This window comes from Octopus sinensis, unplaced genomic scaffold, assembly GCF_006345805.1.
Source record: "Octopus sinensis unplaced genomic scaffold, ASM634580v1 Contig07101, whole genome shotgun sequence".
NCBI lineage: Eukaryota > Metazoa > Mollusca > Cephalopoda > Octopoda > Octopodidae > Octopus > Octopus sinensis.
In genome coordinates this window covers 303,333-367,317 of record NW_021829832.1, presented here as the reverse complement: position 1 = coordinate 367,317, position 63,985 = coordinate 303,333, and the positions used below count along the sequence as shown (strand labels likewise).

The 63,985-nt window shown below is 35.5% G+C and overlaps 3 protein-coding genes and 1 non-coding gene across 4 annotated transcripts; all 4 read left to right on the top strand.

Annotated features, from left to right (window-relative positions):
- The first annotated feature begins 11,956 nt into the window (after nucleotides 1–11,956).
- LOC115227723 (SCAN domain-containing protein 3-like) lies at nucleotides 11,957–13,294 on the top strand. The gene is made up of 3 exons (XM_029798468.1): nucleotides 11,957–12,242; nucleotides 12,375–12,518; nucleotides 12,900–13,294. Exons 1-3 carry the CDS (start codon nucleotides 11,957–11,959, stop codon nucleotides 13,292–13,294), a joined length of 825 nt encoding a protein of 274 aa, XP_029654328.1.
- Nucleotides 13,295–19,473: 6,179 nt separating this feature from the next.
- On the top strand, nucleotides 19,474–26,034 carry LOC118761065 (transient receptor potential cation channel subfamily M member 3-like). Its single transcript, XM_036498719.1, has 10 exons — nucleotides 19,474–19,600; nucleotides 19,744–19,925; nucleotides 22,293–22,506; nucleotides 22,541–22,665; nucleotides 23,562–23,696; nucleotides 23,945–24,069; nucleotides 24,156–24,481; nucleotides 25,533–25,644; nucleotides 25,677–25,867; nucleotides 25,898–26,034. Exons 1-10 carry the CDS (start codon nucleotides 19,474–19,476, stop codon nucleotides 26,032–26,034), a joined length of 1,674 nt encoding a protein of 557 aa, XP_036354612.1.
- Nucleotides 26,035–35,471: 9,437 nt separating this feature from the next.
- LOC115227768 lies at nucleotides 35,472–35,599 on the top strand. Its single transcript, XR_003883156.1, has one exon. It is a non-coding gene; the product is annotated as a U12 minor spliceosomal RNA (small nuclear RNA).
- A 22,964-nt stretch (nucleotides 35,600–58,563) lies between these two features.
- Nucleotides 58,564–59,187, top strand: LOC115227722 (replication factor C subunit 3-like). Its single transcript, XM_036498718.1, has one exon. The coding sequence runs from the start codon at nucleotides 58,564–58,566 to the stop codon at nucleotides 59,185–59,187; it is 624 nt and encodes a 207-aa protein (XP_036354611.1).
- Nucleotides 59,188–63,985: the final 4,798 nt, after the last annotated feature.

Genomic DNA, 63,985 nt, shown 5'->3' with positions numbered 1-63,985 from the left:
GTGAAGGATGTGGTTGACGAAGAAAATAACTATCAAACGTCCAATCATTCAGATTAATTTGGCTTTTTGTAATTTTCTATTCTTTTGGTTAATAAACTTTTCCTTCGTTTTTTGGTGTAGTGTTGTATTTTGTTTTTTGCTGGTAGACCTTTGTTCGGGTGCACGACTTTGAAAGTTAAAGTTATAAAAGGGTTTTCTTTCAATGATATTGCCATCAGTTGTACTAAATTAGAAGATGAATGGAAAAATCAGAAATTAAATTATTATGTTTTTTTTCAGACTAAACACGTGTTTTGTTTGCGATATTTCTTTTTAGAATCAATACTTTTGCTCATAAAAATGTCCAAATTTGTCCTAAATTTATAATTGTTTACTCAGAGAAATAGCATCGTTTTTATTCATTTTCCTACTTTTGAATCTATTTTCTTAATCAAAATTGACGGATTCGATCCTTGGTCGTGTTGGAGTACGTTCTGTCTATGTTCAATTACTTGAATCTTTCAATATCGATTTCCAAAATTAAATTGAATATTTGATGCTAGCACACAAAAAGAGAAGAGAAATTAAAAAACGCTTGGCCTTTATTACATTTAAGTTGAGGTCGGAAATCGTGAAAATTATAAAAATAGAATTTAAATATTGCAACAATCTCATATATCTGTGATTTTACCAAGCCTGTTATTACAAACTGATATTAAAGTAATGTTTGACAAGCCGTTTTTATGGCAAAACAAAAATATAATTGTTGTAGAAATGTGGAAACACATCGTCAGATAGATTAACGCAGACTTAAGCTGAAAAATGTTGATTGCGATTTACTTCTGAAAAAAGCGAAAATAATTTCTGGTGCACCTAATACGATTGTTTTGGTCTAAAATGTTTGCGTCTTCTCCACGTCTTGTCAGATATCCTCTCTGCACGGCTGAATGATGTAAATTCCGTTTTTTGTGTTTAACTTCAAAAACCATCTTTGGAAAATGTTAGGAAGATGTTTGTTTATGTATTCGAGAAATTCATAATCATTCGATACAAAGTCTAGATCATCCGCGTAAATCAACTCGTAATATTGTCCTTTGATGATCTGAAATCCCTATTGCATTGCAGTCTCAAGATAAATAATAAATAGAATAGGAGATAACGAATCTTCTTGTTGAACTTCCCGAGTGGGTTAACAAAAATTAGAAGTGGTATTTCCGATTTTGACAGCCAGATGATCTTCTAGAAATGTATTCAGAATGATAATAAGTAGTCACATGTGTACATGGTCGAATGCACGACTCATTTCGATTCCCAGAACTGCTATGCTTTTTTTGTATTTTTGGCATATTGCGCCAGATCATCTGTGCGTCCATACTATATGTCGGCGGTTGATCTTTTTTGCATGAAACCGCTTTGTCCAGGTGATAAGAATTTCTCGACTTTCAATCTGATTCGATTTAATACAATACTGGAAAGGGTTTTCCGTAACACCGATAATAATTATTATTATTATTATTTTAAGCCAACACCGGCCCTCTGGCTGAAGAGTATGCCCTGGATACTGGAATTCAGCCGTCGTGGTTCGAATCCAGAAGGCTACTTTGGAGTCGGGGTTATCTCGTCGAAGTTCCTTTGCCCGTGAGGTCGAGTACATCTGGCACGACACAGTATGTCAAAAAGGGATCTCCTTCCTATCCGGTCTTAGAAAGGCGTTACGTGGTCCACCAAATTCACTTGGAGATTTCGACTGGATTTGGAAACGCCGAGGGGGCACCTAATGCTCACCGAAAAAGGACCAATAGCTCTCCTACCCCCTGGGACATCGTCGTCGCAGGACGATGCACTTTGCATAGGATTGAACCTTTCCGGAGGATCTCCGTCGAAGTGCGTCGGGATCACACGCTAATTAGTTCGGTCTTAACTGTGGTCTTGGTGTTTAATAAATAAATAAATAAATAAGCCAAAAAACAGAATCACCGTCTTAACCATTAACTAACGTGTTCATTTGATTCCGACGCTTCTCAACAGTCGAGCTATCTTTTCACGATGTTCAGACCGTGACCCCACACACTTTCTGTATGTACGGTGAAATTTTTGTGGTCCATCTCCACGATCCCCCCCATTTGCCTCTACGAGAGACTCCAGTGTTCGATGGACAATTTTCCTGTCGGTATGGTCCTTCAGTAGGTTTATAGATTTTTCTTGGATTTTTTCGATTTTTAGTTGGTTCGTTGCCGCCAGGTTACAGCCCCAAGCAGCACATGCATAGCCTATTGTTGGCTCGATATACTGCTTGTAAAAAGTCTCTACCCCTGGCGGATAAGCTCTCCCACAGTTCCAAAGGAAGGCTTTCACAAAATTGATTTTCTTTATACAGGTTGACACGATCGATTCAACATGAGGTGAAAAACAGAGGAAAGTATCAAACGTTACACCCAATATCTTCTGTGTTTTCTTTTGTGGTATTGGGACTCCATTCAGCGTGACTTCAATAGTTTTCGTCCCCATCTTCCTGTTTTTCGTGAATAGAGTGACTGCTGACTTTTCGGAACATGCATGTAGTCTGTTTTCATATAGCCATCCATATAAGTCGTCCAGTATTCTTTGTAGTCTTTCCTTCGCGTATTCGACATTTACATCCCTAGATGCGACAACTATGTCATCGGCATAGAATTATTAGTCTTAGACTGTTTCGGGATCTCTGAGTTTTTCAGGTTTTGGTATTGGAATTAACCATCCTCTCCAAATTCCAAGATCGTTTTTATCTTCAAATGCTTTATTGAGTATGATGGGGATTATTTCACCCGATTCAGTGGGTCCACATTTTTTTAACTCTGCAGGTATATTATCAGGACCAGCCGCCTTTCTGTAGTTTAGTTTTTCTATTGCCTTAATAGTTTCCGCGATAATAATAGGGCGGTTCAGAGGGGCGTTCGATGTTATTGGAGATTTGTTTTCAATTTCTTGATTGTTAAAGATGTCATAGTAGTGTAAAAAGACTATGTTTGCCTTTTCAATAAAATTCAATATTTATCGTCCATATTGGTCGTAAATAACAATATTCCCTGGTCGTTTTTTTTGCTAATAATCCGATTAGCTTTGAACATTTTGAATTTGTTCTTATATTTATTGATTTCATCGACTGTTCCTCCACTTCTTTTTTCATTTGATATTTTTGAAATTTTTTGATTTGTGTTAAAATTCAGTTACGAACTATCCTTAGCTCTTTTTCTAAACTCGATATATTTGAATTATTAATTTAATCCTTAAATTCTTTTGTTCTGAAAATAAGTATAATATTTCTTCGTTATTATATTTGAATTTCATTCCATAAATCCAGTGCATTATTGTTTTTATCTATATTTTTTAATTTTTTTCTTATTTTTTCGTCATACTCTTCTATCTTTTTCCCCAACTTGATTAGTTAATTATTTCAGAAGCTGGATAGAATGGGACTCGAATTTACCCGGCCGCAACAAAATGTTTGTTCCATATTTTTTAACTTAAACCTATCTATAATTTCTTATGTATGTATACTTATCTCAGACATTAAATTCGTACTTACTATTGTGGACATTCATTTTCCTAGTCATCGTCTTAAAACATTTTCAGAAATGCATTATTAGCATAAAGTGATTTAAAGTCAAATGATCTATGAAAAAAGTGAAAAGTTTAATATTATCTTAGATTTTTTGAAACGAACTAACGCTGTTTTGTTATTTTCCTGTTTCAGCATATTTACCGAGTGATTTTGTACATGCATTAATTAAGCTGTATTGTTGATTGTGTTTGATATGCTGTATGGATAATCGTTTCATTATTATTGAAAGATTGCATTATAATTTATACGATGTTATCCTTTTTAAAAAAATAATCCATGTTTGTGATTTAATTTTAATCAAATTAAATGTTAGAAGCAACGAAATTTTCTGGAATATACTTATAAAATTACATAATTAATACCGGTAATGTTGTTAATCTTATTATTCAACACAAGAATTCTTTATTAAAAAATAGCCATAAAACTATTTATTTCAACAAAATTTTTATATAAAAGTCAAACTTACCAACATTTATAGAAAATTCAAGGCTGTACATTCATTCTCAAATCAGAGTCATTTCTAAAGGTATCAGGGATACGCTGAATAAACACTGATGATGCAGGTTATAATTATCCAATTATGCCCTTAAGAAACATTTAAAATTATTTTGAAAAATCAGAGGTTTGTGAAAATTTAGACTTATTTGAAAATTCAAGTATTTTAGCTTGGAATTTATATTGTCCATGCTTAAAAAATATTTGATTTGAATCCGATTGATGGAGGTTCAGGCAATGAATACAAAAATAAATGTCCACAATAGTAAATACGAATTTAGTGTCGGAGATAAATTTTAGAGTTACAAAGATTATAGAATGAACCCTTCGTTGCAGCTGGATAAAATCAAGCCTTTATTCCATCCGGTTGCTGAAATAACTAACATTTTTTGTCAAATAATCGAGTCAAGATAAAGCATCATTTTTATTTAATAAATAAAATGTGACAAAGGAAAAATATGGACGATACCCATGACAGAACTAAAAAAATTTAATTCTAATATCTTTTATTAAAGTATAGATGTATTCTTTAAAGTTAAAAGATCAATTAAAAGATTATGATTTGTTCAAGGTGATTATTCAAGGTAAAATGTAGTCGGTTGCAAATGCGTATTCGTCCCTTTATGTCACATAATGCTCAAAAAGACAGCACCTTTACAACACAAGTTCAATTCCCAGCACCATCATCTAACATCAACCACGTGATTACACTCAATGTCTAAAAAATACATCTCGCTACATTCTTATAATTCCTGTCAGTTTTTATTAGTTCTACAATTTTCGATACTTATGACTAAAAATTCTCCAGTATTTTTTGATGCAATTTAATCTGATCTTTTGAAACAAGTTATTTACTAGATTAACTGATGGTGGGTATTTATAGTGGAACAACACAAATTATTTTTAATTAATCAATTAAATTGATTGAAATTCTTTTTTGTGACATGTCAACATTTTATCGAATTTGAAATTGAAGCACCCTTAACACCACAAGACTCTATATTTAATCAGAACAATTTATTAATCAGTGGATTTGATTAATTAATTATATTGTATAATATTTATAAAATTAATGCCCTGAGAATAAATTTCATTTAATTATGGTTAGTCACCGTAAATCAATTAATGTTATTTCTACTGTCTGTTGTGTTGTTACTCACCACAAGACCCCTCGTCGACTCTTCCGACTGGCTGAGTCACATCAGAAAGGACTACATGGACGCCTCCCATTCAGACCAGGACAGGGAACGATACTCAATCAGCCTAAAAAACTCCAACTCGACCTTAATCGACACAATAATAAACAAGACAGGGAAAAGGACAGTCCCCTGTGATCTCTTCGGGGACACCCCACTAGTAATGTTCTGCATGCATAACTCCACATGTTATGCTGATATTGTCCTCGAAAAGGCGTTTCCATATTGCATGTAATACCCTTACTCTCTGTTTAGATGCACTCCCTTTCGTGGCAACATCTATATAGGAGATCGATGCCAAATGGGGTATTCTCCAAAATATTTTTTATCCCTCAAAGCGAGTATTTGCTGTTTTTCTAAGATAGATGGGGAGAAGACCCTTATATTAATAATCACATTGAGTTCTTTGCTCACCTTGCTGGCTCTAGTTGTGCTGGTTCTTACTATTTTATTTCGCAGAAAGTTTTTTGTTGTGTTTATGTATAGTGCCGAGAATCTCCTCGTTAATTTACGACACCCTGCCCAGTCACTCTATTCTTCGAATGTTATTATTCGGTGATTAAATTTAATTAGGTATTTTGTTAATTTTTTAAGTTATTTCTTTAAACATTTTTATTCTTGATTTAATCACCTAAAGCTATTGATTATATTCTAAAAATCAATAATAATTTTTTAATGAAACTAAATTTTTTTGTCAGTTTGGGGGTTTATTAGTATAATTAGTGAATAAATGTCACTTCGAAAAAGAACTCCAATTTCGGATAGATTTGTTAGTTGTATTTATTTTTAAATTTAACTATCTAAACATAAAAATAGATAATAAAACCACTATCTATGCCCGATTTTGAAATTTATAACACAGTTGCAGATTAGTCTATAAATTTCTCCGGACATAAATGATACTTCTTATTTTTTAAATATTATTCATTGTGTTTTGAAAAAGTAAATTGATTGGCTCTTTTTTAAATTTGTTCAATCGATTAACTAAATTAAAAAAATGTACACTTAAACCTCTCTATATTGCCACGAAAAAAAACCAAATATTTCATGGCAATAAGCGGGATGGAATTAATTAAACACAAAATATTTAATATTTATTAAAAAACTTCATAATCTTTGAGTGTCTATAGCTATTTTTCGACAATCCCGATATTCCCTTTTAATATGTTTAATATATTATTATCCCTGCCGCAAGATGATATCTCGCTTAGGCCAACCACACAAGATCAAGACAGAAAGAGAACATGTTATCAAGAAACTAACTAATCCGAGCGAAGTCATGTGTTTCTGCTCCCTCTTGTCTTTTTCTTTTATGGTGTGGCTGAAGAAGACATTCGGTTTCGCAGTGAGATCACTGATGACGGCGTCACTCGTCAAACAGGGTTGCATATAATATGCATGGAACCTTCGGTTTAATATATTGTAAGCTTTTTTCCGACATCCCTTGAGTAATCTCGATCCCGCGCAGTATAACTTCGAACGCATTAGCCATTTCATTTTTAGAAAATCTTTTTTAGTAAAGTCTTCTATTATGTCTTCTTCATCACTGTCACTGATTCTTCGAAGTGTAGACAATATTTAGTATTCTTCAATATTACAGTATGTTTTAGCACTACTGTCCACCGAAACATATTTGTTGACATCCATCTCATCAATAATATTCATTGTTGAAATCAGTTGATTCAATAGATTTTCGAATTTTCAGTATTATAAATTTCGACATGACCAATCTTGGTTTGCCTCCAGCAGTTTTGTATTCTTTCTTCTTTTACGCTGTCCCATGATTTTCCAACAAAACGTATTGCATCATCCAACCCAATATGCTAATTGTTACTTGTTTCAAGTTGGTGAATAAAATATAGTTGGTTTATTAAAATTACCTTTAGTTTTATCAGTTGTTAATGATTTCGACGGAATCATTTTATAGTAAAGACCAGTCTCATCCATATTGAAGATATCATTTCCATTATATTTGGCACAAATTTTGTTTGATTTTTCAATTCCATCATAAACTGTCTTAGGATCTACGCTTGAACTCTCTTCTGACAATAAATGAATTCCAATATTATGTCTTTGCCTAAACGGATGCATCCATCCATTTGAATATTTGAAATCCACAATTCATAAATCATTTCCAAATTTTTTTGCTTGTTCCCGTAATATTTCATCATTCAAAACAATATTTTGAGACCTTTTGTTTACAAACCAAATCTAAAGAGCTTCTTCCAAATCCAAATGCTTCGCAAATTTAGTGCGCTTAACTATTTACCATTCTGCAATTTAAGTGCTAATATCACGTATTAAAAACAATAATAAATTAGTGTAATTCATATGACTTTAAAATAATAATTTAAAAGTTTGAATGGCGTTATATCGGATAAGACAAAAAAGTAAAAAGAAAAGTAAAAAATTGCGATTACACTCTTATTGTGGCTAGCAACTATATTTTAAACCTTTATGAAGAAGCCGTATAATTTTTCAGAAAATTTTTAAAATAAACAAGTTTTGTCTGTTTTCTCTCAACTACTATACTCTTGTCATCAGTACAATTTTAATTTCTTCTAGCTCGCCTTTGAGTAAACCGGAGCTATTAGGGAGAAAAAATTGTCTAAAGAGAATATCAAAGAATAGGTATAAAAAATAGGCGGTTGATTTTTCTAAAAATTTTGGTTTCGATTGTCAAAAGATTTTTGCACTCGTAACACTCAGTATTTTCATAAATGATTCTGAAAAATGACAACATTTTATTCTTTTGTCTTATTAACAAAAACTTAATGAAGATTGATTGGATTTTATTTTGTTGAATTTTTTTTCTCCATGCTTTCACTATCTAGTTATTTACAAAGGGGCCGGGAAAAGAATAGGATCTGGTATAGTTCTTCCAAAAAAGCCGAGAATTGAAAAACAATTTTTCTTTTTATAACTTTAATCATAAATCGTGATATTTTTCAAAAATTTGTTGGATTGTCCCGACCATACGTATGTCACGGAACTGGCAGTATTTTCATCGAAAAAGTGTAAAAGTTTACAAAAATGAAATAAACGTTGCTTTCGAGTATCCCTTCTGAGAACTGTTTATCGAATAATTTATTGTGGCAAATAATCATAGTGAGAGATGCATTATACGGTATTTTTACTTACATTAATAATTGGCAAACTTTTTATTCACTGACTGTTTTCTGGTGGATTTGGGAAGATTCAAAGGAATCAACCGAACAAGGATTAGTCGGCAGAAAATTTGAGAGGCGGGTGATGTGGTTGTCAACTCTTAGCTGCCAACAAACAAAGTTTATTATTCTTCGCAGACTATTCTTCCCTTGACATTCAAATCTCTCAACATTCTTTATAGAGAGAGCAAGAAGGCAAAAATCATTCAAGATTCCGTTGAATGGTCAAATAAAATAGCAATGATATTCAATGAAATTGACTTTATCCCACAAACCACAAGGTGAAACCGCATACACAACAATCCTCATCATATTTCTCAGTTTAGATATCGGAACCAATAATTGACATCATTAAAGTAATTTGATATAAAATAAATCGTATAATTTAAGTGAAATGTGAGTAATTATTGATAGTCACGCCTATTCGGAAAGTGCTCATAATTAGACTGGCCGTACTGGTTAATCCGTCCTCCTGGCGTGTAATTCGGGGTAGTAGGACCTCCTGGAGCGTAGTTCTGAGTATTAGGACCCATTGCACGATAGTTCGGAACAGTAGGACCTCCTGAACAGTAGTTCTGAGCAGGAAGATCCCAATGACAGTAATCCTTGTAATTATCACCACCCGGATAATAATTCTGAGTAGTAGGACCCACTCCACGGTAGTTCGGAATAGTAGGACCTCCAGCATAGTATTCAGGGGCAGTAACACCTCCCGGACAATAATTCTGATTAGTACAGCCTTCTGGACCGTAGTTCTGATTAGTAGGCCCCACTGGCCTGTATTCCTGGTTAGTATCACCTCCCGGATAGTATGTCTGAGTAATAGAGCCTTCTGGCCCGTAATTCTGAGTAGTAGACCCCCATGGAGTGTAGTTCTGAGTAGTAGGCCCTCCTCCCTGTTCTGTCGCAATGACCTTGTTATAAGTGGAACTAGCAGAAATGAAACTATTGGCACAATCCATAAGTGTGGACAGTTCTCTAAAAATAAAAGAACAGACAGGACTGGTCGAGTGCATTGATCTCAGCATCAATCATTCCGGCCATAATCTCACATTGCTTGATTCGTTCTTTCAGTTCAGGAGGGTCGTCCTCCTCTGTCGTATCACATCTCCGAATCATGTCGAGAGTGTCCGTTAGAAATATCTACAATCAGCCCGACAGACATAACTGGGTCAATCTTGACTTGTACTGTCGCCGGGACGTCTTCTTCGTAGTTATCAGTCACAAAATTGGAAGGAAAGAAACCAGAATTGCCCCTTTGGTCAGTCCCCACATACCAATATTCGTTTCTACACTCACTGACTGACAATATACGTAGTATCGGTGACTTTGATCAACTCACCACTCACCAGAGTCAGTTCGTTGGGTTCCACCGCTTCAAAGTCAAAAAGAACTTTGACCTTCAATGTTAGTGTTTCAGATTAGTACGAGTTTTAGTTTATTTGAAGACTCTGGTGGGGTGGTCCCCACTTTCTGAGATTCTTGAAGTGATAATTCTATTGCTATTTATTTAATTCATTCATTTGACTAACCCAGTTCTATATTTTTTTCTTCTTCTTGGTCAAACATAACAACAATTAATTAGTAAGAGTTTATTACAATTAAAAAAATCAACTTTTAAATTATCTAATTTTTACATTAAACACAATTTTTATTTATTAAAATGTTTTTTAAGCAGAAAAGCATCACAAGGATGAATGTTGGTATAGTACTCCTCAACCCTCTCGATATTCACAAATCCGAACTTTGAATAAAATTTGATGGCCATTTCATTATTGACTTGAACATGTCTGCCAAATGACACTCATCACTCACAAATATATACACTCCAAAGAACTGTCCAATTTGCACAAATCCAGAATATATTCCAATAATTTAGTAGCTGCAATTTAACTGGAATGGACTACCAATTCCCTTCCTTCGGTAGGCTGGGAGACAGCCCAGGGTGAGGATATACACCTCCCTCCGTCCTCCGTTGCACTCAATGCGACAACAGACTCCACCGACCACTAGGTCATGGTAGTAAGCTGTTTTTAAATTATTTTATTTAACCAAATCTTGAGAATTCGCCGTAGTGGGGCACTGTTAGGTAAAACTCGTCGCTGTATGTCACAGGGAAGACGTAGTTGTTTATTATTTTTAGTTGTTTGACATTGTGGGAGGTGATTTCTCCCAGTTCTATCTCGTTTCTTTGGAGTAATATTACTGATATGACCTGAGAGGCATGGAACACACAACGTCACGCTAGGATTTATTTTTCAAAATATTTTATTAAAATAACATAAATTTTATTTATCTTAACAAAAAAATTATATCTTTCGGTGGGGAAAATCTGAACATTGATTCACTAAAGTACACTCAAAGAAAACTTTTGCTTAACCCAGGGTTTCCCAAAGTGGGCGATACAACATTTTAAGGGGGCGTTTATGACTAAGTCGTTTACGGTTTCACTACAACTCCTAATGATGAAAAACCACCTTTTTGTTTGATATGCGAAAAGTCGTTTTCTAACGAGGCTATGAAGCCTTCTAGATTACTTCAACATTTAAGAAAGGTTCATATTTATATTTTATAAAAATATAGGTTCATCTAAATAAATCCAACAAGCCGATTGCGTTATTTAAAGGACTAATCAAAAACACAAAAATCAACAGAAATGGGCAAATATATTTACTGCTAATCATAAAAAGATGATGGTCTTATTTTATCATATAATATTGCTTTACTCATCGCTAAATCTTGTAAACCCCACACAATTACTATATTTTCTTAGTAACGTCTTATAGATGAGATTAGTAAGACGATAATTGGCTGCTTGCATCCACTCCCATCGATCATCTTCATTGGGAATCTTGTATCCTTCCGGTCGAAGACCATTTGACGATGAGAGGACTCCAATTCTACAGGAAATACAAGACTTTTCTCATCCGAGTCACAAAATCTCTATTCCAGAAAACAAAAGCCACATCATTTCTACTCTGGCCGATCAATGTAGATGTCTTTCAAAAATACTCTCAACCAACAATGGGAAAACTGCGAATAAACTAATCCATGACTACATCTCCTCTCGTGCAATCAGGATGCTTAAAAACAACAAACTTCTCAACTCTCCCCTCCCGCCGGTCCACTCCTCAGAGCAATCACTCGGCAGATATCTCCGTGTCCAGCTTGCTCAGATTCGCTCGGGACATCGTCCACCCATCTTCGAAACATACCGTTCCTTCACCCCTGAAGACCTCTTCCCCTGTCCTGGACCGCCTCACTTGTCTCCGCCTATTGGGATTCGGGATCTCTGGGAGCGCCCGATCTTCGCGTCTCGCTACCTGATTGCATCCGGCTTCCTACGTGTTAGTGAAGCCGGGGTAACATAACTAACTAACTAACCCCACACAATTGGCGAACAACTTATAATTCCATCAATTCGCGAAGTACTGACAAGGGTTATGCACCAACCTTATCAGAATATCATTAAGTCAATTCCACTGAGTAACAACACGGTAGAGAGACGTATCGATGACATGGCATTCGACGTAGAAAACAGTTTGTGTTCGATATTGAAAAATACGCATTTTAGTCTACAGTTAGATGAGTCAATACTTTCTGGAAATGACTCTTTATTACTTGCATATGTACGTTTTGTCAAAGATGGCCGGATTATGCAGGAATTACTTTTTGCACGAATGCTAGAAACCAATACTAAAGGGAAATCAATGTTCGACAAAGTTAACGAATTTTTGATTCTCAAAAATATACCAATAACGAATATAGTTGCCTGTGCAACTGATGGGACACCTTCCATGATCGGTTGCTATCGTGGTTTAATGGCTTTCCTAAAATAACACGTACCAACTGTACTGACTATTCATCTTGCGACCAATCGGCAGCATTTAGTTGCTAAAAACACAACTGCTTGATTATATTCTTCTCTTAATACAGTTATTTCTTCTATTAACAAAATTAAATCAAACTCGTTGAATTCACGTCTTTTTTACCAGCTTTGTGTCGATAATGATGAAGATTTTTTACGACTTTTAATGCATTCAGAAGTAAGATGGCTATCAAAGGATGACTGTTTGGGACGTATATTCTCTCTTTTTGACACTGTGGTTGAATTCCTCAAATGTTTGAACTCTCATCTTGGTTCAGAACTATAGAATCTATTAAACATGATGTTGCTTATTTAGCTGACATTTTTGCTAAGTTTAATGTACTTAACGTACAACTACAATTCGCCGATATTAACTTAATAAAGGTATTCGTTAATTTTTCTCATACTATTTTAATTTAGGCAAAGTCACTCATTACTACTTTTATTTTAATGCTATCCTTGTTTTGTAGAAATATTGGTAGAAAGGAGTTAAGCCAATTTCCACGTCTCGACAATCTTAAAAATCTACTTTCTGAAGATAATCTCGAAAACTATGTTGAACATTTAATCAATCTTGAAACATTTAATCAAAGATTTCTGCGAACTAGAAGTTCCGGAATGGATCATAGATTCTTTTCAAGATATCGACGACGTTGAATCTTGTTATCAACTGGAACTAATTGTATTGAAAAATGATTGGGAATTGAAACAAACACTCAAACAAAAGTCATGTCAAGATTTTTGGCTACAGGCGGATATTCCTGATAAATATCATGTGTTATGGGAGAAAGCTAAATTATTTTTTATCGCTTTTCCTACTTCTTACTTGGCTGAGAGAAGCTTTAGCGTTGTATCTCAACTCGTTACCAAAAGTCGAAACCGTTTAGACGTTGCTGAGAGAGGAGATCTACGGCTTCGTCTTAAGAACATAAAGCCAAGTGTAGAAGAACTTGTTTCTAAATTCATACAACGTCATTGTTCTCATTGATTGTTTTTATAAATAAATTTTTTTTTCTTTTTGTTTCCATGTAAATTTTCATGGTGGGCGATATTGCAAAAAGTTTGTTAAAGGGAGCGACAACAAGAAAAAGTTTGGGAAACACTGGCTTAACCCAATCAGCTGTAAATTACTACACTCAGTGATGTTTAAATGTATGGAAGAATCAAATGTCGACATATTTAGTGGTTAAGTGTATCCATCTTCACTTATGTCGAATGTATGGAATTAAAAGAAGCAGGAAATTGAAAGGACATTCGGTTGTGTCAATAATGTCGACTCAAAATATCGAAATCTAAATTGTCGTCAATTATGAAAGAAACGAAAGTCTAATTCAATAAACCTGACATTTTTGTGTATGACAATAGGAAAAAAATTAATTTAATCAAAGTGAAGATTACTTACAAGATCATTAAAGCAAGTTAAAGTGGAGAAATTTCACAAATACGACCTACTTGGAATCGAATGTCGATTCTCTATGAAGTAAAGATTATTGTAAACAACAGTCCAGAAACTTTCTGCACGGACAACTAAGCCTTGAAGATTGGACTTTGGCTAACGTGTCATTTGGAATTGTCACCCGAAAGGCATCAGCTTACATTTGTAACTAATTTTTTTACTAAATCAAAAATATTATAAAACTCGATTAGAATAATTAAATACGATTTTTATCATCTTCGGCAACTATATCTCCTACCAGCATCTGCAATAATTCGAGATTATATTCATATATTCCTACAAAACTAGTCACACTGAACTAACCTTCAAACATTTTATTCCCCTGAAACATCAATGACAGTTTCGGTGTTAGTTGACAATAACAAATCGAATAATTATCAAAATTCACCGTCGAATGAATCACAGAAAACTTTTTTGTACTCGCATGGCCAGGATTCTCCCTAAATCTCTCAAACAAGCATACTCACCACTTTACTGCAGAATGTATATTTTTGCAGTGTCGCATCACTTTAGCAAAAGACTCATATTCCTTCAAAGTGAGACTCGCTGGCTCAGATGCGATCAAAACCCTGGTAAGAGTGTCGACAATCACTCCACTCCCCAATTTGGAGTGCTACTACATCACCCCACAACACAACCGAAATAAAATCCCCAAGGATCTTGCTAAAAGTTGATTGAAGTCGAACATGTGGAAGAATAATGCCAGAAAATACAGACAAAATTGACATGTCGAATATGCTTGTACTAACATATCTACAAATGTTCAAAAAATTGACAAAAACTGAATTTCGATGGGCTTTTTGTTGAGAATGAAAGATCCGAGGAGTGCCTTGACTCCTTTTATGTTATCTTTGAATGAATTGTTGTAACTCAAGTCATGTTTGTGGACGACGATGGTCAGATTTACCTTCGGGTTTATTTCCAGGGCAGAATTTATGAAATTTGCAATCGAAAAAAGCCCGTCGGGCATCCGTGACTAAGTCAGTAAAGACCCAGGACTACGCTCAGGTCCACAAGGCACAAAATATTCAAACAATTGTCCAAAAGTTTGCACAAATTTCTATTATTTTTGTCCGTTCTAAGCCACATTTTGTTCAGTCCCGGAGTGTCCAGGATTTGTACATTGAAGAAGGATTCAGCCGACAAATCTACAACAAAATGACAGTCCTACTGAAGGCCTCAATGGTCTTGGTCGACTTTGGGAATCCTTCTGGGCTTTTAAGGTTCACTAGGTAGTTCAGAAATGATGTTTTTCCACATCTAGGTGGTTGAACTGAAGATACCCTTGGTCGCCGACTATGAGGAGTTTGGGGAGATTAGAAAAGTTGAAAAAACTGTCGTCGATTATAAGTTCTGAGAATTCAAATGAATTTTCTTCCGATATAGAATAACCCAAATTAGCCATCACTTGGAATTTATTTTATTTTATTTCACATAATAATCTGTATATATTTAAATTTTAATAAAACTAATTTATGTTAACTTATAAAATCAGTTAAAGTTATTTTTATTTGTAGTTCTGTTTAAATTACTATTTCTTTAAAGGTAAAAAAATTTAATATCTTTTTTATTTAGAATTTAATTATATATTACAAATATTTTTAAAATTTAAATCTGTGGTTACATTATAAGTTATTATGGAGAGTGAAGACGAACACAATTATTGTAGATCCGTATTCCGCCACAGATCCCGTTTCGACTACGAGTCTGATGGTATTCCATTTTCTTACAATTCAATAGCAGACGACGAGAGAACAGACCACTGTCCCGATCTTGTAGTGGGGCGTAGAGTTCGATTCAGAAAACATCGGTTTCCACGTTATTACACGGAAGGTTGTTGTAGTAGCTTTTCCTCACAAACCTTAACTCCAAATTACACTAGATTTCTTATAAGCGACAGAAAATTAGATATACAAATGGTTTTTATTCGAATATTCTCTAAATTAGGCTACTAGAAAATTAACTAAATTTCCGTCTCTTTTGCCTATAAAGAGGAACTTTGCTCGAACACTTCAAAACGTATCTGAGTCCCTGAACTGTTTCAATTTGGGAAGTAAGCGACATTAGCCCGACTTTCTAACATATTAAATATTTTATTTTTTAATTTTGTGTGATTGATGAAGACCCCAAAGTATAAATTAGCTGAATTAAAATTGCTTTAACTAACCTTGTAAAAATAATGGGCAGTGAAAAGAGAAATTTTTGAATAATGAATTATAGAATTGTGTTTAGGCATTCTTGATTGCTAATTTTCGTACAGTCTTGACTGATCGGTTATTCTGCACGCTTTTAATTCAGTTTCCTTAATTTTTCTTCTGTTTGTTTAAGATAAAAGCGGTCTTCATGAAGCGCAAAAAAAGTTTCGATGTATCGACGCGATTTGTTTGCCAAGACCGGATAGAACCCACTCCTCCATATTCCAAATAAGCTTTTCAAGACGTTTATTTTTTTCGCATTTCAAAAGTATGTTATCTATATGTGAAGAAAAACAGAAATGCATATCAAGAGTCATTCCTAAGATCCTCTGACTTCTATAGTCACAACCTACCCCTTCGTCACTTAGGAAGTTTATGATCCATAGTTTGAGCTTCCCTGGAAACTCTGGAAATATTTTCCTTTATAGAATCTTCTTTAAAACTGAATCAAAAGTTTTTGTATATCGACGAAACAGATATGCACTGCTTTTAAGTGTCTCGGTTTGTTTGCAAATCTAGCACAAATGAAATCAGACAAAGATGTGAACTTATAATTTTTGAACATATGCTAAAATGGCCTTTCCATTAAAAATTCTTTTATTCTTCCAAACACCAACCTCTCCAAAATTTTTGAAATGGAGCATAAAAGAGACACGTGTCTTATTAGTGCATGTTTCCATCATGACGGTATCACATTTTGGTTGATAGAGTATCTGAAGATAGCTGCTAGAAAGGTAACTCCTCCGTCACTAGGATTTTTTAATAGAATAACCGGGAACTTCTCATGTCACTCAATTTCTGTTTACAGCATGTAAGGACCAGGTTCCATTTCAAACTCTGAGTCCTTTGCTCTTTGGCCTTTACTTCATTATTCAATGTTTGGCTCCGGAGCTTTATATTCAATTTCATCCGGTTAGATTTCTCGAAATGATTAATTTCTTTGACCAAGGCAGACCTTTTCGACCACTCTTAGAATTTAATTGATTCTTGATTTTGCTTCCAAAATTATTTTCGTAAGTAGCTAATGGCTTTGGCAAGAGAACTGAAGCTATCTAGATAAAAATTCTTTAGTTTGACTTCCAAGATTTCTTGGTACCATGTCCAGTTCGGCAGCATTGTAATTGTATTTATTGGGAAATCTCCTACAGTTTACTTCCTTTTAGATCCTTCCCACAATCGAATTGTTGTCGCTTCTTGTTTCGTAATAGAATGACTAATCAATAATAGATTTAAAGATAAAGAGCAAAGTGTTACATCAGGTGCCGTAGGCTTGTACAATGAGTTCTTGTGTTTCTGGATGAATCATTCAGTATTGTTATGAAGTTTATTTGAGACAGTAAAAAATCTCCTCTCATATCAGCCGACTGAGTTTACAGCCATACGAATGTTTCAAATTCAGAACCCCGCAAATTATGACCTCGTCAATTCATGTAAGTTTTGAGAAATTTAGCAAGATATAACTCTTTTGACAAGAATCAGGGGGCGGAATGGCATATTAACCAGCTATAGTTTTCCCTTCGTTGTACCAAACGAGATCCCAGTTATTTCGGTAACCTCATCAGCTTCGATAAGTTTCACCATTTCCGAGGAGATGTCTATACATTTCAAGTTATTTGTGACTAGAGTTAACAGTCCATCGCCTTGTTTCACCCTTTTAACTGGGAAATGTGAGGGTAGGATCATTAGGAAATAATTTGGTATCTTGTATCATAGCCATGTTGCTTTTCAGGTTTGTGATCGCAACTCTTTAATTTTCAAACTGTGATACGTCCTGTATATATAATATCTGTTATTCCATTGATATTACCAGGTGGTTGATTATCTGTAGACTTTTTAATTGTAGCATTTAAGCCAACAATAAAATCTGTTTTTATCGATTTATATGGAATCTTCCGGGTGGGGGCCCTCTGAACTCGTGGACTCATGCAAACTCCGCAAAGTGGATCGCTCTGGGACAAACATGTGTCCAGGAAAAGGAATTTAATGGTCTTTTTTGGGTGGACATTAGGTGCCTTCTGAGCGTTTTTAAATCCATTTGAATTGGTATATCCAACTGACTTGGTCTTAAACGATAATTTTTTTCAAGTTAAAATCATTTAATCATGTCTTTGTTGCATAATGGGCCTCACTTTGACACAAATATGAGCTTTATGATAAAAAATGTGGGATTGACCGATTTATTTGATCGGGAAAATCTTTGATTTATAAACTTTTGCTCGTTAGAGGAGCTTAGTATCAATGGAATCACTTCACGAAGCCTCGTCGGACAGCGATGACCAAGTTCAAAATCAAAACTTTCACTTTTTAAATGTTCCAAACAACTTTCAAGGAAACTCGAGCAACACTTTGCTTGCTGCAACATTGAAAAGCTTTACTAACGACTCAACACTGATTTTGTCAACACTAAAGACCACTCGAATAAATGAAAAACAGCAAATGAACATCCTGAACAACCGATTAAAAGATTATATCGACTCATGTCACAAAGATGAAAGCAAAAACAAGGACTTGGTGGAGCAATTGATCTATTACAAAGGAATTATTGGAAAGGAGGTCATCGAAATCAAAAATAAATTTCATTGGGAAATGAACCAAATCAAAGATCTTCTCGATAAGAGCGAAAGACAACTTTTTGAAGCAAGACTAGCACGAGAAGCACAAAATGAAGAGATTTCAAATCTGAATGACGAGTAAAAACGATTTTATCAGTTTAATAGAATCAAAGAAGCGAACAATCTCAATGAAGATAAATTGAACAAACTTAGCCAGCAAAAAAACTTTTTGATGATTTGTGAACCGGAAATAGACAATTTAAAGCGAAAACTTGATGACTACGAACAAGTACAGACTCGCGGAAAGAGAGAAATAGAAAAATTAAAATGCGAAATCGAGGCTGTCAAAAAGGCATTTTCATTGGAATTTAAAATATTGATAGAATCTAATTTCAGAAATTTTGGCCAAAGAAGAGCTGTTGAATCAATGTCAGTCTCTCCAGGAGGAAATTGAATTCTTGACCGACGTTCACGAATCTGTATTATTTTAACGAGTAAGTTTGGTAGGAACTTAGAGAATATTCGCTTATAGTATCAAATGTCCCTGGTTCAAAATCCACGCAATGGTGGTCCAGTCAGTTTGCCAACTGCATTTACGAGATACAGAAAGAATACGAAGATTGCCTTGAGCACAAGACTATTGAATTGGAAACTTATTATAAAAACAAGGCTTTGAGGAATTTAGATATTTTTAGTTCGAAGACTTTCAAAATTCTGCATTCCAAAGAATAAATAATAAGACAGAACTACAGACTCAGTATATGACAGTTAATGATAACGAACCTTCCATGAAAGCCAAAATTAAAGATCTCATCGTTGAGGTCAAAATCTTTTTGATTATTTTGAGAACGATATATTAAGAAAAAAACTTTCTGGCCTGAAAAAAGACCTTCAGAGAATTCGAAACGAGTTCAACCCTCTCATGAACGAAAAAAATCGGGAGATTGAAGAGATACGCCGAATCATGACTGAAACTCTACACAAACTTGATTCTCTGAGAACTGACAACGTTTCCTTGCAGACTGAGATTTTGACTTACAAAAAACTCTTGGATAACGAGGAAAAACGGTTTTTATCACAATTTCTTATTGGTTAGAATAAAAGAACGGATTTCGCTGAAATTAAATTTGGAAGAAGAGTGTATAGAAATAACAAACCATACCTCCACTGTGAACATTTTATGGATTAAAACTAAAGGAAATTGATCTAAATAATTATAAATTGTACATCCAAGTTGATCAAGATGTGGAAGAGGAATATACATTTCTGGATATCAAACTCAGTGGGCTAGTCTGCATTAGAGTATGGCCAGAAAGAGTCGGCAATTCTTCAGAGAACGATGTCATTTGGACTAATTTTCCTGAAATAATTGGATGTGCATCGCTTAAAATAATTTTCTATAGCGATACAATGAAGGTATATTCTTATTATTCATATCCAGAAATTACATGAATCTATTTGGTAATTCAAACTAATAATCTAATAATCCGTTATAATGGTTTGATTATTTAAATCGCTATTTTCCTTTTATTTTGTCATCCTCTTTTCAGTAAAAATATGATAAATCACCACTCGCCAATTACCCCAAGTTTTGAATACGAAAAAATATTTAAAATACAGATTTTCTGGGTATAATGTAGCGGATAAACATTTTCAAGAAAAAAGTCGTCAAACTAAAATACTTAAATAAATTTTTATTCATAAATATAAAATTAATTTCACCAAAGAAGAAAAGAGTTTTTGGCGGATAGCCTGAGCATTACCCCTGACTACCCAGAAAGATTTGTTCAAGGAAATACAGGCGGTCAGATGTGTCCCCAGTAATTCTCTTTATAAATGAACAACTCCGTTGTAGTAGGTTTTGATTAGAAGGTTTAAATATTCGTGAATAAAAATTTATTTAAAAAATCACTTAAACTGAAGAAACAATTCAAAAAAGTAAGATGAATTATTAAACAGAACAGAATTATTAAGTTTAATGGCGATAGAAAAGAAAAATTGTGTCAATATAGATATTGTAAAAAGAAGTGTGGAGATACTTTTATCGGAGATTGAGAGGAGTGAGTGAGAATTCTTATTTTTAGTTTAGCAAAAATGAATGTTTTTTATTTTGAAGAAATAGTTCGAAAAAAGAGAACAGTGAATGTAAATTTTTAACAAATAACCGAGTGACGGAATAAAGACTACGTATGCTGATTTGAGTAAAAAAATTCAATTCAAGCGGAGATATAGCAAGGAAACACATTTTCATCATGAATATTTGTACTTTTAATTGACCCTTTAAGTAGAATATTAAAATCAAAATATCCTAAAGTTGGGGATAGTACAAATGATGGATTCCGTACTTACATAACTAACTGTTTACTGTCTATGGATAATCTGAAAGTTTTCCCCAGAACAGAAAAAAATTGGTTAAGATGATGAGTGAAGACTATTGGATACAAACATGCAGAAATTGGCAGCAAAAACAAGTTTTCTTGATGGAATTGATGGCTATCGATATCTCGGAGTCGCGGAAAACGAGCGAAGCACTGTGATTGGCTACAAAATGTGGTCGGATGCTGACAGTGATTACTTTAGAAGACATAACGAGGTAGTTAGACGTATTCAGATGCAACTTTATCGAAAGTGTAGAATTAAACAATAAAAGAGACTCAAGACACTTCATTATACAGTAGGACAATAAATAGGATTTCATTATCCAAAACAATAAACCTGACATTTTCGCGATGGTTGAGACAAAGAACTATACTCTCAATCGAGATTGGGATCACTTTTCAACAATTATTGAAACAATTTAAATCTAAAAAGATTTATAAATACTACCAGCTTGTCAGTAAAGTATCATTTATTCACATTGCTAAAGTGAATATAGTTCCATTATTTACTTGAGATGCTATAGCAAACAATTTTTACAAGCACCATCAGAATACTCTCAAAGTAGATGATTTAATCCAAGCGTATATTTAGAGGAAGAAAAACCCTCAGAAGTATGAGGTAAAGTACAGAAATAGGTGGATTGACAGGGATGCATATCAATTGTTGAGGTCAACGATTTGAAGATCGAGAATAAGGAACACAGAATTGAATCCTGGTCATTTGCGGTATAGTGAGAACTCCGGATATCCTGTCCACAATTTAGCCCTGCAAAATAGTGCGAATCTATTTTTAAATTCTTGCAATCAAAACTTTATGAACATAGATTTGTAGTAGAACAAAACTGTTTATATTATCATTTCTAAATTAATTCTAATCTGTAAAGACGGACATGCATATTTAAGACTTATTTTATTTCTCGTTTTTTAAAATAGATTTTTTTAACTGAATAATAAATAATTAAAAATTAATTTAATTATAATTTTGTTAATTTATTTACTTCAATTAACTTACAAGACATCATTTACCTAAATAAATATATTTAAAAAACTGTACTCACTAATGTTATAGGTCAAATGAGTGCTGATCTTGATATATATGTATACTTCACTTTTTTCTCAAACGTAGTATCCGAAATGGATATACTCTACATTCAAGAAAAAAACTTGCAACCGTTTTTCCCAAAATAATTTAACAGAAAATAAGTAAAAATAATAAATCACGACAGATGTGAATGCGGTCGCTATTTTTCCGAACACCCTGAAGACTCTCAATTGTCGAAGGAAAGGTGGAATTCGAGTGACCACACTTTCCTCGACGCAACTGACGCCTACGGATCTCTCGAATTTTACGGTGTAGTCAGACAAACTAAAGCCCGAGTTTTTTATTCCCAATACAACTTGCTAGTATATCCGTTTATCCAATTCGACTAAAATTGATAAAGTTATTCAACTCTTGACAGAGCACTGGGGACTGAACCTCCCAAAATTAGTCATTTCTGTTTACGGGGGAATGAGGAACTTTGATTTGAATAAAAAAATCTTAAAGATAATCAGAAGGGGATTGATTGAATGTGCCAAAACGACCAATGCTTGGATTCTCACAACTGGAATAAATGCTGGTACATTTTATTCGGGGATTAATCTAACAAACAGGAGCGATCAAAGACATTGGGGAATCACTGTCAGACTGTTCAAGACGTGATCGGTCAAAATTTGCGTTAATTGGGATTTCTCCTTGGGGTGTCGTTTCTGACCGTCATAGACTCATAAACACAACAGTTTGTTTTTAGTAATTAAGTTTAAGACAGTGGTCAAATATGATGCTCGAAATGCCATTAAAAATGGTTCTTTAAGTCTAAATAATGGCCATTCGCACTTTTTGCTGGTTGATGACGGCAGTGTGGACATTTATGGAACTGAGATCAATTTCAGAAGACGTCTTGAGAAGTACATGAATCATATGAAGGTCCCCTTTACAGGTGATTGATAATATTGTAGAATAATTAATTTAGCCTCAAAAATGGGATCATTTGACATTCCTACTGTGTGTATAATTGTCGACGGCGGAAAAAGCATGATTAATATAGTAAAAAAGTCACTAAGGGAGTCTCCACCTCTTCCTGTGGTTATCATCAACGGGTCCGGAAGAGCTGCAAATCTTATTTCTAATACCATGAGAGAAATCAATCCGGATTGGTTAAAGAATAAGCTCATTTTATAGCAAAATCGGATCTCATCAGTACGATGAGCTAGTTTCAATGATCAACAAGACGTTCAATTGTTCACATTCAGAAACACATAATCTTGCCTGTGACTTGATTTCCTGCCTAAATTTTCTGGACTTTGTATGATCTAACCGCAATTATATTACTATTTAATCATTTATCAATCATTTTTAGATTATTTGGTTTAATCGTTTATCAATTCATAAATTAACATAGATTACAATATTCGACCCGGATGATGACGAAAGTTCTCTTGACAAGGCAATATGGATTTCTATTCTCAAATCGAAAATTAGTCATTTTTTTTACTTCAAAATCAATAGAAATAAACGTGAAAAAAGTAGATATTCTGACAATGCTAGTCACGTGGAGAAGGGTTGACATTGCCAAATCACAATTGCCATTCTTAATTTCCAGCATTTCTGTTCTTATCCATAATTTAACAGTAGGATTCTGAACTTGAGTATGTTTTAACTGAAGCTTTGCTGAATGACGACGACGAGTTTGTACAGCTGTTCCTAGAAAATAACGTCTCTCTACACAGATATCTCACCCTAAGCAGACTTCAAGATTTATATCGAGCTGTAATTGAATGTAAATTTACAAATCTAGGAGATCAAGACACCGAATATTATGAAATTCTTGCTTGGCGAAGTTCGGAAAGTGATTGCTGTTCAAATAATGAATTCAGATGACCAAAATGGACAAAATAACTTTATTTGAAGTGGGACTGATCATCGAATATCTAATGGGGGGTCTTTATAAGACGGATTATTCCAGTCGGTTCTTAAAGCTTTATGATAGAACGGTATTTTATTGAAAATATTTATAGAACAACACACAAGACCCGGAGTCGAATTTTAGCCAGCCTGATGAATTCACGCCTGGGAAATACCCTTTCAACGAACTCACAATTTGGGCAGTTCTCACCAATCGCCACAACGTGGCCAAGTTCATGTGTCGATACGGGGAAGAAGCAATTGCAAAGGTAAATCTCGTTATTATCCGTCCACAGGCAATTGTTTCGTCCAAACTGTATAAAGTAATGGCAAAGGAAGTAATACAAAATGGACTGGATCTCGATATAGCGGAAATATTTCGTGCTCATTCCAAGTCGACTTAACCACTCATTTTAGTGAGTTCAAAAAATTAGCTTACAATCTCCTGGACTATTGTTACCACGAAGACGATGAAATAACTCTTCGGTTGCTTACATATGAAATGAAAGAATGGAGCAATCACAACTGTCTTAGTCTTGCCGTCTCCACCAATCACAGAGATTTTATTGCCCATGGTTGCTGCCAAATGTTAATCACTGAAATGTGGATTGGTGGCCTACGAACTAGCAAGTATATAACACTTAAAGTTGGTTTGACCAAATTAGTATTTAGGTCATTTTGGGGATATTGTGTCCAATTCTGGTCCTGCTAATGGAGTTTAAAAGTCGGGAGGAGATCGACGCCATGCCTCAGACTGTCGAAGAATACTTGAATCACCCATCCATGTCAAGCGTTGATTCGATATCCAGTCAAATGAGCAACAAAGTTTATTTTTGACTAAAAAGTCAGTTTATCTCCAGTGAAATTTTTATTTGTCAAAATGAATCCATCGATGGAGAAAATTCTGCTCAATCGTCAGAAAAACTCGACAAAGTCCTGTTTTTTCCTCCATTTAATAAATCCAAAAAAACTTCTCTACGAATCCGAAAGAAGTACTACGAGTTCTATACAGCACCGCTAACTAAATTTTGGATGTATACGGTTTAATATGATTACATTATTCTTAGATTGTATATTTGCTATACACGCCAATTTACAGCTTCATGTGCGTGGTCAAACAGCCAGAACATGTCTCCTGGTCTGAGTGGCTGATTCTTTTTTATATTGTTGGAATGGCCTTGGAGTCAATTTGGGAGGTATATTAAAATGTGTCAATTCTAGATATACCTGTCACATGCGTTCAAACTACCGAGCAAACTAAAAATATATTATACGGATTTTTGGAATATTTGTAATCTATTAATCATGGCACTGTTCCTCGTTGGATTCGGGTGTCGCATTTATTACGAATTCGATACCCACGTTGGGCGACTCTTTTACTGTATTGGAGCCCTGTTTTGGTATATAAAATTACTGGATATTTTCAGCGTTGACAAAAACCTTGGACCCTATGTGATGATGATTGGCATTATGGTTACTAATTAGTCATCATTTATAGTTGCAAGATTTGGTGACGTATATAGTAATTGTCGCTATCGTTCTTTTAAGCTTTGGTGTTGCCCGGTATGGGATTCTCCATCCAGACAGCAAGCCTTCGTTTTATATAATCAGAGACATTTTGTATCAGCCATATTTTATGCTTTACGGCGAAGTATTTGCTGACGATATTGACCGTACTTTAAATCATGTTTACCTTATTAGCCGATTGTGGCAAGACAGTCAAATGTATTGTGGGACGTTGGCTGTCTCCGGTCATCATGTCACTCTATTTAATTGTCGCAAACATTCTTCTCATCAATTCTTTGATTGCTGTGTTCAAGTTTGGCGGTAGTTGTTATATTTTAGTAACACTTTTACACGAATAAATGCAATTTCAAACAAAGTTTGGAAATTTGGTCGTTACCAACTAACTATTGAGTACGAACAGAAACCTACCTTGCCGCCTCCTTTCAACATCTTTTTATTGGCGAGGATAATTATTTTGAAATATATCAAAAATAAGCAATCTTATAATGTGCGACAAGAGAGTGGATTGAGTTCATGATTACATTAATGCTTCATTTTAGAATTATTTTTGACAGCTGAAGAAATCGAGAAAATACAGGATTTCGAAGAGGAATGTGTCGATGACTATTATAGGGTTGAAGAAAGAAAAAAGAAGCATTTAATAGAAAAGATTATTCCCAAGATTAACAAAAAGTAGTGTTTTCATAAATTGACGTGAATAGAGTTCGGTTTATTGTCGATCTCGAATCTAAGCAAAATGTTGGACGGGAGAAAAAATTCACGGAAACCCCTCAAAAAGAATATTTGTTTCCGTATTCTTGTAACTCAACAGAAAAATCTGACAGAACAGAAAATAAAAAAGCGCGTTTTTCATATAAATTATTTTTTAGGCTTTTCTATGAAAACCAATCAGAATGAACTTAACCAAAGTCAAAGACGATAATCTATAAGTTTTATAATCATTATTAGTTTTTTGGATATGTTGTCATTTTCTTATGTTCTAAATATACTTATTATTCCTTGAAGTTCTGAATAAAAATTAAGTAAATAAATTCCCATTTGGAAGTTTTCTTTCCAAGGCTGCAATTTCCGTCTGTAGCAAGTTAACACTCTGAGTACAATACCCAATGATAAACCCAATAATTAGATAAATCAAAACGAGACATCAACAATGATGTTTTCTCGCTATCTGAAAATTCGACCTAAACATGAATTTCGACTTCTAAGCGTGAATTGAACAAGATTACGTTGTCTAATAACACCTATTCATTACGTTGTGAAATAACATGCTATTTGTTACGCTGTCTAATGAAACCTAAATGTGCAGGCTGCCCATGGCGAAATATTTGCCCATGTCATATAATCAAATATTGAATGTCATTACAAATTGAAAAAATTAAAAAAAATATCAAACACTACTCCATCCTAGAAAGGTGTCGGGATTTAAAAAAATGAGGAGAAACAATTCTCTCATCCTCTGCCCTAACACAATCAAACACAAAAAATACCATTCGACTTTCACACATTTCTTTTCACCAATTTTCCGAGCTGTCTCCCAACTGGAGCGAACTATCGAACTAAATCCAAAATGTGGATCAACACTCTGATTAAGAAATTCAATAGTCTTCGAATCTAATCATAATATACCAACATAAACCATTAGTATACCCACAGCCGTAATCGTCGGAAGTATAGCCAAGTCCCTCAGGAAAATCCCACGAAGAGAGGGCTTCGTCTCTTGCTACTTTGGCACAAATACTGGCAGCCCCGACAATAGGGAAAAGTAGATCAGCCTTCTTGCTCACATTGAACTTGACTGCCCCTTTGAATATCGAGTTTAGTCTTCCTTGACAAGAAGTCGGTCCTCCAATCGTATCGACATAAACCTGAGAGTAAGGAAAATAAATAATAACAGTTTCAATGTCTATTCCATCATCAATCAGAGTCTGAATTAGACTTGTAACGCAATCAAATGAGACGTCGTTGAGACTGTGCTTATTTTCCAATAACATGCAGTTAGAGATATACAGTGGGGACACATATTTGACGATCCACATCAGTGAACCCTTGTTTACACCGTTTTCAATTTCCTCGACTATTTTTTTACGTTTGATGGCGGTAAGTGTTTTTGAATCTAAATTATTTTTCATGCTTACCAGTTGCTCCTAGATCATTCAGAATTTTTTTTTTAGATAAAGGGACCACAAATGCTCCAAAGACCATTGGACCTATTAATTCGAGCATTTTAAGTACAAACCCAAAACTGGACCTCGGCCAGCCTCGTCAATGCCAACTATACACTTCTCTTGCTTACATATGCTGGTGACTAATGATCTCTTAACGTATTGAGTGAGTTGTTCACTCTTTAAGGGCTTCATCACAATACAAAAATAATTTTTGTTTTAAAAATAAAGTTTAATTTGTTTGTTATTATTTTAAAATGTTTATTTAACAAAATTATATCCTAGGAACGTCAATGAAATTAGATAAGTTTGAATTGCAAAGTTTTTGGGGTCGATCCCCGACATTCGACGTGTCCACTTTGATTGAAAATGATCTTAAAGGTTTTTCAAATAGATTTTACTAAATACTAGACAAATATATTTTATTTGTGGAGCCTGGTGACTGTCGACATATAATAAAATATATAAGCAAAATGCAAAGTCAAACACAAAAAACTCACGTTTTTTCAACTTTTTATTTTTAGATTTTTATTTATGAAAAATCTCCGCCTTTAATTTGTCGCCATTTATTGCTCCTGTTAATCTCAATGTTCAGTCAGAAAAAAGTCGGGACAAATGGTTTTTATTCTAAAAACTAATATAAATAGAAAAAACCGAATTATTTGCCGAATTATACGGAAATTTTAAAATTCGAAAAAAAACGAACGAACTTTTAAAAGAACTAGCAAAATTCATAATCGATTTGATCACCGATGATGATTTCAAATCAAAAAATGTTCCATGTTTTGATTTTTCTCACATGAAAGTTTTTTTTATTTGTACTTCTTTCAGATGCGAGACATAGACTACCTAGAATCTATCCTTAAGTCGTGGTATAAACAGGATCAAAGTGTTGATCCAGAGAAATTGTGGTAAGCTAATAAATCCCACATCTTAGGGACTTTCGATTACGTAATCATTTGGGCACGAGGTATGATTCACGTGGGAATATATACGACTGGGATTTTTCAATGATTCTCTGTCAAAGAAACGTTTCATCGAAATAGTTATTTAGGCTGAAATAATTAATTCCCGAGTTTATAAAAAATGGCGAGAAACTGGAATAGCGTTTGACTTGAGAGAGGATAGTTACACATTACCAAACAGAACAATCATTACTTCATTCAACGTAAAAATATTTTTCTAAAATTCAGAAAACTTCGGGTTATTGGGGAGACATTGCGACTGGACCTTTCATAGCGTTTGGTGTAAATTCAGACGATGAGACTCTTTTCAAGAAAAATAACGGAATCTATGAAAAGGTAATCCGTTAATAGAGCTGAGGCAGACCGCCTCTGATTTGACCGAGATTAACTTAACAAGCATGTTTGAAGACATCAATCTCTTCTTTGGAGACTCAGACGAATCAGATTTCTTAGACCTCAGTATCTACCCTTTTTTATTTTAGGAAACCACGTGACAATCTCATTCTTACCAATAACTACATTCCGAGATGTGACAGCCAAAAGCAGATATATGAATTTATTTAATATTATCTACTTTTCTTGTGTGTTTGACATTTTTGGTTTAATAACTTTCAGTTCCTCAAAAGACATCAACAATTTACCCGATAATTTCTTCCCGCAAAACTGCTGTTTGGTTGCCGAAACTTGTAAATATGTACTTCCATTCAATAAAGAAGATATAAAAGACATTTCAAAAAATGTAGTTCAAAATTGCAAACAGAAGAACTTTGTGGTATTTTTAACAAATCAGTTTTAGGAAGTGGATGAGACTAACGACAATTGGAATATATTTGTTCGTTCTGACATTAAATGACACATTTCCTAAATAAACTTAGTTCAGCCATTAATAGATATTCCTATTCTTGTGACAAACGCATTAGGCACATATTAAAACAAATATTCTTGGGATGAATGATCTTTAAAAATGTCAAATTAAACCATTTGATTATCTCAACTACAGTATTTGAAAATAAAAAAATTCCTCTCAATAATAATAAGTCACAAAAACGCTTTACTTATAAATAATAAGTGTTATTGAATCGCCTCAACATGAAATTTGTATTGTGAAAGACTCACATTGACAGACTCTAAATCAAGTTCTATCCCCCTTCCTCTAAGCCCAAAGGGGAGAGAATCAGAGCAGTGAAACGAAACTCCAAATAAGCGCATTAATGAATTAACCGCTGCCATTTCTACTGCAATTGGCAATGTTTCACCACCACCTAATCAAAAATATATAACACGACTATACTATAGCCAATAAGTCGTCGACTCAAATAACAACCAACCACATAGGCTGCCGTGACTGTGCTGAGTCCAAACTTCTTCAAAACACTAAAAAACAATTAGGCGAGACACAAACCGAAACTCAACTTTTTCACAGCCACTTCTGACTGAAATGTCTTGGATTTCTTTAACAGGATCATTCGGCGTCCAAATATCGAAAATGTTCTTACCAATAAGCTGAGGCGCTACAAAATCCAAAACAAAATCCACAGCTCTCTGAAACCCCTAAAACCAAATATTAAAATAAAAACACATTTCTAGAAATTGCAAGCACTAAAGAAAACAAAGAGGCTGCCACAGCATCGTCGGAAGGTGAGATCTCCTAAAATGACAAATCCCGACAACCCGAGAGTATATCAAATCAGTAGTGCCAATATTTCTCCCAACATGAGAAATAACACATTTTGAGTTCAGATAATCAGAAATGGCTCTAAAAGTCAAAAATAGTATCAAACATTACTCCTTCTTCAGGCAGTCTTTCCCAGCAATGGCGAACAAATGCCTTGATAATACGTTCAGACAGAACTCGTCCTTTAAATTTAAAAAACAGAAATACCTTCAATGGCCATTTGAGAGTTCGGTTCGGCCATGGATTCAACATGCTTATAAGATCTGGATATTAGGAATGTGGACAAACTCGTCAACGAAACACTGTCGTAGTACCGCGTCATCTATTTCCTCTCCTAGGCGGGTTTTGAAGGCGTAGATTTCTGCGTTGTAATTCCTGGCTTTTTTTAATTGAGAATGAACCAGTTAATCCATTCTGAACGTCTCCTTTCAGGCTCAGGACCAGCTAGAATGCGACGATTGTACATTTCTTTTAAATATTCGTGAGTATATTGCTTGAATGGGCGACGGGTAAGAATATTAAGGGTAGAGGACTTCAAAATTGTTCTCATGGTCACCACACACGTTAAAATATTAAATATATAAAAAAAAGATTTTAAAAATGATAAATACTAATTTTTATTAATTTTTTAGACCCTAAAAATAACTCCAAATAAGAATATAGCCCCTTTAGATTTATAAATAATTGTTAGTAAGTACTACATCATTTTTGGAACAGCGCGACCCAAAAATGGCTCTATTTTGGCAAAACGAGAAAAATTTATTCCAAGATCATTTAAAAAGAGCTTCAGAAAATTATAGCAATACGAATCATAATAACTTTAAATTTTGTTTTCTCAGTTTTCATATGCCTCCTCTTCTTATTGCAGCGAGGAAGCTCACTACTCTGACAAGTTAACTGACACTCTTACTTATTCTCTTTTAGAGAAAATACTATTCATTGTTCTGATAATTTGGTCATTATAAATTTGGATTTTCATTATATGTCTATGTACTAACATAACTGTTAATGATTATGTTCTGATAGGAATATCTATATGCATTCTTTGGTTTATAGAATTTGGTCACCATCCATTCAATATTTATACAACAGTCATTTTTGTGACTTTTGAAAATGTGCCGATCCTCATGCAAGTAGATCGTGGCTGTAAAATTTTCTACTTTTAGTTGCTTTAATAAGTTTTTGGATGTTATTCTGATTTTAATAGATATTGAATGTAGCAGTTTCAATTTAGAGTTATTCTTTTGCCAATTGCTTAATATAGTTTACATCAAATTCAGAATAATCTTCAGATTTATACTTGAGAACAAGAAATCATGCAACTGTAGTCATGTGTGTTTTCTTTTCTTTCCTTGAAAAACCTAGAATTGTTTACGACTTTGATTCAAATTTTTTATCAATATTAGAAGTATATCTAATTAAAAATTTGCCAAAAATAGATAAACTCATAGTCGAATATTTGAAAAAATAAGAGATATATTCATATATGATACATTACAATTATCAAAATATCTTCTTATATTATGTTATTTTAATTTTTTTTTTTTTTTTTTTAATTTAAATCAATTAATTAGAATTGACTAGACATGAAAGATAAAATAATTAATTAACTAATTAACTTTCCTTTTCCATATTAGTTTGCTCCGCCAAGTTTACTCTCGGAATCCTCTTCCCGCTATCTGTTCCCACTTCGGAGTTGTTTCCTTCATCGGCGGAAACTACAGAATCTCGCCGTCTCTTCACCGATTTCCGTCCTTCGTCAAATGAGTTACCTGAGGTAGACATATTTTCGAAGCCAAATTTGTGTTCTACTATCATGCTTTCCATTGTTTTTTTCAAACCAACAGTCTGGATGTATGCTTGCACACTTTCTTTGATTTTAAGAAGGTCCATATATTTTCTGAAGAATGTAGAGACTATCCCATCCCACGTGAGGACAATCGGTACAATCTTTACCTTAGCCTTGTGAATTAATTGTAATTCACTGGCTAGAATGTCGTATTTATGCATTTTTTCCACTTCCACCGATTTCAAATTATCTATCGAGGTAACACCCACTTCAATGATCCATATCAAATTTTCCTTCTTGTCATACAGGAATATATCAGGCTTGTTATATTGTATTTTTAGTTCAGTTGGAATTGTAGTATCGACCCGAATTTCCGCAGAGCTATTCGACATTATACACTGCACGGAGTGGTTTTTCAGTCTCTTGGACTTCTTCATTCCAAATCTCCGACACAAGTGCATGTGAACACACCTCACAATCTCGTTATGCCTTCTGGTATAATCTGAATTTAGCATTCTACTGCATCGCGTCGCAAGATGGTCCACGGTTTTAGGCGAGGATTTACAATGTGGGCATTTTTCATCAGAGTTTCTGAAAAAGACGTTTCTGTCTTGAAGAAAAGAGAACATTGCCTCAGATTTAGGAGATATATTCCCTTTCTTTAGCCATGTTGAAGATGTTGGGATATCAAAAGTATTATTCTCAAGCGACTCAAATAGCTTCGAATGCAACCTTTCTTTTTAATACTAAGCAACAGTGACTCTATCTGCAAGTCACGTAGTGATTTAGCAATCTCATCGAGTGTGGTTGTTCCATATTTACAATGCAGGAATTCTGTGATTGTGGCCATATGGGTTTTCCTTTTCTGTTCGGCCACAAAATTGCTGCTTTTCTCAAGGAGATTAACTTTCGCCTTTCCAAATTGGTTTTGAAGTCCAACAGCATTTTTTCCGCCTTAAAGGCAACTGATACAAGTCCCCTTCCAAGTGTATCTCTTGGCAGATACAGTCTTTCTTTACAGGCTGGCTTCATGTGAATTTTCAAATCAGCCAACAGCTTTCTGACAAACTTGTCCATTTCTTCGAAACAAGATGGTTCCAGATCGAGTAGACCGATATAATAGTTAATCAGCAATAGAGCATGCTCATTAATTGCTCTAAATAGATTGACTGCATTTAGTTTAGTTTCCGATAGTCTTCCAATACGCTTTTGCATTTCTTCTTTAATATTTTTGAGTACATCCTCTTTAAGAACATTACTGCATCTGTCTTCTAGCCCCCCAGATAGCGATAGCTATCTAGTCCATCCATTAATGTAGCTTCATTCCTCAACAAATAACAATTTGTCGCTGATTTCTCAAAATTCTTCTCCAAACCAGCCAGTTTAAAGTAAATGTTCACATCCTCCATCATGCGTGCCAGTGTCTCTTCCTTCTGAGCAAAAAGCTTCAAATCATCGATGAATAGAAAATGATTGGTAGAAAAGGTTAAGGACTTGTCTTCACCAGTATTGATTGACATACTCGGATATTTTAAAGATAAAATCCTGCTTAATGGATCCAAGACCAATACAAATAACTGTGGTGACAGTGAGTCACCTTGGAGTATCACGATCAATATTAACTGTTCCAAGCAGCTCTTTTCCTAATCTTAACGACACTCTCCAGTTAGGAATTATTGACATCATAAATTTCGTTATCCATTTAGGTAGTCCTGAGTTTTCCAAAACTTCAAAAAGAAATTCGTGACTCACTGAGTCAAAAGCTTTCTTTACGTCGATCCATGCACATAATAATTGTTTCCATAAACTTCATTAACGCGTCTATTTAGAAGCGCTAATTCCTTTGCTCCTTGGCAATGGCGTTTAGATCCCAACTGGAACTCCGTTATCAGATCGTAAGTATCAGCATATACAGCGATTTTTTCGTTCACACATTTTGTGACCAATTTATATAAGCACGGCATGCATGTAATTGGTCTAAGGTCCTTCGGATCAACAGAGTTTGCTTCTTTGGGATTAAAAATGTAATTCCAGTGTAAAACCATCCTTGTGGTTGACTGACACCATTAATAATATTTCTGATCTCTTGGAAAAGAAATTTGTGAAGAGAGTCCAGCTTTTTGATAAAGAAATTGTACACAGCATCACATCCCGGAGCCTTCCAATTAGGAAGGTACTCAATTAAGTTTGATATAAACTCGTCGCTAACGTCAGGTGCATTATCTTCCACTCCAGTTACTCTTTTGTTCACTCCAAGGCCCAAATCAGTTTTATCCCTTTTCTTCCAAACATCACCCCAAAACTTGAGACACTCAGACGAGTCAAAACCAGCAATTTGTTTGTTGTCAGAATTGGGATTCAGCTTTCTGTAGAACGATCTTCTGTTCAACTCGAAGTTTCTATTATCTATTCCATATTGCCTTCTTGAATCTGAAACTGATAACTTTTTGTTTAGAATTTTGATTTGATCATTTATTGTAGACGATATTCTCTCAAACTCCCCCCTTTTAGACTTCTTATAATTGTAGGAGCAGAGAATGTCTACTGCTTTCTTCCGTTCCTCATCTTTAGTGGTGGACATAAAATGCTTTGATATTAACCGATCATTCTCCATCAAAGATTCAATTTTATTTTGGATTTTTTGTTTCCAATTCGACTTGAATGTCAATTTACTTGATATCTGTTTATATACACATTGTGCTGAGTATATCAAAGACGAAATATCCTCAATACTTGCAGGAATGTTATTCGACGTGTATTCAATTAGGGCTTTATTAATCATTTCAATCACTTCATGATTTACATGCTGAGATTGAATCTTTCTTGTTTGCTTCCTTTCTTCGATTGGTATTGATTTATTTTGATCAATTTGAATTAATAATTCTTCAAAAATTTTGTTGTACAGTGTCAAATCAGGTAATTTTCTATTCATATTATGTCCAGTTTTGGTGATTTCATTATTTCCGCGGAAAGTAGTAGCAAGTTTTTTCAATTCGAATATCGATTTTTTCTTACCAAATTAGAATTAAAATAGCTGGCCATAAGTGGCCACCCTCCCCTAGGTACTCGCTTGAGACGATCTTTGACATAGTTCAAAAGAGATGACATCCACTCTCCTGGGTTGGACGAATCAATAGACTCACAAATAGCTTTTAAGGATAACAAAGTTGACGAGAGCTGCTGAGTTTCATTGTATTTGACAGGGGCATTAAGACAGCCATGAACAGACAAATCCACATTTTCTTGAGCGTCATTTACTTGGTATTCTGTGGATGCGTCCATGGAAATGACTTTTCCAGACTGAGAAAAACCAACCATCCTTACACCACTAAACAAAATTGTTATTTTTAATAGATTTAGTTTATTTTAGTTATTTGTAAAATTTATTTATTAGATATAAACATATATGTTCTGATATAATTTATTTGGTTAATTACTTTAATGATTATATTGAACACCAAATGATTTATATTTTTCAAATATATTAGTCGAGTCATAAAAAAATACTTCAAAGACAAAATCGTGCCCGGAACTCATGAGTAAGGAAAATAACTGCTCGGTTTGATCACCGTTATTTTCATTAATTTTTGTAAGGGTTGTATCATACATTAATATGCCTACTTTGCATTTTAATGTCTTTGGTTTGCCCTTTATTCAATTTCTTTGATCATGAGTTATGTTTTATTTATTTAAAACCGGTATCCCCTAAAATTGGGAGATATGTTTAACGAAGAAAACTGACATTAGCTTGCGGTCAGTCCACAAGTTAAGGAGAGATTTAATCTTATATGATCTTATAAACCTGAGGTTTTTCTAATCCAGGACGACGTGCGTTAGTGTTTGTCGTCTGTCATGGCAGATCCATTGACGTCCGTCGGATCGACGTCCTTATCCAGTTTCTCTAGATAGTCGAGGAGTAAAGGGTGATCACCATAGCGAAATCTTGCGAGTTCGGACCGATTCTTGCGGTTAAGATCCTTTTCACCTGAGTTTATTTTCGTGGGGGATTGTTGAGGATATTGTTTGCGGGTTGTGCGTTAAAGGAGGATTCTGTTATTAGTTCATTTATTTCCGATGGTTTTTTGATAGAGAATGGATACGGCAGTAGTGAAGTGTTGGTTTGTTTTTGATGTTCTTGTCAGGGGTTGGTGTGGTCGTGAGATTGGAACTTGAAAGTTTTTCGATTATACTCGTTGAAGCGAAGAATTGGGTTCTGTGGATGTCGAAATGGTATTTAAATTTGATCATGTCGGTTTCCTGTGCATATAATCGGTCGCAGTAGACTTCATACAACCCGTAACGGTTTTGTTTGAGAAAGTGTAAGAACACGAGGTAACGAAAATGTGCAATAATTACAAATTATAATTATGCAATTAAGCGGAAATTTTTTTAATAAACAATAGTAAATTTTCCCAATTCAGTAAACCGATTTAAGCTATTAACCGCTGTGATTTATGCAATTAACCAATATATTTTAAATTGAAAGCATATAAATTATAATCCAGTTTCGCGTGCGTGTTCTTGTGGGGCAAAATTTATCCCGAAAGGAACTGGAAAAAGAAGATAAAAAAAGAGCCATCGAACAAATGGAGTGCGTAGAAACAGTCTCCAAGATGCAAGAACACAACACTACGCACATTATCCCTGTGAGAGTTGGTCTGGTGTGTTCTTCGTGCGGTTGTGGCAATGCACGCAAGTACGGGCTCTTCTGCTCGATTTGCGGAAACTTTTTCCACCTCGGATGTGTAAGGATGTCCCGGCAGGCTGCATCCTCACTCAGTTTATGGAACTGCAATGTATGTATGGGCTTTGGCCGGAAGACCCAGGCGAAAATATCGAATGAACCTGTCGTCTCTAGCGAGCCGTTGGATTTCGACAATACGGATTCTCTCCTGCTTTTCTTGTCTGAGCAAAGGAAGGCCAACAAGATTCCACTTAAGATCCCGAGACCCGTCCGGATCCCTGCAGCTATATGCCTGGCTTCCGCTATTGACGATGCACTCACGTCCAACGACCAAGAGGCCTGGCTCAAACTCTTCGGTTTTGCCCCGCTTGCACTTGGCATACCTTACACTGAGTCAAAGGAGCCACATCGGAACACTAGAGAAAGTTCCATGCATGGAAACTCACTTTCCTCAAAAATGAAGAAAAATATCCACGATTTCCAATCACGATCTATTAACAAAACGGAATTTTCCAAAGCAAAACATCCGGACGCCGATCATACGCTCTTTCGGAATTGCCCAGATACACTCGGAGAGAGAGTAAATCGTAAACTTCTTGATGGCGACGTCCGGGCGGCGTTGCGGGTCGTTTCCAGCGACGATACCGTCCTGGCTCCAACACCTGAAGTCCTCGAGCAGATCAGACGAAAACATCCATGTCCGCCGGAAGATTACCGCCCATTCGTGCTCCCGGGAGATATGCCAAGGACAACTGTTACTGAAGGCGAAGTGCGGCGCAGCATTTCGTCGTTCGCGGCGAGCAGCAGTGGAGGTCTCGATGGCTTGCGACCAGGTCACATCAAGGATCTCACGGCTGGGGCTACTGCGGAGGCGGGCCGCAACCTTGTCAAATCAATCACAAGACTGGTTATGCGCATTTTGAACGGAGATATCCCTCCTCTCGCAAGGGAGCTTCTTTTCAGCGCACATCTACTTGGCTTCAAAAAACCCGAAGGTGGGGCCCGCCCTATCGCGGTCGGGAACTACTTCAGAAGGCAACAGCTAAAATTGCATGCAGTCTTGTCTGTCCGAGAATATCTGAAGAATTCTCCCCCTTCCAACTCGGAGTTGGGGTAAAGAACGGATGTGAGGCGGCGGTGCATGCCGCAAGGTGCTTTTTCACACAGAAAAACGAACAAAATCCAAAAATGGGAGTCAAGCTTGACATCTGCAATGCCTTTAATTCACTGCGGAGGGATCAAATTTTCGAGACTGTAAGCAAACGAGCCCCGGAACTCATTCCACTCGTCTACCTGGCCTACGGAACCAAGTCTTCACTCGTCTTTGCGGACAAGATTATCTATTCGGAGACTGGAGTCCAGCAAGGGGACCCGCTTGGTCCACTTCTCTTTGCGTTGGCAATCGACGAAACTGTACGTTCTATCAGCGCGGAACTGAACCTCTGGTATCTTGATGATGCCACGATTGGAGGGCCGTGGGGAAAAGTTTTTGACGTTCTGTCACAAGCCGTGCCTGTACTACGAAAACTCGGACTGGATATAAATATAAAGAAATCGGAGCTGATAAATATCACATACTCGGAAAGTGATTTTATCAACGTGGTCAAGTCTTTCCAATCGATATTACCTGGGATTACTGTCTTACCTCGGGAGAGGGCATACTTTCTTGGGTGCCCACTTGGCGAAAAGGAACTGCGGTGCCATCTGCTGGAAAAAAACAAGGGCCTTTCTAGAGTTACGGAGAAACTCTCCTTACTCAATGCTCATACTGCATTCTTCCTTTTGAAAAATAGCATTGGCTTGCCTAAACTCCAATACGCTCTCCGTTGTTCTCCCTGCTTGGAACATCAAGACATTCTATAGACACTGGATAGGACTTTGAGAAGTTCAGCTGAATCGCTCTTGAACATCCACTTTGACGAACCTGGTTGGAATCAATGCAAGCTTCCTACACGCATCGGAGGAACGGGTCTCAGGTCGGCGCTGGATTTCGCATTCCCGGCATATCTGTCATCGCTTTCAAGCTGCAGTCATCTCGTCCAGGAAATCCTACGTAACACTACTGGACTCTCCTTGGACACAGTATTTGACAAGGCTTGCTTGCAATGGAAGGAAGCCGGACTTTCAATCCCAGATGATGTCTCGAGACAGAATTGTTGGGACGCAATATCATGCAAGGCTGTCGTTGATGACCTGAAGCGGGAGTTGAACCAACACCGGCTCGTCTGTTTGCTATCCGGGGCACAGCACGGGAGTGGTGCATGGCTCCACGCATTTCCATGCAGTTCATTCGGTACGCTTATGGACGACGATTGTGTGAGAATCGGTGTTGCACAACGCTTGGGTCTTGACGTCTGTCAGGAACACAGATGCCGGTGTGGAGGAATAGTCGATTCCAAAGGACTACACCCTTTGTCTTGCAAGAGGAGTGCAGGTCGCGCTCCCCGCCATGCCGCACTCAACGACATAATACGACGGGCCCTCGAGAGCGCAGGATTTCCAGCACACCTGGAACCCATCGGGCTTGACCGGGGAGATGGCAGAAGGCCCGATGGGATAACTCTTTTCCCGTACTCCCAGGGAAAATCACTCGCATGGGATGCGACGCGCGTAGACACGTTCTCCATGATTCTTCGGAATATTCATTCGCCCGGTTGGGCTGCTAATGCAGCGGAAAAGGCGAAGATTTCTAAGTATTTGGAGATCGGAAAACTTTTCCGTTTTGTCCCAATCTCGATAGAGACGTCTGGTGTAGTGGGATCCAAAACCGCGGAATTTCTCAAGGAAATTGGGGCGATGCTGGCTAAACGAAGGAGGGACAGTCGCGAGGGGTATTGGCTTCGCCAACGTATCGGAATTGCAGTTCTTCGTGGCAACACGCACGCGATACTGGCTGCCGGAGCGTGACGATTTATAATATAATTAAACTAACCTAGCTTCGTTAAAAAAAAAACAAACAAAAAAAAATAAATTATAATTTTAAACATAAATTTATGAAATTAACCGATTTCTACTGTATAACAAAAGCCAAACCGGACGATGCAAAGTAATAGATAAAAATAATCAATTAAATGATATCCATGAGTTTTTTATGTATCTATTATATTATCTTTGCATAAAGGTAATGACTCAATAATAAAATAATATATAACAATTATATGTCAAGTGTATCTTTCTTTCTAATTTTCTGACTTTAAAAATAATGGAAAGTCGAATTAAATTAGATCAAAAAAGTTTCAAAAACTATGAAAATAAAGTGAATAAAACATTTTCTCAAATGATTCCTCTGTGCCAACAACGTCTCACTGAAATCCATCAAATAGAAGCAAATGCCTCAAGTAGCTCACTTATTACAACAACTAAAGATACTTTACATAAAATGGACACATTAATGGCCTCCTTTTCTCACAACCCTTCCGAATCTGCCAATTTAATACAAGAATTGAAAAACGAGGTCCTTAAAAGTACTCAAAGTGTTCTTCAGTCTTAGTCAACAAATACTACGACAAAATTCTGTCAAAAACGTGCATGATGAGGGATATTGCATCTTCTGGAAAGTTCCAGATGGACGAGGAATTTAATAATCTCAGTTATTTGTGCAAATAACATCAGACTGTGGAGCCTCTGCCTCTGATATCACTGACCGGTCTATTTCGATTCCAAACGCCTTTTTGAGAAGACAGAAACCGGAAAAGCACAGACGGCACAAACGTGAGTCGGAAAATCTGCCTAACGTTAAAATATTCAAATTTTAGTGTTAGAATGAAGTAGTGGCAGTAAATCGTAAACGGAGGAGACATAAGGAAGAGAAAGTGGAGGCTTATGTGGAAAATGTGTGATTTGTGTTGTTTGAGTGTTAGGAGGCGGGGAAAGAAGGAGAAACGGAAATTTACTGTTTTTGTGCCCGTGCTGCTCATGGACGTATGGTTGCTTGTGATAACGAGGCGTGTCCCATCGAGTGGTTTCATTTTGAGTGTGTGGAAATGACGACCAGTCCAAAGGGGGAGTGGTACTGTCCTGAGTGTAGAGGCGAGAGTGACAAAGTTCACAAAAAATTATGATTTGTTTGTTTAAGTCTGTCATGTTGTCCAAGTTACTTCTACCAGAAAGAATTGTTCTTAAATGAGTGATCCTGTTTGCAGTTGTGTGATTCTTTTCGAACACGACTGGAAAGGGGGATTTTGTAAGAGTATTTTGTGCATGTTTTTTCCCTTGTTTGCAGTTGTTTTGGAGGTTCGTCAAATAAAATGATATTAAAGGACGAGAATTAGTATTTTCACGAATTCAATACAGGTGACTGTCTTTTCGGAATGGGAATAGCACTTCTTTTGGTGTATCGGAGTTTTTTAGCGGTATTTGAGGATTTATGAGGTACAATTCAAGAAAGTTGTCGTCAAGTAAAATTCCAGCTGATAAAGTTGGGAAAGCGTTTTGTCAGACCGCGTTGTGGTGATATTCTGTTGAAAATAGGCCATTCTCCAGGAATTTTTATTATTAAATAAATCAATGATATTTAATCCAAATAAAATTAGATTTTATCAGTTAATTTATTAAGGTTAGTTCTTAATAATGATTTTATATTCAATTTATTTCTTAGGAGGCCTCAAAGGACGAGGATTACCATTTACTAAGATTACAAAAAAATTTTACCATCAAAGTTCTCGAATCTATTTCTGAGATGATCTAGTTTTATTTAAAACAAAATTTTCTTACTGTTAAGACTAATTCTATCTGAATTCATTATTTTCTTACACATTTGAAATACTGAACTAAAATAAAATAATAGTAACATTCTGTCTGTTTGTTGTTCAAATGATTTTGTGATTCATTTTTTACGATTTTTTCGCAAATTTCCAGTACTTTAAATTAATTATTAATTTGATTACAATATGTACCAGTTTGAGTTATCACACTCACATCAACTATGAAAATGAAAACAATATGAGATACCTCCAGAAGTATTGTTACTATAATTAAATTAAATATTTTTTACATTTGAATTGCAGTCAGCAAAATAGTCAAGAAAAACATTTTCTTTGACAGAATAGTATTTCTTTGACAAAATTTATACTCTATATTAGTACTTTAATTGTGTACTATAGTTCTATTTACCTGTTAAAATAATTCATTGAATATTTCTATTCTTTGTATAATGTCAATTTTTGTCAACAATATAAATATAAATGTACCGGAAAATCCATCAAATTGTTGAAAATATTCATAAATTCTTCAAGATTACGATTTTTCGTGACAGACGGAGCAAACAGAGTTCACTTATTATATTTTCCAAAAAGTCCACACAAGTGACATTTCAGCAGAGGTATTTGCCAGCTCGGAGAAAAATCGTTCTCATGGTCGAGGCCCTCATGCTCTAAGACAACATAAATACTTTTTTAGTCCATGGCTCTCCTGAGATGTTGATAACGAGATAAACTTTTCTAAAGTGGGGCCTAACCTTAAAAAAGTCTACTTGAACTACCGACGGCACTGTTGAGTTCAGGACGTCAAAAAAGTCGGTTTAATAAAAGAACGAGCTCATTTGGTTCTTCTTACATAATCATCCTTTTTCAAGTTGAAACTAACAAAATATTTTTTTATTCTCCTCTTTGATTGATTATTTAAAAATGTCTTTTTTAAATAAGATAATAAAGTAGGTCGTAATGGATTTATGTTCTTATGAATCTCATCTGTCCTATTCATTCATACTTGCAGCACCGATCATATATTTTAGTCTTATTTTTGTGAATGCTCCTTATGGAAGGTTTTCTAGAAATGGATTTGGCTTTTTAATGAACCCCACAGTTTCCTGGGTTTTACAAGAAATCCCTTCTTTCATTATTCCAATTTTAATTCTCTTCACTCATAAAGACGAATTGTCAGTTCAAAAAATAATGTTCACTGCTCCTTTTATTATTCACTACTTTTACAGGTCATTTCTCCATATTTTATTATTAGGTCACTAATTTACCCATTTCAGGCAAAATTAAGCAAACCGACTCCATTCCCGATATTTGTAGTTGCATTCTCGTTTTGTTCAATCAACGGCTTGATCCAGGCATGTGGGGCAGTCAATCACTCACTTATTTCCTCCGTTTTAGAATGGTCACGTTTCATAGTGGGAATCACACTTTGTTGCATTGGCTTTTGCATCAATGTTCATTCTGATTCACTCTTGCGTGGTCTACGCAGTGAGAAAAACCACGGAGAATATCTTATTCCAGAAGGTTTAGGATTTTGTCATTTTTAGGGGGCATATTCACATTTGTGTCAGCTGCCAACTATTTTGGGGAGTTGTTAGAATGGAGTGGCTATGCCTTGGCTGTTTTTAATCTGTCTGGCTTAGCTTTTTTAATTGCCACTGCGACTAATTTGATTCCACGTGCACTGTCGTATCACCGATTTTATCATCAGAAATTCGGAGGTGGCTATCCACCTGAACGAAAAGCAATAATTCCTTTTTTGCTATAATGCTTTATTTTACTCTGCCTAACAAGGATCGGTGTACCAACTCTTCCTTGTCCATAGCTTATCTCCATCAACGCAGTGACGTTTCTCCGTTGCAGTATGTCTAATACAAACCCTGCAGAATTCGTGCTAATGCTATCCGAGGAGCCACTTTCCAAGGCACAGTTGAAACACAGTTGAATGATGTTTTAGTCCTTATGGAGTATCTTTTGATTCTTAAGAAACGATGAAAACGTTATAGCATACTGAATTATCCAACTGGAGTTAGGGTGCAGACAATATAGTAGAGATTCGCAATCCATCAACTCTATACGACCAATAAATGTTTGAAGGTCAAGTTAAATTTGACTGTTATTAACGTGTATGCCTGACTACGAGTGTCCAGAAGATATCAAAAATTGTTACATCGTTTTCCCTCCCGGTGACTGGAACGCAAAAGTCAGAACGCGTTCACATTTTTGAAATGCATTTAATTTTGTTCTTCGCCAAACGTGTTTAAATACCCCACAATGCACATGACAAATTAGATGTGTAAAGAAAAGCCAATCAGAACTGAGAGACAGTTCAGGGTTACAATCGACTATTCAGGTACATGGACTTTCAGTCTTATGAAGGCACTTTCATATTGAGTGATCATAAATCAATCGTCTTAATTTAGGTAGAAGCCCAAGTGAAGCCAAAAAAGACACATTAAACACAACTCAGGAAGATTGGCTGTGGAAAGTCTGATTGTACCCCTGCTAGAGATTTACTGCCAAAGTGGACGTCTTAGTTCCCAAATAACCCGGGTGACCCACCAAATCAGCGTTGGACTGTTGCAGCTAAAATAATGGGGAATATTTCCATGTCGCTGTTTAAAATAAAAATGGAAGACAACTCTTAACAAAAAAGGAATCGCAGATAACACATCTCATTTCAGAATTGACCATAACTCAATGTGTCAGAAATCATACGCCAATAACGCGGGTGAAGATACTAACAGTTCTGCAAAAGCTGAAAGACACCACAACCTAAGCACTTGACAGTATACGGGGAACTGTTAAAACATTCAGCAACATCATAAATGATATATTCGTAAAACACGTTCCTGACATACATAAACCCACTTAGTTTGATATTAATCCCATTTAGTATGGGAAATGATATGGTTGTGGAAATCTTCAACTATGGAAACTACTGTCTCTGATTGATTTTCATAAGCCAGCGTTAAAAAAATAGCATTCTGATTTTTGTGTTTGTGCATAATGAAAATTACTCCAAATATAGGATTGAATTTTTTGACTCATTATGTACACTTTTGTTACAAAGAATTAAAAAGTGTTATTGTTCAAATATACGTTATTTTAATATTATTTATGTCCTAAAGAACGGCAGTATAGGTCTTCTCCAACCTACACTTTATTAAAATACAAATCACTCATGTTCGACCATGCTTTGGAACTGACTAATCTTCTTCGCCTTTTCTTTATTGAAATACAAAAACAGAGAAACCCACAACTGCCCTATAACGCCAGCAATAAACTGATATCTTAAAATATCAATAAATATAAAACTTGAATCTGAGGGCCATAAAGGCTTGCTTAAAAACAGTCCTCACGGAAACTGGAATCCAGGTGTGGGTAAGTTGTTCGTATCCAGCAATGGCCCTGCCCAATCAGAACCCCAAAACAACCGCGATGTGAGGATTCCATGTCGGTTGACCAAATTCCCGTGCATCCGAACTGTGGAACGAACAAAATGAATATTTCTCATTACAAGCAGGAGATTGGATGGCATTTGCTTCAACACGACAAATATTTTATCCACGTTTTCAATAAATAATTTTTGAGCTGCAGCCAATTCCTCGTCCGATAGTTTATTAGACAAACCAATTTCCTTCTCGCTCACCAAAGTCTGACTTATCATTCGAGCCAACATCAAATATTCTGAAATTACGACTTAAAAAACCATCAACTCCCAACTTCTCGCTATATTTTTTGATATCCCCAAAGTTCTTGGACATTATGGCCTTATATAGCCCACAAAGGCACATTCGTTCGCTCGGACTGTACTCCTGGTAGAGTCCGTGATCCAACAAGACTAAGAAAAGTCTTCCTTCACGTTTTTGTACAAGAACTGAAAAACTGTTAAAAAAACCAAAACTATTTCCCGGATGTGGATCCGCGTGAACAAACCCCGTGCAAAAAATCTGTTCGGCAAAAATCTGAACGACCTTCTGCGAGACTTCCTTCAGACTAAGTCCAATCCGCCTAATCCCGTCAGTGTCAGTGATGGATGTCCCTTCCATGAAATCCATCGTCAGAATCCTCCTTGTGCTGAGTTCGCGGTAGACTCCGGGAATTTTTAAGAACTTTAAATGTTCAAGTTCCTTTGCACAGCGTTCACTGTTGTCAGCCTCGTTCTTGAAGTCCAACTCCTTCAGTGCTGCCTCCGACGCCACCTTCTTTCACTCAAAACACACAACCTGAATAAGGAAATTGAGTGGAAGCTGAGGATTCAAATAATTCACAATTCTTGATAGAAACTTGAGAGTCTTAAAATCTGATTTATAATTTCGTTCCAAATCCTCGTATTGTACCTTTAGGGTCACATTTTTAGAGAAAGGGCACCTTTACGGCCACTTTTTGACCTTCCTTGGTGACACCGACGTGGACTTGTGACAGAGAGGCAGCAGCAATCGCCTTCCGATCAAACTCCCGAAAGATCTCCTGAGGCCTCAGACCAAATTCCTGCAGAAAAACTATTTCTACCTAAAATATCACGTAGTAATAATACTTTACTGAAGGGTCGAGGTTTGACTTGGTTATATAATACTTTTAGTTCGTCAATGTACTCCTTGGGGAGCACGTGATTGAATGTTCCTATTACTTGACCGAGTTTTATGTAAAATCCTCCGTTTTTGATGCATAGGTTCTTGATTTTAGTGGCTGACCGTGTGTGAAAGTCGGTCATCGTTTGGTCGGATATTTCGGATGGATTTTTATTTATTTTCCTTTGGGTGAGAATATAGTCTACATTTACAGAAACGGCTGTAAAAGCTGTTCTAGTAATTATATTGTGGCAGTAATATACCGCATGAATCTGGATACTGTATTTGTTGGCAGTAATGAGTTCTTTTCATTCAGGGAATGGGCGAGACTAGCTGACCCGATACCTGTTAGGAATATGGAGAATGGTCGCACAAAGACCATGAGTTTTCGATCTGCTATTTAAAAAATATTAATAATTTGTTATTTCAACTAACATTTTAAATAAAATTATAATTAAAAATAAATTTTTTAATTTTAAAATACACTAATGGATTGGCTAAGTGGGTCCACATATCGAATCAGAAATATAACATACAGACACAACCAGGTTGACAATATTACCAACAAAAGTAATGAACAACCCGAGAATACTCAAGTCAAACTATATACAGAAACCATGCATATACCTGAACTCTTTATTGGGTAATTCCTAATAATATTCAGGGCCATCATTGGAAAAGGCGGACACGTCAAAAAACGATTAGAAAGTGACACTCATTGCCAAATTCAAGTCCACTCTGCGTGTCACGACAACCTCAGTAATTATGGACATTATTCTAGAAATAATCGGCTTCAGTCTGGAGACCGTGGAAAGCACGAGGAACAGAATATTGATGATTGTCGCCGATTGTCGAAAAAACTACAAACCGACCAATTTTATTTGCATTTTGCTGAACGGCTGTGATCTAATCAACAATTATTTGCATTTCAAACAAGCTGTTCTCGGCAATCCTCGAGTGGTTTGTTTATTTGACATATTTTAGAGCAAAGGAATCCCATCTGAACTGTTTATACATCCTCTGCGGTATGTTTCAGCATAATTTTAGTCTTCATTTGACTGTTTCCGCGTTCCTGGTGGCTGAGCACAGGGACTTGGTTGACGTCAAGTACAAATTACTCGACTTTTGTAACCACCAAATCAGGTTCCTTCATATTGTTGGGATTTTTAGAGAAATTATAAAAGGGAGTGAGCCAGTGGAGGTGTCCTTGGAAGGATTGGACTACATGAATGACGACCCTTCCGAAGTGAATGTTCTCTATGCCTGTGCCAAGTCACAATCCCCTGCGTATGTCTGACGAGTTAGAATAGATTTCAAAAAATATGCGACACAATAAAAAACATGGTCGACCATCGGAGTGAGTCTGTCATCACTCACATGACTCTTATGAATACTGGATTTGTCAAAGAACACGGAAGGAGTCGTGATTCGTTTGATGCCCGGCCTATATTGAAGGTGGAGTGTGTTTGAGGAGTGGTAGAATTATGGCGACTATTATTTTGGGTCGTTTGTGCTCAAATGCTTTCACATATGTAAGATAGGATCATTCGACAGCGAGGGAGGCTACAGTTGTCAGGCTGTTGTCGATATTGGATTTGACTAGTTTGATTCTTGTTTTGTCTGAGTATTCATAGACTGCAGTTAATATTATAAGTTGTTTGATTTATAATGCGAGAAATACTTCCACTGACTAAATTGAGCATATTGCAGTAATGATTCCAATGACCATATAAACACTGCTTTATAGTATGAAACATGTTTACAGACTGGAGTCATTGGTAGTCCAATTTGGTTAAATCATAAATATTCCGAGTCTATTTCACATTGCAACTTGAGCAACAAATGGTGTTCAAAAGCAGTTTTAATTTATAAAAATAGTTTTCTGGATAAGAAATTTAAACTACAAACAGAAATAACATTTTATCCACACAAAAATGTCGTATTCTATAAAAAGATGTTCAGAATCTAAATCATTTTACGGAATTATGCAATCTTACTCAAAAAGCTGCGAATTTCGTAAAAATAAATCTGTTTCAGTCGAGGTTGTCCCCGAAGAACGCTCGAATCGCGGTCTTTTAGGACTAGACACCACAACAGGACATTTCTCGACATCATGGCCGACTAATCCCTCCACTCCAATCACAAAAGAAGGTTGCCCTGCACAATTATTCTAACAAAACTCCAAAAACAAAAGGATACTTTGGAAAAAACTTTCCCACGAGGCACCTTCGCAGCAACCAAAGGACAAATGTCCACAACCATTAAATCTTTCTGGGTGACTCCACAGTCATCAAATTCGTCTTGAAAACAGTCGGTGGAATGCACAGTGATATTCTCCGAAATGGCCTTTTCCACTGTTTTTGAAGTCACAAACACAGCTTCAGATTTCTTTGAAATTTTGGCAGCGGGTTCATTAGTTTGGGGGACTTTCTGAGTATTACATTCTTTGATAACAGCAGCACAATTGTCCACTGATTTTACAACTTTATTGGGCTTTAATGACATTTTTGGAGCCTTTTCGATATTTTTACATTCCCCGTTTCCAGCATAAATAATAGGAGCAATGTTCACCTCATTTCCAGACAGTGGAATTCCTCCTTTCTCTACCTGTAATGACTGTATAGGCACATCTCCAGCACAGTAATGGGACTCGGCCGGTAGAAGAATTGCAAATCCAATTTCTGTCTCATCCACCATCCTCATACCACTACTACACATTTGAATAAATATAATCAAACTTTTTTAACACAACAAGAACTTGCTTGTATATTTTCCTCATCTTAATCGGCAGGTTGCCTTCAGACTGGTCGGGGACAACAATAATATGGTTGGAGGCAATCTCAGCACTTGCAATCAACTCTGAGTGACCCCCTGAAAGGTGAATTGCCAATTTAAACGAATTCATCTAATTAATATAAAAAAATGGCATTTAACTTGACTTTGACTAAAGAAAAGGAATATTCGTTTGTTTAAAACAATACTTCTGAGAGGGATTGGATCAAACGACACATTTATACCTCTTAGATTCACATCGCAGACATCTGGTTGATATCTACACATAAATATATTCCTTTACTCCTTCAAATCAGGTGGTTCCAAATGTTTGATTAAATGGTCGACATAAATCTCAATGAATTTTGGCAGGACAATTCTTTTTTGAGAAGAAAGGGCACAAATGACCTAATAAAATTAAATAATGACTATCAAACCTTGGTGGTCACATAAATTGACTTCATTACTAAAAAATCACACGAATCGGTCCATTCTGGTAGGAAATGGGCTCCCATGGTTCTGCAGTGGTGAATAATCTCTCTCGACGTGGTGCTATCAATACACGAACAAGTGAAGACAAGTCCTTGTTTTTTGATTCTATAATTAGAAATTAAGTTAACTTTAAGGTAATGTTCGTTGAATCCATTTTAATTTGGTCTCCGTCTTTGAGGATTGTTGGATCGGTTATGTTAATTCCGTTTAGGGAGAGGGGGTGTCTTGTGGAGGAATGTAGCACACATTCTGGGCAAGAATGAATATTGCGTATGTTGTATTCTTCGTGGACGTTTATGTGGCAAATGATTCCTATATTTGTATCTCTGTCTGTCTGGATTATTATATCAGAATTTTTGAATCCAATTGTATATTTTTTTCCTGTGAGTAGATTATATTCAATATCTATTTTTGTTATTTTATATACTTTGCACTGCTAATTTCCACATGACACAACAATAATTAAATTATTCCCACACTTTTAAATAAAAAAAATATTTTATCATATTTACTTATTATTTGTATAAAGTATAACTACTTAATAATAATATCTCAATATAAATGGTTCTGTCATATTATTCCACAAATTTCAACAGGAGGATTATAACACAATTGCTTGAACGGTCACCCAGCCACAAACAAATGGTTACTTAACTTGGGGGAATGTAAAATAACCATTAAATATATTTGGACTATTAAACCACAATTATGGCTGACAATTTTTAAACTCTTCAACGAGGGATGCACAAAGGAGGGTTCGATCAGGCATATTTCTTTCATAACATTCACGAACTTGGTCAGCAAGTCTGTGACAGCGGTTGGGCCTATAAAATTTGAAAAATTTCCCAACTTTAGTTTATTTTCTAAATTGTCGACTTTTTCTCTCAAGTCTTCAAATTTTTCGGAGGCTTTAGAATATACGAATTTGGATTTTTCTTCCAATTCTTTCAGACGTTCTTCAATGTCCTTCTTTGGCTGAATTGGTGGGTTTTTTGTTTCCTTTGAATTAATTTATCATTTTACGTGATTTTCAGGTTTGTTTTCTTCTTTTTGTGCATTTACTATAATTATATATAATTATAAATACTATAAGAGACAATCCTTTCTTTAACTTCTGGTTCAATCTATTTGAAGATTATATAAATAAATACTTTAACTACTCCAACATCAGACCTTGTAAATGTCTGCCTCATAATTTACACAACAATGCTCGTTATATATTTAATTAATTTATTACAAATTTTATTAAAAATACTGAAAATTTTATATTATCTTAATTTTATTAGTAAGAGTTCTCCATTTCGGGGAAACTACAAATTCGAGTCGTTAGTCCGTACAAAAATGCCTTCCTTCACAAATCAAGTCATTTGCTCCTTTTATTATAACCACATTAAATCTAATCAAAATATATGAAATAATTCTTCAACGTTGCAAAACCAAAAAAATGATATTTTAAAATTATAAACTATCCAATTTTTGTTTTGCTTTTTAAGCAATTTCTCTCTGGTTTCAAATTATACTAATAACTTGAAATTCGAGATTTTTATTACTCTCAGATTATTCAATTGTTGTGACACAGAAGATGGAAATCCCAGTAGACACTTCAATTATGATTGACATCAAAATGCAACACAACAAACCAGATATTTCCGTTTATAACAGATTGAAGAATGAGACAGTTATTATAAAAGTTGTAATTATGTCACCTAAGCAGACTGAGCTGAAAAGCTACACAAGTATGACTTGATAGCTAATAAATTTAAAAGTTTATACAATGCTTAAGTAAAAGTGTCCCAATTATTTAGACATAAGATGGAAATGCTACAAGAATTATATTAATTCTTTACCGATTGATGTGGCAAGTAGAACATATCTATACCATTTTCAGTTTAATTCTGACGTTTTTGTATCAATATTTACAATTCGATATTCAATTTTTACACTTTTTCATCAGTTTGGACATTTTTATGTTAATTTTGTCATTTATTATATATTTTCTAATTCGCCATTTTTGTACGAATTTTATTTCAAGAAAAAAATCAAGAGTATCAGAAACTACAAAAAGAGCACTTATCGAAAAGGGGAGGATTTTATACAACTTGCTCGGGATCTTGGTGTAAAGAGGATAACAGCTATAGCCATTGCAAAAAGTGGAAATCCATATGTTTGTAAAAGTGAAGTTATATTTGAATCACACATTAGATTTATGAAATCTAAATTTAGCAATTTTATGACGGCATTATTTGACAGTTTAGCTGGAGAGGAAATTATTATTTATATGGATAATGCTCCAATCCATAAAAAACAAGGAAATTTTGAAGGTGTACGAGTAGTACATACTATACGCAGATTTGATGCACCATATATTCTCCTCAACTTAATCCATGCGAAGGCTGTTTTTCGATTCTTAAGGCTGGATAAAAACATATTTATCTAACCACAATAATCCCCATAACGCTGTCAATACAGCAGGAAATGGAACCCTGACTGAATTTCGAACACTATTGTTACAAAATGCGTTAGTACTAAAAAAACCATCGAAAGTATTATGGTCGAGCATAAAAATGGGATCAGAATCCAAATCAAGGAAATACTACGTTCCATAGATCAATCAGGAGAGCACAAAGCTAATTAAGTTCACGAAATGGCGAGTCTGGCTGTTGAAAGTGGAATGTTTCGTAAGAATTCTCATAAAAAAGTCTATTAATTAAGTGTATATTAGAACTGTATATATTTTGAAATAATTTTGATTGTCATTAAATGTATTGGGATTAATTTTTGCTGCTTAGAAACACAAACCAAAATGTGCGATGGACTTCCAATGCTTCCTGGTTTCAGAACATCAGATGTGACAGTTGGTGTCAAAAATGTTACAAATTTAGAAAAATACATTCAATAAAAAACATAGTCTTGACATTTCTAACGGATATTCAATACCTAAGAAAACTAATAAAGGAATAAATGAAATCGAACTCAATCAACTCGCAAACTTCACTCCGACGCTTACATACGGTCCAAAAACAAGAACTCCAAAACAAGAATTTGTACCCAATTTTGTTTATTTCGACAAAAAAGTATTGTATTTAATTTAAACAAACTGGTCCTCAAATTTTACGGATATTTTAAACAATCAATATATGAATCAGCAGATGAATATTGCAGAGTCCGGCCTGTCCACGTTCTTTATTTCCTTGTTGATGACACTATTTGCGTGTACGAACCAGAAGTCAAAAATAGTGGTTTCACTCAGGGTATTTAGATTTGTGAGTTGTAGGAAAACTGATTCAACGTCAGAAGATTCCTAAAAATGATTTCGGGGATACTTATAATTGGAGAGATTTGAATAATGGAATGAATATCACTTTTTATGGACGTACTTTTAGATTGACAAACTGCGATCAGTGGACAGCTGTAATTTTTTACGTCATAAAATAGCAATTTTTAACAAGCGAGGGAATTGATGTTAATGAAGGAGAAGAGATCCCTCCCGACCCATATACATTCAATCGTCAGCAAATTGAAAAATCTAAGGAATCTGTGACTCCTACAGATTTTGACAAATTGAAACAATTTTTGGAACTCGATCGTAAGGTGTTATGCATATATGCAATGTGGGACGACCGAGATTCGATTCTCGGGGACCTTCGACCTTTCATCATACACGTAAGACACGTGGCTTTACATTAGTACTACTTGGTTGACGATACTATGGAAGTGAGAGAAATCAGAGTCAATAATGATGGCTACGATCCGTTTCCAGTATTCATTAATCGTCATCGAATTCCGAAAAATCTCGAAAATATAAATCCGTGCTTCCCCAGAATATGTCTGGAACTTTCAAATAAAGAAATTTCTGAATATTTGTCGCCACAAGACTTGATGATCGGCCAAACTGTTGTCATATACAATCGTCGATTCATTATATACGACCTTGACAATTTTACTAAAGCTTATTATTGGAAAAAGTTTGGAATTTCGGATTTCACTCCTCTTGATGTGTCAATTCCAAGAATGGAGTTCCCAAAAATGGTTTTTTGAATGGTTATATTCATTTTAAGGAAATTCCTCCGTATAATGGCTTTGGATCGTTAGACGATTCATTACAGTCTTGTCTGTCTTTGATCCCGACTCCTGAAAAGAAGGATTATGTCAGGATGCTTGAAAATGAAGGAATAGTCCTCAGATTCAAAGCAAAAATGGTACATCAATAACAAAATTTAAAGGAAAACAACCGAGATGTGGACAGGAATCGGGAATTTGTTGTGTCATTCTACGTTGCTGATGATCAAATCGACATTTTTGAAATACCCAGAAAGAACTCGGGATTTTTGAGTGGAAGATTTTTGGAAAAACGTCGAGTCATAAAATCGAACGTTTGCCCAGAAACACCTTCTTATTTCGGTCCTGAAGACTTTAAGATTTCCAACATAGTCAACATCAACTCGCACCGATTTAGAATTATTGATGCCGACGAATTTGTTTTGAGTTACGTAAATTCAAATCCTGACAAGTTTAGCGGTATTTTTTTGTTCTAAATATCATAGAGGACTTCAAAGCAAATATACTCGCACATTTCAAAAGTAAAGAAACTAATCAGTGCTCCCAGCGGCAAAGAACGTTTTATTTTTGCAATGAGTTGTCGTTTTAGAAATGAAGAATTGGAAATTTTGGTACTCGAGTTGACTCAACAATTGAAAAGGCTGTCAATCATCGATAAATCAAACATTTTTGAAATGTTCCGAAAATACAAAAAAAATTATTCGAATTTTTTGACAAAGGGAGACATTCAAAATATTCTGAGAAATGGTTATTACCCATCAGATGAAGAGATTGTGGATAAGGTTATTAAAGACACTCAATCGTCAGGTTTATGACAAATTTAATGCTAAATCTGGAAGTGGAATCACACTTGAAGAATTCAGAAAATTTATGGAATCTTAATTATAACAAAAAACTAACTTTTACTCATTTCAATATTTAACCAATTATCCCATTAAAGCATAGATTCCTTGCAGTAAATGACAGTAAATTTAATTTAGGTGACTTTTCACTCTTTTATATTTTCTAACAAATTTGAGTGAATGATGTCTATAAATTTTTTATACTTCATTAAATGAAGCGGTAAGGATCGGAGTCTCTCTGCGACTCGGACTAAGGCAATGTGTCCCGCACACGTGCCGCTGTGGCTGCACTGTTGACCCTTTCGGTCTGCACCCTTTATCGTGCAAGAGGAGTGCCGGACGTTTCCCGAGGCACTCTGCTATGAATGACATCATACGGAGGGCCCTCGACTCGGCGGGATTTCCTTCGGTCCTCGAACCTCCGGGTCTTGACCGCGGCGACAGGAAGCGTCCTGACGGGATGACCCTTTTCCGGGATGATGACCTTTGAAGGCGGAAAAGGCCTCGTATGGGATGCAACCTGCTGTGACACCTTTTCTGCTTCTCACTTAACTTCGTGTGCTCTGGAGGCCAAATCTGCAGCTAAAAAGGCTGAAGATTTAAAGCTTTTAAAATATTCTGCCCTCTCGGAGAAGTTTTCCGTGGTGCCGATCGCGGCGGAGACCATAAACATAATACCATTAATTGTTTTAATAAAGCCTTCATTAAATTGTTCAAAATCATAATTAGATATGAATTTCACTTTAGATTCTTATTTATATTTTATAATGAATATAATATTTAAATAAATGTTTAAGTTTTTTATTTAAATAAACAACACACTTTCTGTTTAGTATTATCAATTTGATTGTTGTGGTATTTTTTAACTTTAGTAATATTATGATTCTACTGCTAGTTTTTTTATTAGAATTTAGTTTTTAACTAGTTTTTATAAACCTAATTTAAATAAATGTAACCTAAAAAGATGATGGACGGTAAAAATGAATTTAATCTCTCCAATTGTGGAAGACCGACACACACTATTTCCAAAACAAGTAATGGAAGAATAGTCCGAATAACACCTCGAAAGCCAGGAGAAACCCAATATTCGAATGGTCAGGGATCCACACCCCTCCGAACAGTCCGTCTTATAAACATAAAGCCAGTCCCTCAACAAGGAATCATTCCAACCTCAATCCGACCAATACAACCCACAAAAACCAAAAGAAAAACCCCCGGTCGTCCAAGACAAGTCTCATTCAGTTCATCTCCGCCACAAATTGAAATAAACAACGTAATCTGCACATTTTCAACACGATGTGGCATTGATCTCCGATATTTGGCCCGATATGGACATCATGTGGAACTCAAGCCGGGATCCTCAGTTTTTTTGATTTTATATTCCCAGATTTGTTACAAAAAAATTCGGAATCCGTTTTGCACAGCGAATATATCATCCACTGGGAAAATCACGTGTATTGGGTCAAACAGGTGTGTGTTGTGGGGTGATTGGCTAGTCTGGAGAATGCTCACAAGGCATCCCGGAAAGTGGCCCGTTGTCTGATGAAAATGGGCTTTCCTGTCCGATTTGGACGCTACCGTGTTGTAAATGTGTTTATTTCGACTTTTCTGTCGTTCGGAATTGATATATACTCGTTCCATGCCCGTCATGTTCGAGATGACTCTGTTTTGTAATTTGAGTGTCATAAATGGTTGTGGATAGTGGGAGGAGGGAGTTTGAGAGTGAGATGCACCCAGGGGCGACTTATTCCTTCAAGGATAGTTCAGTGTCCTTCATAATATTCGCCACTGGGAGTATTTCCGCCACGGGTTGATTGTGGTGGGGTCTCACTGTTGCAGGGGTGACGGTGGAGAAGATTGAGGCTGATTTAGACCGGCTGTACCCCTATTTGATGGAGTTTGCTTCCGAGAAACCCAGGAAGGTCAAACATGTTTACAATGGAAAGAATAAAAAGTTGCGTTTCATGTCGAAATATTTGCAATCCTCGAGTGAGGACGACTCTTTTGAATCTCAATTTAGTACGGATGATGATTAGAGTATTACTCCCACATGACTATTTCATACTTATTACTTTCTCATTAGTTCATTATATTTCCCTGTGTAAATTATTCGAGTTGGTTACTTGCTGTCCAATAGCACGAGGGTTACTGCTGGGTGTATAGACTTGTATGCAGAAAACTGTTCTTAAAGGGATAGGGATCGTTCTTATAAAGTATTGTTTGGAAATTCTCTTTTAAAAGTCCTCATTTTTTTACTTTTTTAAATAACTTCAGTAATAAAAAAATATGAAGAATGTCGCCGCCATCCGCGTTACACATTTTATCGTGTTACACACGTGACCTATATTGTGACCTAGATTCTGATCTGAATCCCAATTTTCATCTTGATTTGTGGACTTTAAAGCTCATTCGGACGAATTTAAGATTTTTCTATACCTTTCGATGTAGAAATCAATTCAGCGAATGAAATCTATCAATTGGAATTTATAGATTTGCAGTCTGATCATGTTCTTAAAACGATTTTTTATTCAAATCTTGTAACATTGTGGAATTTTATGAGAAATATGTTCAACCGTGTGGAAAATATCAGCTGTTAGTAAACTATTCCAAAAAAATGATATCTTTATTTGGAAGTACTTTTGTATGCGAACAGTTATTTCAAAAATGATAAACACGAAAAACAATCATAGAACAAGAATTACGGATAATCATCTTAATGATGTTTTAATTTTAGCGTCCACGACCTATGCACCTAATATCGATGAACTCTCGAACAATAAACGACAGTATATGAAAAATTAAACAGCAAATTCAATTAAAATAAAATTTACTCGTTGTTAGGTTAAATAAAGTTTTATTCACTTAATTAATATTAGCCTTAAATAAATAAAACAAATTATTCGTCCCGCAGACCAATAATTTTTTATAATCCGGTCCGTGAAGTCTGAAATTCTGCCGACCCCTAGGCTAATAAAAATGATGGAGCAAAAAATTGTAATTGCTCAAGATGATTTGGAAACTATGAAGTCTGAATTCACATTTGACAACGCATTATGGAGTAAACAAAATGAAAGAATATTCTGAAAACTATTTATTAGTATTAAGAAGTTAATTATTCAAAAAGTTTGTGCTGAATGTGTAGTCTGTGCTTAAAGTCAGTCGTTAAAAGCACATATTCCTTTAATAAATATTAAAGCAAAAGCTCCAAGAGAGCGTTACAAGATGGATATGGTAGATTTGAGTCGCTGGTCTGAAGAAAATCATATTCTCAAACATATTTTTAACATAATCGATATTTATTCCAATATAAGTATTCATTCAGCAACGAAAAACTCACCGTTTATCTTATTTCACTGTACTAAAGGGTATAATACATTTATGCGGATTGAAAGTGACTTTAAATATTATAATGTTTAGATATTGGTGAAGATAAGAAAAAAGAAATATCAAACTTGAATTGTGAACAAAACGAACAAAAAATTGTGAAGATGATTTTAAAATTAAATAAAATCAAGGTATATCGAAAAATGTTTATTTTAGATGTTGAACTTAACAATGAAAAATATTATCAAAGTATTAAAAGGAAAAGAAATTTAAACAATAAGCCAATAGAAATTGGAGATTTGGTCTCAATCGTAAAGGACTTTAATAGAAATCAAAAATATAAAAAAATGAAATTATTTAGCTTAGTGATATTAATTTTTTTATGCGCAGTGAATTGGGTTCAGCGATTTAATTTTACAGGATTAATATCAAGAATTATTCGTGTCAAATATAGGTCATATATAACAAAATATAGGTCACGTTTGTAACACGATTGAATGTGTTACGCGGATGCCATGCCACAAAGAATGTTGTTGAATTACGTAAAAGAATACTTTTTGTCAATGAAAGTTGTTCTTTGGAAATCAGACGTTTCAAAAAGCAATATTTTTATATCTTTGATTTAAAACTTTGTGATATGAAAGGAAGAAGATCATTACAGAATTTTGTTTTCTAAAATGGCTGCACTCTAACACTTTATATTTATATATTGAAAAGGCATTTTTTAAGTCTTTGATTTGGTCTAAAAGTCTGACACTACTCCAAACTTGGCCTGAGTAATCATGTCCCTCACTGGGTGATTCCCTACAGTAGTCGAGAATGTTCTCAAATGGACCAATGTGAGGGGACACCCAACACAATGGTTAAATTACTCTTCCAAAACCTCTCAGGACGTATCCAAAAAAGCTCGGTTATCGTCACTGCATGGATGAATTGTCACTAGTAATTAATTTGACTAAAAAATGAAATTAAAGCAACAGAAATTGAAACACGAATTGACCACAAGACTAAGAGTCAAATATAGGTCTTTTGCTTGTTAGATAACAATAAATCCCTATCATTGAGTATATGGAAGTTTAAAAATTTTATTGCGACTTAAATAAAAGAATAAAAATATATTTACCGGTTATTTGTACTGGTTGACGTTGTACTGTTCAGTCCCAATAAATGGCTCTTTGGATTGACAAATACCGTCCATCAACCTTAGACGAACTGGACTACAATAAAAAACAAGCCTCATTTCTCAAACAATTAGTCCAATCTCACGATTTCCCCAATCTACTAATCCACGGCCCAAGCGGAAGTGGAAAGTCAACTCGAATTGCAGCCATTTTACGAGAACTTTACGGCCCTGGCAGTTCAGTAGTAAAAAACGAAGTCCATCACATTGAAACACCGTCAGAAAAGAAAATAGAATTCCACTCCATTGGCTCTGCCTATCACCTGGAACTGACTCCCAGCCAAGTCGGCAAATTCAACGACCGTCTCGTCGTGCAGGACGTCATTAAATCCGTCGCCCAGACACAGGCCATTCGGAAGGGCTCTGTAAAGTTCAAAGGCATTTTTCCTCTCCTGACTTTTATAGTCATCGTCTTAAACCAAGTGGACCAACTGTCTCGTTCAGCTCAGAATGCTCTCCGTCGGACAATGGAAAAGTACTCTTCTGCTTGTAGACTGATTCTCTGTGCGGAGACTCTCTGCAATATAATTTCCCCATTGAGGTCTCGGACTCTTCCTCTGAGGGTTCCCTGTCCTTCCGATGACGACGTAATTTGTGGATTGATTTGGTAGGTTGTTAGGATTTTGAATACAGTTTGTGATTCTGAACAAATTTCCCGTCGGCCGTGTATTTTTGAAATTGCAAAAATGGCACAAGGAAATTTGCGGCTTGCACTTTTGGCTTGTGAAGCTTTGAATGAGTTTGTTTTATTTTTGTTGATGGAAAGGAAGGCTGATGTTGTTGATCGAGGGGAGTGGCAGAGATATCTCCACGCTACTGCAGAAATGATAATAAAACAACAAAATGTTAAATGGTTTGTTAATTAGTCGTATTATCAGTCTTGTTGAAGTTAGAAAACGTTTTTACGAGCTTTTGGCACGTTTGATACCTCCCAGTGTTATTATTAAGGTTGTGTGGGGGGGTGATTGGTAGGAGATGATGTGTGTGTTTGAGAAGTACTGTGATGACCAACTCATATGCCAGTTGGCTGTATTGGCTGCTTCTGTGGAGTGTAGACTCAACAAGGGAAACAAACCTATTATTCATTTGGAGTATTTTGCAGCTTCTGTTATGAGTCGATACAAACAATTTGTTACTGCTATTGTTGATGATGATTTCTAGTTTAATAATAAAAGATTGTTTTGACTTTAATAGTTTGGAGTTAACAAGGTGTCTCTACAGCTCTTTTTATGTTTCGGTAGAATTTCGAGAATGGGCAGTCCACCGGCTCTCAGGAAAGAACTGGAGAATTAAACGAGATACTCTCTAAAGTCCTTTTAATAACTGTTGACTGAACATAGACTTCTCTATACCAACAGCAATCCTTGTGGTAGGGGTCCCCAACGTGTTAAGAAAATAATCAAATGGGGTCTTATATATTACATTTTTAGTTATTCCTAACACAGGTACTTAACCTGATGTCTTGGAGTTCTTTGGAAACCACGACTAAAACGATTAATAATTGTTTCACCGCTACTTATTGTCATACTTGTGAAATGTGCATTCAATTTGGCATTTGAAATTCTAATACTTTACGAAAATGCAGAGAGTCTTGTTCGGATAAAGGAAGAAGTGGTCTTTAGGACTAGCATTTTGAAGGGCAAACAAATATTTATTTCATAATCTTGATAGTTGTATGGGGACTCGATAATTAAATAAATGACTTTTAATGAACATTTTTAAATTAAAAATCTGTAAACTAATAATTAATTATCGTGAAATTTGAATAACTAACTACCATTCGGCTTCCAATTTTTTGATACTTTTGGCATTAGCACTTATTAAAAATGCCATTAATGTAACGATCCCCACTAAAATTGACATTCAGTAAAAATACCGATAAGTATCAACATAATCGTGAAAGTACAACATTTTGACAAACAATCGGGGTTGTTTATCATTTCTGATTCATCATGTTCAGACTCCATTGGAATATTTATTATTTTAGCAGAATCGCTAGATTTAGGCATCGAAGATTTATTTGTCATTGGAACTGAATTGTTATATGCAACCTCTAAAGATGTGTTTGTTCTCTGAGCTGAATTGATGGAGCCATGTTCCAAGGATGCATTCGTCCGCGGAATAGAATCATTGGAAGCAAGTTGGTCTGCTTTGGCTGTTTCTATTTTGTTATTTTGATCGTTTTGGGTTGGAAAAACTGTCTGAATTGGAAGGGGCTCTAAACTATATTTTTAAATCAGATTGCCTTCTATATAATCGCATAGATTTTCCAATTTATTAATTATTCGAGCTATGTGTAAAAAACTAATAAAACTAACTGAAAGAAACGACATCTTGTTCAGTATTCGTTTCAGTAATTCTGTCAATATAAAATATATTGGAAACTTTTCTTCTGAGGAGATTAATTCCTCGATTTTGGAATCTGTTTGTCTCTAAAGTTGTTTATTGACTTTTTGGCTAACAGTGATTTCAAATTCGGTTTCTTCTTGTAGTTCTGATGACAAATTTTCGTATTTTTGATTATGATTCATTTCGGAACAAAATAATTAAAGTAAAGAAACGTCGTTTATCTTTTAAATTAGTGTTTCTAATTTCCAACAGAATGTCCATTTATGTCACCAATTTTTAATTGCTAAAAAACCATTTTAAGTGAACAATGTCATTTCCCTGAGCAATCGAATTTCCCAGTTCCCACGGGGTTCAGTGATTCCCCGAAATCGAATTCCATTTTCGAATTAGATTCTGTTGAGAAATTTCTTGGAAATTGTTGGGCCAAACAGAATATTTTTCAAGTTTCAGATGCCAACAGTGGAATCCTATTTATGATAGTCTGTACTTTAAAAAGTCCCGAAATTATAAAATCAATTCTCACATTGTTTAAAATAAAGATTGTTAAGAAATTTAAGAGTTACTGGTCTTTATGGGGACATTTATAAAATCTGAATTAATTAAAAAAACGTATTAGTTTATTTAATTTAAAACTTTTTTGTGTGGTAAATTTTAAATAATAAATAAATTTGTGGAATGACAAGTTCCGATCAAGTGTCGTGGATAAAATCATTTTGCACTCAATCAGGAAACGAGTATTTTTGTGAGGTTTTCATAATTCCACAACCCCAGATCGACGCAGACTACTTAGGCGACCGCTTCAACAGCATAGGACTAACCCAACTCCCCAACTACCACAACGCCCTCAAAATAATCCTCAACTACGACGGTACCCCCCAATCCCTACCAAAAGATGACTTTTCATGCCTCGACATGATGGACGACTCCTCTCTCGAGTCCTTCGCCGAAGATTTGTACGGCCAAATGCACGCCCGATTTGTGTTGACCACCCGAGGAATGGCCAAGATGGTACCCTGGTGATTTCACGTTTTTTGGTGGAGAAATGGCAGACGGGGGTGTTTGGGGTGTGTCCTCGATATTACTGCGGACAACAGAATTTGCTCCCCATTGGACTGTCCGACGTGGTGGGGACTTGTTTTGTCAAATTATACTGTCCTAATTGTGAGGATATTTATACTCCCAAGTCGGAGAAGCACCGGAAGGTCGACGGGGCTTATTTTGGGACGGGACTTCCTCATATGATCTTTCTTACTTATACTGACAGGAAACCTCCCAAAGTGGAGACCACATATGTCCCCACGTTTTTTTGTGGCTTGATTTTTAGACTTTTTGGATTTCAAATACAATCTGATCATACACAGTGACTTTTTTGAGTAATATTTGGGTTTTTATTCTGATATCTTTTTATTTTAAAAATAATAAATATAGACTTGTGGTTGAATAAATAATCGCCAAGGCTACCTTTTACTTATAATAATGAATTGATCATTTTAGAGTGCATTATTAATTTTTATGCGAATATTGATTAATATATATTATATATATTCGTGGATAGAGCGATAGACAGTTTTTAATGGACCAAAGGGAGCAACAAACCACAAGTAAACACACCCAAATTATATAAAGCAATAGTCCAGTCAGGAGAAAACGCATTCACTCTAATTATGCAATTTATTTGTGTGTTAGTAATAATCGCCACCTTCCCGATTTCTCTGCTTTGTATTTTAAGAATTGTAATGGAATATCAACGTGTCATCATCTTCCGTCTGGGTCGAGTGATTAGCGGAGGTCCCAAAGGACCAGGTTGGCCTCCTATTTTCAACCAAAGGCCTATTTTGTATAATTCCATGTCTGGATGACCTCCGAATTGTCGATTTGAGGACAGTCTCCATCGACGTTCCTCCCCAGGAGGTCCCCATTTAGTTTATACGTCCAGATACTCACAAAAGATGCAGTCGCCGTGGCAGTGGATGCCGTGGTCTTCTACAATATATCCGACCCGGAGGCCTCCGTCACCAAAGTTGAGAACGTCAAAGTCTCAACCCAACTTCTAGCCAGTTCGATTCTGAGAAATGTGTTGGGAATGTACAGTCTGACCAACATTTTGCGAGAAAAGGAGAACATATCCTTGGAAATATCCGTAAGTCTGCATTTCTATTTGAGAAACAACTCGACGAGGTGACTGACAAGTGGGGAATGAATGTGCAGAGTTTGGAAATGTTAATTTTAGTTTTAATAGTTGTAGAAAAGATGTTCGAATCCCCAAAGATATGCAGCGGTCGATGGCAGCAGAAGCCGAGGCTCTCAGAGGGGCTCAGGCTAAAGTAGAATGTTTGTGGGCGTTATTTGTCAGATTATTTCTGCCAAAGGAGAAAAGGATTCGGCATTGGCTTTGCAACAAGCTTCGGAAATGATTTCGAGCGCTCCGGGGGCTATCCAGCTTAGGTACTTGCAAACACTTACACGAATTTCTGCGGAAAATAACTCGACAATATTATTTCCAGTTCCCTTGGAACTTATTAAGTCGATGGTTAAATAAAAACGGTCTTTTAATGTCACATTACTCAATAACTAAATTTTGTTTCTCTATACAAAACTGAGTTGGCGATTTACAGGTCCGACTTGGAGCTGTTTTGCGTATTTTGGCAAATTTTTTTGAATTATTTCAGTGAATTCGGTTTTAAAAGTGTTGATTGTGAGAAACCATTTATTAAGTGTTCTCAGAGAATTGTTTAAAAGATTGATTAGAGCATTTTTGTTATCAGAAACAAGTCAACATCGTCAGGATAGACAATTTCGGTAATAAAGCCATCGTAGAAAGTCCTCAGATTTTCTGAATGATAAACAACAGAGGCAAGAGAGAGTCTTCTTGGAGTGTCCCGACATTCGTTTCAAACTGCCTTGTGAAAGACTATCCAACATTAACAGATAAGGCTTTACAAAGTCTTCGTGAAACCTGTTATACTTTATAATTCCTCGGGGGATACTGAACTGAAGACTCTTTTCACTGCAAGCTGACAAGCCTTTTAAACAGACTTGATTGCTATAATCAATCATTTT

Excerpts from the sequence above, each read along its gene's own strand:
- LOC115227723 (XM_029798468.1), top strand. The coding sequence starts at position 11,957 with ATGGCATTCGACGTAGAAAACAGTTTGTGTTCGATATTGAAAAATACG. Across the intron at positions 12,243-12,374 it reads TGGGACACCTTCCATGATCG|TTATTTCTTCTATTAACAAA; the intron begins GTTGCTATCGTG and ends CTCTTAATACAG. Across the intron at positions 12,519-12,899 it reads AAAGGATGACTGTTTGGGAC|ATTTCTGCGAACTAGAAGTT; the intron begins GTATATTCTCTC and ends ATTTAATCAAAG.
- LOC118761065 (XM_036498719.1), top strand. The coding sequence starts at position 19,474 with ATGACTGAAACTCTACACAAACTTGATTCTCTGAGAACTGACAACGTT. Across the intron at positions 19,601-19,743 it reads TTTATCACAATTTCTTATTG|TTGATCAAGATGTGGAAGAG; the intron begins GTTAGAATAAAA and ends TGTACATCCAAG. Across the intron at positions 22,666-23,561 it reads ATAGACTCATAAACACAACA|GATTCTGAACTTGAGTATGT; the intron begins GTTTGTTTTTAG and ends ATTTAACAGTAG.
- LOC115227722 (XM_036498718.1), top strand. The coding sequence starts at position 58,564 with ATGGCTCTTTGGATTGACAAATACCGTCCATCAACCTTAGACGAACTG.